General features: G+C 37.4%; 1 protein-coding gene across 1 annotated transcript; it reads right to left on the bottom strand.

Moving 5' to 3' along the window:
• Positions 1–3,468: 3,468 nt before the first annotated feature.
• On the bottom strand, positions 3,469–38,699 carry LOC128782274 (atrial natriuretic peptide receptor 2-like). Its single transcript, XM_053932532.1, has 23 exons — positions 38,646–38,699; positions 37,527–37,623; positions 34,628–34,760; positions 32,094–32,217; positions 29,948–30,052; positions 29,254–29,356; positions 27,556–27,701; positions 24,915–24,987; positions 22,564–22,711; positions 21,060–21,146; positions 20,650–20,793; positions 19,688–19,809; positions 17,881–18,022; positions 14,962–15,010; positions 13,926–14,030; positions 12,755–12,868; positions 11,818–11,911; positions 10,904–10,991; positions 10,015–10,154; positions 7,191–7,343; positions 6,433–6,531; positions 4,102–4,193; positions 3,469–3,546 (listed from the first exon to the last, which is right to left on the bottom strand). Exons 1-23 carry the CDS (start codon positions 38,697–38,699, stop codon positions 3,469–3,471), a joined length of 2,490 nt encoding a protein of 829 aa, XP_053788507.1.
• Positions 38,700–72,089: the final 33,390 nt, after the last annotated feature.

The raw sequence follows: 72,089 nt of genomic DNA on the forward strand, positions 1-72,089 counted from the left end.
ACGCCTGATTTCACTTCTCTTTTATTTAAACAAATTAATTTATTTCATTTGACTAATTAGCTGTACAAGGAAGCAGATAACTTTTCTGTTTGCAAAAAAAAAAAAAAAACCTTGGAATTGGGATTCTCCCCCCCTCCACCAATAACAAGCTAAGTAAAATATATTTGCTACCTAATCTAGAGGATAAAGAATAACTTCTTGGTGGCAAGACACAGTCTTTTTCCAATGCCCATGGTTTGAATAAAATCTAGGAAGTTTTACACTTGGAAATACATTAATGAATTTTTGGCTTTACTTGTCGTGATTTTTTAAAATATTGTGATTATTCAGTCTGTTCCTCAATATTCAAGTTGAAACAATATAGTGAAGGTTTATCAATCTAATAAAAGACTTTCATAAGTCAGTTTTTGTGCTGTGTGATTTTTATTTTAATGTTCCTGCCTGCATTCTCACTGCCAGGTAGATGGAGCTGCAATAAACAATAATCAGAATGCACAATCTTTCCAATAAAATCACCACATCATGAATAGAGTCTTAGTATCCTCTGTATTATCTTGCATGACTGTAGAAAATGAATGGCCACTCTGTGAAGTGATCTATAAAGTATATATCACCTTCACTTCTTCAGGTCTATTATTGCAATTGCTTTCCCATTTTCTGGCATGGATAAAATCATCAAGAAAAGGAAGATCACATCACATATTTCTAGTATATAGTGCCATTTTAGAAAAGAATGCTTGCTAGATTAGCTGACTAGTGGATTTAAAGCATCTCACAGATGAGTAATGTGCTGGTGATCATTCAGTTTTATAGGCTGGTAAACGCTTTACTTCATCCGAAATATGGCCATTGTCGTTGACTACATCTGTCAAAATGCCTGAGATTAATCTTAAAGTACTTGTCAGTAGACTGAGGACACTTCTGTTTGTGTCTGTAATGTTCACTACTTTACTTCTATCTTCCAAAGTCAGTCATATCATCACAGTCATCAGACAAACTGACAATAATAAGGACTATTGCTTGAAGTTGCAGGAAAGATATGACAGACTCAACAGTCTGTAGAAAATAATTCTCACTCTGGAGATGCTCTGTTGAAGGAGAGGATCAGGAAGTAACAATAAAACTGAGGTAGGGTGATGCAGACACTCTTCAGGCTTTACCTCTTTTATAGAAAAACACAAGGCTCTAGGACTCCTGAAGTCAGCAAGAGTCTCTGCTGTCTTCAGCAGAACTTGAATACTACCCAAGGACTTGTCAGTGGTTAAAGCTGTCAATTCAGCAAGCTTGCCGTTGGTCACTCATCACTCATTTCTATTTAGAAGATTTTAAACTCATAAGACACTTTTAAAAAATCTTTTAATTCTTTAGACAACATTAAAATAAAGCAGAAAAGTTAAAACTGAAATACTGTGGACAAAGCATATGCTTTCACATCCACATTTGATAAGGATATGCACCTTTTAAATAAAAATGTAAACAAATGCAAACTCAATAAGATAATAATGTAAAATATTTAATACATCATAAAGCTCTAAAATAAAGCAGAGAGTTTCACAATTTCTAGATAGCATTCGGATAAAGGAAATGGTTGTACTAGAGGATATCTCTCAGCTAGTGATAACTGAAAGGTTTATTCTCCTAAGATTACAAAACCAGTAATTGTACTATACCTTCCAATATGAAATTTAGAAAAAGAGAAAGGAATTTTTAAGCATAGAAAAAAAAATGTGAAACTAATTAATAATTTTGATTTAAAAAAATTTGGTTGGACTTTACATTGGGATCTCATGTGCGAAAGTCAGCTATGCCTATGTCCCTCACAGCGATTCACAGACTTCTGAGACTTTCTTTCACTCAGAATGATATACATCTTTTCTGTATAGTTAAAAAAACTCCCATAATTTGGAAATATTTAACTTTCTACCTCTGTTAGGCATCCCTGAAAAATCTATCATTACTGCTGCATTTACTTCTCACAGAAGCTGAAGAAAGACTGTAGTGTGACACTCCTATCACTGTCATGCAGCACATACTTGGAATTAAAAGTTGTAGCTATGCTAGCTACACAGAAACATGAACAAGTAGTAAACTGCTTAGTTAAACTCCACAAATTTAAACCAGAAATATTGCAACTACAGGCATGTTTTTGTACTTGTACCTAGGATCAGGGACAGACTGGAGGGTAAGGGAACAGAATAAGCAGGATTAAGTTGTGCTATGTCACTCAAAGTCCTTCCTTTTCATCTCCTCCCAATTAGCTTTATCCAGTCTAGTTCACATTATGGTAGAAATGCTTTGACTCTCGGTTTCACTTACTCTAGATTGTTTGTTAACCAGTTGAACTGGAATGGGCTAAACTCTTCAAAATAGATTAGCCCTGAAAGGTAAGTCTTTAAAGAAAGCCAGCACCAGCAATGCTCACAGAATCATGCTCATCTAGAAATTACTCCACTTGTAGTGATGGTTCTCTCTTTACAGGAAATACTGGCTCAGGAATGACCTTTCCTAAACTGTGTCCTAAATTACACAGTGACTCAGAGGGCTGCCTGATTTCACTGACAGACAGCTATCCAGCAATAGTAAGTTCACTGCCACTTTAGTCAAAGCGAAAACATCAGCTAATGTTAAGAGCTGTTTTTCAGAGAAATCCCAGAGCAGCCAAAGACAAGAGCAGCTGTAGTGAACTTTACCCTGTTTAGCAACAGCATGCAATGTCTTGCATTTCTATATGAAGATTTTCTGCAAGATAGTAGATGTCGCTAGGAATTGGCTGTAGGGAAACACACCAGACTTTCTTCTTAATTCTTCTTTCTATGCCCCAGACAATGGAGATAAAGTGGAAGTAGGAGTACAAATTCTTGTTTCAATTTGTATCCACTATAATTTCTCTGCTCATTTTTCATTCTCCTCTTTTAATGGATCTTACTTCCTCACACAATGCACACCTCATTTTTCCCTTTCACAGCACAAAACCTACCATGCCCACAGGGTTTATGATACCACTAAACAGCAACACTATACTGTCTCTTTTCCTGTGGGAGCACCTCACAGGCTGGAATGTCCAACCAGCTGATTTTGAGGTCATGGTGGCTGCTGGCTGAGCATTTCCTATCAAAACCACATCAAGAAGTAACAATGGAAGCTACTTTCTGCTCTGGTAGCTGGTGGGCCATTTCTATGTATTATTCCTTAAGATGAGTTTTTGCTTTTTTTTTTTTTTTTTTTTTTATTTTCAGTGCCACTGCTGGGAGAAACACCTGTAAATAAAGCCTGAGCTAATACATTCACAAGGTCAAAGGGGTGTAATATCTCTTTTCTAATTTTCTTATTCAACAGGATGACCTAACAGACTGAGAGCAGAAGGGATACTAGAGTTAATGAGGGACTAGGAAGCAGAACTTCAGAGAGGATCACTGAGAAGGACACCTGGTATTGGACTATATGAAACTCTGTTGGCATCTTCAGGAGTCACAGAAGTGCTGGTGACTTCGGGGTGACAGAAGCTTTCTTACCTTCAAGCCAGTATGTGACCATGTCTCCTTTCCCCTAAGAAAGAATATTAGTCATGGGGTTATAATACCATCTGTCATTCATGAAATAATTTTCTTACTACAACTCAAATCAAGTCCCAAAAGGAGAAATATGTGCTTGTCAGCCACTTTACATGGAGGAAAAATGAGGCATAAAACCTTTCCTTAAAAGATAGTAGCAGTAGTATGAATTAAAAAAAATTCCTCAAAGTCCCATCCAAAACTGGGATGTTAATTCTCTTGTGGAACTCACATGATGATTTGTGATGTCTCTGAAGGACCTTTTTTGATTTCAAGCAGTGGTGACAGTGAATGTGCCATACAGGACTTCCAAGCTTGACTGAGTCCTTCATCTCTGACTTACCAGATTTGTCACATGAACAAGTCCATGGAACTGATCCTGGCTTAAAATCTGAACATGCTCTCTTCAGATACAAGAATTATTCTAACCAAAGCATTGTGAGATATAGAGGACTTGAAGATATAGGGGACTGCATGGGTTAAAATTCAAGGACTCCAGAGTACTTTCACACTCTCTCAGAAAAGCTGAGTATAAATGTTGCGTACACACCTTGACTTGTAAATTCCCACGGCATACTAACACATACTCTCCAATCTGCTCCAACAGCTGGTATACACTTGAACTGCACTGTATTTTAAGAGCTGGAAAGAAAGATAAATATCTTATTAGCAAACAGTTTATACATCTAAGACAGATACATTTCCCGAAGTGTGTCAAAAATTTCAAGACTCATTAATGAACTCCCCCTTGGGTTTTTTTTTTTTCAAGTCTTTGCATCCAATCCTTTGTATTTGTTATTCAAACGTTTGCACACAAGCTCCAGTGTGTGGAGAGCATCTCAGCATAAATATGGGGCTGTCAACAAACACTACTCTTTGCATTCTGCACCTAATAATATTTTTGTACTCTGTACAGTTGTCTATCTGTGCTACTGATACATACACAGTTCTGCCTCCTGGTCAATAAAGAGCCAGTGCTTTCTTAGCACATTTCATTTCCAGCAAAGTCTAAACATTAAAGAAACAGCCACCCTTGCACTGACTCCAAACATGAAAATTAAGACAGTTGGAAGAGATGATGTTAAGATAACTCCACATTTTTTTTAACATTGTGATTTTTCCTCAGTTGAAAATTTTATCTTCATGTAAATCATGTAAACCTCACTTGTCTTGCCTTTTGCAAATGACAGAAAAAGGACCAAGAAGGACAGATAGAAGAAGTTCTACTTTTGCTGGAAAATAAAATTTTGCCAAAATTAAAAAAAAAAAAATTAAAAAGGGTTTTTTCACCTGTAGCATTCTGTGACACAGACCCAATCATTATGCTTCTTTTAAAAAAAAAAATCCCGGGTGATAGGAGGAATGGCTAAGATTGTCTAACTGATTTTTGTTATATCAGAAAATGACAGTTTTATAATGTCCACTTTTACTTGTTTAAATGTTTTTTAGAGTTTCAGAACACTGCCCATAGATCAGGAGATATATGTTTCAGATAGATACATATACCAGAACTATTCTTTGATGTAGATACATTATATTTCAATTTGTCATGTTGCTTGAGAACAAGACACTAGCACTCAAATTCCAGGTGATAGCATTTTGAGTGTGCATTGCTAGTAATTAATCTATTTTAAAGCAATCATCTTATGGTTAAAACTTGGTAATGTAATGTAATTTGAGATCCTCAAATGTATGTGGCCAGAAAAAGAGGGAGAGAAAATAAAGGCTTGATAGATTAATGGTCTGTCTTTATTTCTATGTCTACAGTGCTGATGCACCATCTGAGAAAGAGACTGGCATACAGAACAATAGATAACCTGTGAATGATGGAAGCAGATTTTGAAGGCATTAGTTTTAAAGGAGTTCAGATAAGATGACACAAGGAGCATTAAAGGAGGTATCTCAGAGACTGACAAAAAGAAAATGAAGTTATATGTGTTCCATCCAGGTTAGCATTTACTTTGGAAACATAAAAATGGTGAGAAGCAATGGATGCTAGTGATTCTCAAATCCTTTCAAAATTTTCAAATCCATCATTTAGGACCATTCTCCTTGCCTTTCTGCCTTGTTTTTAGTGGATCATGATAGATATTGAAAATATCCGTTTTTCCCATGAAATTAAACTTGAAGAATCTTGTTTGTGCCTAGTTCATTTACAATGCATTACAATGTGAGCCATAAAACTACTCAGCTTCATTTCATGAATGTAGGAAACAAGCCATCAAGGTTCTGTGACATTGAATCACTCTTTTTCTTTTTTTTTTCCTTTCAGTTCTTCTAGATCAGCTAAAATATTTCAGAATCTGAGTTTCAAATGTTCATATTGACTAAAGATGAAGTTTCTAAGTAAACTTGGAGCTCTGTTATCTCTTAGGAAGAAGCAGTGAGAATGCCTCCACAAAATTTCTGTTTAAACTCTTTTCTAGAGGACACATATATAATCTTCTATACTGACACAGCTCCCATGATGTCCTACTGTTTCTTGAGTTCTCCATTAGAGAAAGTTATCATCAACAAAAGAGGAGTAATGAAAATATTCTTACCATAAATACAGCTGGGTGCCAGGAACAAATAGAAACAATGAACATAACCACTTCCCTCTCATTTTGTTTCATTCCAACCTTTTTTTACTATAGAGAACTTCAAAGTGACAAAAATCCCTTCCTGAGACTTTAGAAATAAGGGGATCTGATTAGAAAAGCAGTTGTAGAGAATATCACTGAAATAACTTGTCCCTAGGCAGACTGGATGCAAAAATCAAGAACCTCTTTACAGGATTCAGAATAATTTGAATAGGTCAGGACTCAAAACTCAGCCTAACATTTTTTAAGAACTAATTCAGGGATGATGAAAACCCCACCTGCAGTTTGTTCCTTATTACCTTCACTGGTAGATTCCATCCTGGAAGCTGTGTTTACAGTATCTCCAAATAAACAGTATCGTGGCATTTTGGTTCCAACAACTCCAGCTACAACTGCCCCTGTTAAGAAATGGAAAGCAAGACATTTTGTCTTTATAAATCACATAATCAGTCATACAGCCTTGTGGTTGCTTCCTACACTATCTTAAATCTAATTTATTACCCAGATAAAGACTGAGTATTGTCTTTACATGGGTTACAAATCTGTCTTACAAGCCATTTTAAACACAGAAGATATGATTTCTTGGTGAGACAATATAAGACCTAATTAGCTGGTAGATGCTGGGCTGCACAGGACATGTCCAACTCTGGCTGTCTATCAAGATGGAATTGCAATCATACATCAGGTTAAATCAGGGAGCTAGGAGTCTGAGAGTGAAGGCTAGATCAGATTGTCAAGAAACAAGTCACTATTTTGAGAAGAGAACAGCTGACAAGGACAAGTAACAGATACAGAGTGGCAGTTCTAACTTACATCAGCAAAGGCACAGGTGTTGCATCCCAGACCACACAGGGGCTGTGGGATGTTTCCAATGTTGTATTCAAAACTGAGGTACCAATATCCCATGTATCCAATAAATTATTTTGTTGGGATGACCTCTATGTTGTGTTCCACTGCATATCAAAAAATTAACTTTATTTTTAATGGAGAGGAAATGGCCACTACAGATGCATTTGTAAGGCCAGAGGAAGATTCTTTTGCAGCTTTCTCAACATACCTGAATGTATTCCTGCTCTTATCTTTAGGAGGGTATTAGGCTTGTGTGGGATCTTAAAAGTCCTGCAGACATCCAGAAGGTCTAAAGCCATGCTTGCGATCTCACCAGCATGAAGGATCCCATTCTCCTTGGGTACTCCTGACACCACCATATCTTAACACAACAATGCAACTGCGTTAACCTTTGGCATTACACATAGATTTATTAAAGTATGCTGCCTACAATAAAAAAAAAAATTAAAAATGTAAGAAGCCCTATTCTTTCATATCCCAAGGCACAGCTGTGCCTGCTGAGCAAAGAAAACCAGAAACAAATGAATGCTAGGGCAATGGCTCATGGATAGAATTGCCCTAGGTATGAAAAATGTTGTATTTCCTTCTTATTTTTACATGAGATTTATTCCCTCCAATCCTTGCTTTCTTCATCTTCCCCTCCACTGAGAATGCTTAAAGTGGGACAGGCGGTGCAAATGTGTCTGGATCAGTGCCTTCCATCATTGGGCAGATATAAAAAAAGACAATGACTTCAACTAGGCATTCTTCTATGCCTCCTACACTATGCTTTAAAAACTGATTATGGGATCTTGGGGTCCTGGAGTGCTGAGCTGGACAACCATGACTGTGAGAATGATAAACTAATTGTAAGATTTCTGAAAATGCTTTCTGAATGGTCATGGAAATCTGGAGAGACCCCAGTCTATAGAAAGCTGGCAAATATGCCAGCTTTCAAGAAGGGCAGAAGAATTTCTTCTGCCAATTCTTTCAAGAATTTCAATAATGGCAAGAGGGATGACCCTGCAAACTACAGGCCTGTCACTTTCACTTCAGTACGCCACAGAATTTTGAAGAAAATTTTTCTGAGGTAATGAAAAATACATGAAGGACAGCATAGTCATTGGTCCCAGCCAGCATGGCTTCATGAGCAGAAAACCCTGATTGTCAAATCTGATTTTCTTTTATGACAGGATAACCCACCCAGGTGATCAAGGGAAGCCAGTTGATGTAATCTTTTTGGATTTCAGTAAAGGTTTTTATACTGCTTCTCCCAGGATCCTTCTGGTCAAACTGTCTGGCACACAGCTGGATAAACAAATTATGTGATGGGTGAGCAACTAGCTCAGGGGTCAGGTACAAAGGGTTACAGTGAATGGGGTGACCTCAGACTGGTGACCTGTCACTGGAGGGTTCCACAGGGCTCCATCCTCAGCCCTGTGCTCTTTGTCTTCATAAATGTCTTGGATTCAGGACTGGAAGGGATATTAAGTCTGCTGATGTTACTAAATTGCCTCACAAGCAGAAAGGCCCTGCTAAGAGACCTTGAGAAATTAGAGGACTGGGCAATCACTGCTTCATGTTTAAGAAATAAAGGCATTAGATTCTGCTTCTGGGATGGGACAAACCTGGATGTACAGACAGACTGGGAAAGGAGAGGCTGGAAAGCAGAAATGAGTGCAGGAAAGGGACCTGGGGATCTTGGTTGAAGTTGAACATAAGCCAGCAGTGCCCTGGGGGCACAGCACCACTAGCCATGCAAGGGAGGGGATTGTCCTGCTCTGCTCTGCACTGGGGAAGCTTTGTCTCAAGTGCTGGGGGCAGTTCTGGGTGCCACAATACAAGAAAGACATTGAGCTGTTAGAGAGTGTCCAGAGGAGGGCCATGAGGATGGTGAAGGGTCTGGAGGTGAAGCCGTGTGAGGAGTGGCTGAGGTGACTTGGTCTGTTCAGCCTGGAGAAGAGGAGACTGAGGGGAGACCTCATTGCAATTACAACTTCTTGTGAGGGGAAGAGGAGGGGCAGGCACTGATCTCTTCTCAGTGGTGACAGTGACAGGGAATGGCCTGAAGTTGTATCAGGGTTGTGTTTAGGTTGGATATCAGGAAAAGGTTCTTCACCCAGAGGGTGTTTGGGCACTGGAAGAGGCTCCCCAGGGAAGTGGTCACAGCACCAAGCCTGACACAGCTCAAGAAGCATTTGGACAATGTTCTCAGGCACATGGTGTGACTCTTGAGGATGGTCCTGTGCAGGGCCAGGAGTTGGAACCTATGATCTTTGTGGATCCCTTCCAACCAGAATATTCTATGATTCTTTTATTCTGTTACTGTGTAGGGCAAGAAACTAGTCATTTAGGGATCTATGGGGTACATTTGTTCAGGAATTTTATGCTCAAGAATGTGTTCAACAGTTCCATGGTGGGCTTTTTTGTTCCCCATCTTATAGGAATTCTGTCTGTCTCATTCAAAAGCCCTGTTAGATTTCCTTAGGTTTTACAGAACTCAATTTTAATCATAGTCTATCCCCAGCAGATTGTCATGGTAGCAAATATAAAGCCATTTTCCTACAAAAGAAAAGAGGCAAAAGAGAAACACTCAAGCCCCTGCAATGTATTAGGAGAAAGAAGATTGTTCTGGTCTTCACAAAAAAAAACAGATAATAAAGTTAAGGTTATGGCATGTATGATCCCATGTAGAAGATAAATGTTTAGTTGTGTTCCCATGATACAGAAGTTGCCAACTGGGATTAATCTGCTGCCAAGAATTAAAGTCAGACCTCACTAGTCATAGGAATCAAATAAACAGCAGCGGTATTTTAATCCATTAATTTGTCCCATTCACAACACTTATCAACCATACAAATGATTAAATGTATGCAGGAAAATGTTCCTAAAGTTTGCTAGGGCTCTGCTAGAACTCATCTCCTAATTGTTTTATTTGTCTTCCTAGTGGCAAGAAGCTTTCCAAATCTACTTTAGCTGTTCTTCCTTGTCATCAGAGAATCTCTATCTTGATGCCTCAGTCCTCATCACAGTCCACAGCTCACAGAACTTACAGGCATCTCCTATTGTCTCCACCTTATAGACATCATAGTTATCTATGATTTCATCAAAAGTGGTATAAAGCTTGTTCAAGAGATCTACCACTTGGTATGGTGTGCTGCTGCTGGACAGCTCAGTGAAGCCAACAATGTCACTGTTAAAACACAACAGAAAGAGCATAATCATCCACTGTCCTAATCATTGCTGATTAGTAATTTTAAACACACAGTAAAAATTGCTCAATGCAATTACATCTACCTTCTCTTTTCAATAATTATTTTGCTAAGATTGTTATTAGATAGTTTTGTCTTCATTTCTTTAAATTTACAAAATACTCCTTCCATTTAAAAGGACAGACTGACCAAAGTCTTTTTGCTTAGCAATGCAGCAAACCATTTTTACAGGTGGACTTTAATCTGTAACAGATTAAGCAGTCTTCAGTTTTGGGTTATGTTTAAATTAAAAAAAGGAGACCTTGATATTTGGTTTTTTATGACAAGTGAAGGCATGCCATTTGTATGTTGCTTCCTGCATGCATAAAAAATTAAAACTGTAAGTCCATATTGACTCTAAGGATAGACAAATTTTCTTTATACAGTCTAAATGGTGGATTCTTTACTTAGACCTATCTTATGAAACATAGATTCATGCATGTGTAAAACATAAAGTAATATGCTGCTGTTGTTAGAGCTCCAGAGTAATGTCATTTTTTATTTAAGTAATTCTAATGAAAATAGGGAGGTGTGAGAATTTGAAAGACACTATTTTGTAGAGCCACCTATTATTATAGGTGGCAGTTTAGATAGAAATTCTGTACTTGGTTAGGAGCTTCACCTTCACTGGAAACATAGAAGTTTCTTCTGTAGGAGACAGTTCTAGTCCTATCTTTCATGTTTTATTTACCTGAAGAAGATGGTGGCACTTGAGTAACTTTGAGCTTGTGCCTGTTTTCCCTGTCTGAGATCATCTGCTACTTGTTTCGGCAACATACCTGTTGTAGAAAGTAGATAATTGTAATCTTTTTACATGGATAAAAGAACACATTAAACATAACATGCTGGTTTGAGTGCACAAAAAATGTTCATAAATGCAAAATATTATGAAGGTGAAAACACACTTTGGCATCAAAATCTGCTCTGCTGTAATGTGAGAATTCATAATAAATCTCACTGATAACACATCCAGATTTTTCACATGGTCCATAACTTTTAGGCCAAACAAACCAGTATCTATATACATTTCAAGAAAGAGTAAGGTTAGATTCTAATGGTGTGATCTGGTATTTTACTAATTCTCTCTTTATGAACTCTTTGCTAGTGCTTTCTACCCGTGTTATTTGTTTACTATCTCTTCCCTGTTTTGTTTTGTTTTATTTTTTTTTTTTAATTGTATGTGTTCCCCCTATCTTGGACTTTCACATCCCTTTGTTTTTTGCTTTCTTATATGCTATTCCCATCACTTTATGTCTTTTTTTTTTCCTTACAGAATTCTGGAATATACACTGCCATCAAAAGCAACCAACTACAATTCCACAACATTTATAACTATGTAAAAGGCCTGCCACAATGATGCAAAGTCAAAGCACTATGGATTTTGGGCCATAGCTCTTAGATGAGTGTACTGATTTCTAGGGGGGAAATACAGAAAGTAGCTAAATATCTTTCCAGCTTTGCAAGAAATAAAGTTTATTCATTCTTTGCTAGCTAAATGTTACCTATTAAATAATCACCTATGAAAGGGTTCTTGTTTGTAGTTAGACAGCTGAAATAAATTTTTTATTGAGAGGAATATCCAGTATTTTTTTCTTTATAACTTACTATACAACAGACGATCAGTCTTCTGTTTTTCATGCATTAAATCCTGGGTTCTCTCAGAAACCAGTGTCTCCAGATGTTTATTATATTTCTCCATCTAAATAACAGAGAATTTTGTAAAATTTTTCAAAAATTCATCATTTTACTGAAACAGATGCCTAACTGGATAGGATTTAATTATTTGAATGATTCTGCTTTGAAAACATTCAGAGATAAAAAAAGGGCACAGGTCTAAGACACCTAACACTTTTTTACAAAATCCAAAGATCAGATTTCTCCTCAAGTATATTTATGAATTTAGGCTTGAGGTTGTTGCTTACACACAAGACAGCAGAAGGGAATTTCAGGCTTTTCAAATTTCATGCAAACTTGAAGGGCCAAGTCCAATGCAGAGCGTAACATACAGAAAAAGTCTTAACAAAACAAAAGGTATCTAAGTCTCAAACTTCTATCAAAAACTCACAATGCTTTCATAAACTATCTTGCTATGCTCGTCTATGCTTTGCTTTTTGCATCCCTCTTCTGTGTGAGGCAATAGTCTGTGGAGGCAGGAATCTTCTTTCTCTGCTGATGGGCTTGAGATACTCTGCTCAAAATGATTTATAAACATGCTATTTGTAGCATGCAGGGATTCTATATCCCTGGTACTATAAGAGCACTGAGCCACAGGGAAGTGGGAATATAGTTTTCAAACAACATTTGACAGACAAAAAAAAAAATGTTCAGCCCCAAAGAAGTTGAGAAAGTTAAAAAATGGAATGAGAAGAAATGCTGGGTTTCAAGCAGAACTGCAACTAGTCACCCCAACAGAACTGAACAAATAACTGTGGATATTTTTTTCCAAACAAGGGGTATAAGATTTTTGAAAAAAGCCCTGAAGGATAGAGGTGAAAGTTATTGAAAGTGAGCAGATTGGATTGGATTAAAAAGCTAAATTTACCAGAGTCATCATCATGTCAACAGGGCTAACAGGATTCATCTTATACAACATTTTCTTGACTTGCTCAAAGGTAGGCCTTTGGGATGGATTATTTTTTCTGCACCTTTCAATTAACTGCAGAAGAGAAAGAGAGTGAGAAAAGCAAACAGCTTTTTATTATTCCAAGCACAAGCAGTATTTTAAGTTAATACTTCTGTTTCCTTGATTTCAATTGCCTATGTGAAGCTCTATCTGCAGCTGGTGAAGTGTCAGAGTTATACTGAAGCCTCTGGAGTTCTACAGGCTTTTGCTGAATGAAGGATATTCATGAAAATGTTGCTGTGGAAAATCATGAGTAAGATATACATGTTCCTTCTGCTGAACCCTGCTTAAGCTCTTGTCTTGTGCTGTAAGAGAGTGTGTTATGCTGTTGGAGCCACTATTATATATACTATTTTCAGAGGACTTGTCTGTACACAAATTTCACAATATATTAAGAGCTGAGGTACCCCTTAAGAATGTTAACTTCTGATTAAAAAAACAGTGCTGCTAAGGAGAAGTTTTCTTACATTTATGTTGCTACAAACCAGCAAAGGTGATTTATAGTGCACTTAAACTGAAATGAGGATGATCCCATCTTGTTCTTATTTACTTAAACTGGGAGAGAGTGTACTTTATTGAGGCTACTGAAGAGAAAGACTTGTTGCATAAGAAACAAACCAAACTCATAATTTGCCTGAGACAGACTTCATTATGTGAAAGCCCTCTGTCAGTAAGCTAGATATTACTGGCACAAAATATGTATGGAATTCAACACTTTATAATAAAATAAAATTGCACAAAAATAAATGATTGAATATTAAAATAATAATCTATTACACTGGAAAGTGGAGGCGATAACTGAATCTTTCATTGTCACAATTATTTTTTATTAAGGATATTAATTTTATTAATAATTTTAATTAAGGATAATAATAATTATTATTAATAATTTTATTAAGGATATTAATTATTATAATTTTGCCTTTTTTTGAGGTGTACTTCTTGATTTCTGGGTTATTTATATTTATCAAAAGTAATATTGCCATAAAACTTCTGTGACATGTTGTAAATTCACTTCAATAAATTATTTTTGTACACAGTATTGTACTTTACTCACAATTTGTACTTTACAATATTGTATTTTACTCACCTCTACATAATCTGTGGGACATGGGCAAGAATTCTCAGCCTTTCCTGAAATTAATTCTGCCACAGGTGGGCACCAAGAATATTCAGCTGAATGCACATCATCTTTCTAGAGAAAAGGGGATTAAACAATGTTGAAATAAGTGTTATGTTTCTCATGGCAGCCACTGAAAATATATTACTATTATCATCATCGCTTTTATAACATCTTCCCTATCACTTCTAAGTCAGCTTTTTTACATAAGAGCATAAGGGAAAGAAAGGATAAAAAAATATATATAACCCAGTCTAAAATGGGTCACCTTTTTAAAAAGCTTTTTCATGGCTGACAGGCTTTAATCTTAGTGTTTATATGACATAAACAACTTTTGAAACAAATGAATACCAGGCAAGCTATTGGGAAACTTTTAAGAGACCACAAAGACTATATTAGTCTATTATCACAAACTGTGAGAACTGGAAAAATAGCAGTTTCAAGTCTTTATTGTTACAACTCTTGTTAAGCAAATTATTTCAGAGAGAATGTGATTACATATCCAGACCATCTGTTTTCAATTTCAAGGTGCATTCTTTTTGTGTTTGCCATTTAGCAGAGATCAAAAGACACATGTAAAACAGGCATTTTCCTTATGGAGAGCAGCTAATTTGCTTTTCTAGGTTATTCTTTTTACTGCAAGATTCCACTTAAAGGGCCTTAAATGACAGGAAAAAGAAGAAGCAGGAGAAAAAGAAAGATATTAATAATTCTCCCTGAATCCACCTAGCCATTAAGCCTCACAAAACTAATCAAAAGGCAGTTTTGGAGCTACATTATTTTTATCATGTATTCTTCAAAGCTCTGAAATGGAAAATTGGTAGATCTATGAGTAAACCCTGATTGCATATTCCATGGGAACTGAACTGGCATCCATAAAGTCATGAAGAAAATGCATGCTCATAAAGTAACTCAAAGGCGCAGTAACTCAAAGTTTGGTCTGTCTTCAGCAGAAACCGAATCAAAGCTGTCATGAAAATTTTACAGATAGTTCATCTTTACTTACTGACAGAGGGTTACTTCTTGTGGCAATTTCTAGTAAAATGATGGCATAACTGCAGAATAAAAATGAAGAAAAATCTTAATGCAATAACAGTTGAGTGAGTGACTTCTTCTTTTCATGATTTCTTATTCTTCCTCATTTTGTGATTGAAATCCCAGTATCTCGAAAGGAAGGATGGCAATGGTGCTGCTACTTGTTACTACTTTCTGTTTTCAGGGATTTGTTACTGAATGTTTCATAGCATTTGCCATGGTTATAGGTCCCAGAGATGTTTGAGTTTGGCGGACAGCAAAGCAATTTTTTCTGTAAAAATTAATGGAATCCAGAGGTGATATGTGCAGGTTTATGGACGTGATTCCTACCAGTTAAACATAGGGGTCTGATTTTTGCTCCAATCAAGGGTCAGGAGCAGGTTCACCAGAATCACCAGTGGAAAGAGTGGTTTTTTTCAGCCACTGAAAAGATTGCTGTTTCAGAAAATCTCTGTAAAGTCTATGATGACACAGTGTGTCCAGAGGAGATATTTTATAGTAAGCATTTCTACTTGTTTCTTCTGAATTATATTTTCGTGGTCATTATCTTCCTCAGGTGAACTAAGGTCTAATACATTCATCAAGGATGAAGAATGGAAAAAGACAGTAAAAGTAGAGAACTTAGTCTTTTTTCTGAACTCATTGGAGATTTTCCAGAACAGTGATCTCTTAGAAGCAAGCATCTCCTCCAACCTCCATCCAGGCTGGATAAAGATGCCTCTTTATATAGTGAAACTGTGTAATAATTTACCCCTGCATGCCTCTCAGCTTGGTAACATTTACTTTTTTGGAAAATATTGTTCTTCAGTCAGTTGTGTTGCAAATGATTGCACTGTTCTGTAAGACATTCTGTTGGTAACAGGATATGTTTATCTATCTTTCAGCCCACCTGTGGACCACCACTGGAAAATAAAATAATGCATATAAAACATGATGAATAATTTAGAAATTAATATAATGAGATTTTTATATTAATTTTGCAGTGATTTGGTAGGAAAAAGCAAAATCAATCCTGGTAAGGCAGCAAAGCTAAAACAGATTTTCAAGTATAATAATTAGATGATAGTAAGTCTGATAAAACAGCATTGATTTTATTCCTCTTCAGCCGCACTGTCCAATAAAATTCACTATCTGTTGTGTATGGTGAAATTCATATGACAATTACAAATCAAAAAGAACCAATCTAGGAGAAACTGTGACTGAAAACAACCTCTTCAGCTCATAACAGGAGCTATGTTCATGCTTCTGTTCTTACCATTTTAGCTTTCCCATCTGACCAACACTTTCCTAGAGAACTTTAAAAGCAAGTGATTCATCTGTAAAAGCACTAAATTACAGGTCCCTCTCCTGCAGTTTCTACTCATTTTTTATTTGGGCCTCACCTTCAAGAACACTAATGGAATATTTGCACAGATAAAAACTGAGGATTTCAAGACTGGATCAATGCTGCCTGGCCAGCGAGGCCAAATACATATATCAGGAAGGCTTACCTCCTGTTCATACAACCAAAAATAAAATTTGTTAAAACACAAATTCTAAAGAACAGCCCAGATAAGAAGACAACCCTTTCAATGGTACAGGGTACTTCACTATCTTCCCTGTCTGCATGTTGCTCTTCTCCCTTTTTTGGTGTGATTTCTCACTGCTTTTATTTTTTTTTAATCAAAAAATTAGTAATTGCAGTGCCACAAAAGAAGATTTAGATTTTGCAGACATGTGGGTGGGACAGCAAAATAAATCCAAGAAACATTCACTGAATCTGTCAAATAGACATATAGGATATGAGGAAATAAGATCTTAGGACTGTTTAAAGGGGAACCCTTGGCAAGAAATGCCTTCAGGAGGCAAAGTTGCCTGTGAAGTCAAATAATGATTTCTATCCAGAACAGGAGCAAAGTGGGAACAAGCCAAGGAAATATTTTCTGGGATACATTCTGGCTGCAGGGCAATGGTAAACTGGAATGTATAAGACAATCCTAAAATTATTGTTTGGAGCACAGTTGGAGCACAGTTCTTTCAAATACTACTTCATGTTGAGAAAGTACAGACTGACATAGGACAAATGACAATAGCCAGAAATACAAACACAATCCCAAACTGCCTTAGCTGAGCTATTTTGGAGAAAATTCTAAGGACATATTGAAGCCTATAGGCAGAAATATTACCGAGACTTCAAGTTCTTGCTCAGTTAATCTGATAGATTAGATAAAAAGTAATGAAGTTCAAGCATATTGTATATGCAGACATTTGTTAACAATTGTGTTCCCATTTGTCTGAAAAGTGACTGGCTAGAAGCAGTCTAACACTGGGAAAGAAAGCCACTGGAAAGCAATCTTCTATAAAGGCTTTCAAAAGGAAAGGAATGGAGCTATTTGCTAGTGCATCCATTTTTCCCCCTTCTCTTTATTTTTCCACTCTAAACCAAATATTGTCACCACGTATATGCCCCCAAATAATTGTACTGACGTTCAATAATAGAATTACAGGATGCATATGTGAATTATGACATTCTAGAACATTGATGCTGTTAACTTCTAAAGTATTGCCATTGTTAAAAATAATTCTACTTTTCATAAGAAACTACAACAGGAAAACAAAAGATAATTAGATAATAGCAGATCTTTATGTCTTTTTATTTTACCAGTCAAGTGACTCCTTATAAACCATTGGGCCAACTCTGCTTTTAAATAATGTCAGTGAATTCAGTATTTGATTATCTGCCCTGAAAGAGAAGATCCTGTGATATCTATGCTGTTCTGTATTCCAGGACCAAGCCTTTTAAAAATACAATCAAACATATACCTGGAGTGACAACAGAATTACACCAAGCCTAACTGTCATTAAAGAATACTCAAGATTACTAAGGAAGAGATCAGGAAGACTTAGCTACCTGTAGATATCGGACATAGAACTGGGTTCAAAGTCTGAAAGAGTACGTATTTCAGGAGCTGTGTAAATCTGTATCAAATGCTGCTGAGATGAATTTGATCCATCAGGAAAATCTTCTTTTCTGTACGACTGCAAGCCATAATCTAAAGTGGAAGAAAACAGGAAGCAAACTATTCAGTGGATACTTCCCGGAAACATGTTCAGTAGTAGACAGTAACGCAGCTAGTCTAAATAAACTAATTTTCCCTATTCTAAATACACATCTTAGTCTAGAAATAGTGGGGTTTGCCCCCCTAAATCATTGCAAATACAGCATCTGGAAAACCAAATATTTAGGCAAGACTGAATGACAGCATGGAAACTGAACTATGTGGCCCATTGCAATCAGAATTATTTTATGATTTTATCAAATTATTTTCAGATAATAGTCTCACCTCAGTGCAAGAGTAAGCATGTAAATACAGGTTTCTGTTCTACTTTGTCCCTTGATCCTTATCTCTGGTGGCAGGTTGCTCAAGTAATTACTAGTTAGACAGACTAACAATTGAAAATCAGATGGTGGGCGTTACTTGAACACTACTAGCATCAGAACAAAGGCAGCATAGATGTGAAAACATCTTTCCATCTATACTTCTAGCTTAATATAGAAGGAATTCTTAGCATATGACTCAGAATCAGGAAGAATGAGAAAAAAACAACTGACTTCTGTTTTCTTTCTTATGTAAACAGCACTCTTCTGACTGTATGCAAAGGCTGGATGCAGACATCTGGTTTTATCTGGAGTGACCTCTAATTAAGATGTTCCTACGGATTGAATCTTTATGTGGAGGTAATTTTTAAAATAGTTCCCACTTTTTTTTTTGTTCGATGTTACTGCATCCAGATAAACCATGAAGATTTGAAAACACTACAGTTTGACACAAAACAGAATCAAAACAGAAGTTGCTGAATGATTTCACAGATATCTTATTCAATTGATAGGAGCGGTGCTAAGGTGATGCAGTGGATGTAATCCAACTACGTCTAATTTTTATGTTTTTCTCCAGAACAGGCTCCAAGTAGAGTAGGTAGTTCTGAAGACAGAAGGATAGTGAAGGAGTTGGAGAAGGAAGCCTGGCCCTGCCCTGTGTAGGAGCCTTAGTCATAGGATATACCACTGAAAAACAAATCTGCTGCTGCTGCTTTTAGGATGGCTATGGGTTAGAGAGTATGATGACTATTCTGGGCAAAAAGTAAAAGAGATGATAATTGCCTTAATTTCCTTTGGCAACTGCAAACTAAACTAGACTCTCCAGTGGTTTTACTGTTCCTACAGACTGTCTTCCTGTACCAAGAGTAGATCTGACCTGCAGCTCCATCTCTGGGAGAATACAATTCAGTGCTGTGAACAAGACTTAAAAGCTCTGAGTTGAGTCTGCTTTTCTCCATTAAACTACCTTGCGCTTACCAATCAGTCACCATGACTACATCTCTTTACACCATTGTCCATGCCTCAGGTTTCTCTCTTTATCAAAAAAAAAAAAAAAAAAAAAAAAAAAAAAAAGAATGAGGCAGAGTTTCTGCTCAGATGTTTATAGACTGAATCATTTGTGGGATCTGAAGTGCGCATCCGTGACACATACTACATGACTTGATAATGTAACATGAAACTTGCTTCAGCACAAGGCGCTGCTAGTGAAGTCTGGTACAGCAAGCAATTCCACATGAAACATCAACATGAAAGCACTTGGGAAGAGTGTTGCATGTGAAATCCATAATTAGGGGGTTAGCTGGACAGTTTTGAATATTTTTTCTAGCCTTCTCTTTACCTGCAATTTTACAAACCCACCGGTCATCTATCACACAGTTATTAGACTTCAACCGTCCATGACACATTTTGTGGTGGTGGAGATAGGCCATTCCTTGAGCAATATCAGTAGCAAAAGAAAACCTGAAAGTCAAAAACCAGTGAGCTAGTATTTCCAATTTCACTCAAAAATGGCTCCAAAGCCTACTGAAGCTTACAGAAACTATAGCTTTCAACTTGTGTCCCCATGGTCAGTTTTCCAAAATACTTGAGGTGACTGTTTGAAAATCCATATCTCCCTGAGCTCACAGGCCAAGAAAGTAAAGTTTCTTCTAGAAATTGTCCATACTTTTTTATCCTTGGGAGTGCTTTCACATGTTTACAAGTGAAACAATTTTACTATCTTCCTTGCTTTGTTTGGAAAGTTTCCTTCCTGAAAACCATTTTTCTTTGATGAAGGCAAGCATACAGCAGAAGCAGAAAGGACATGTCAAGGAGATCAATCTCAAAAAACAATGTCAGTGACATGGTTTTTTGAGATCGATCTCCTTGACATGTCCTTTGTGAAAGTTTCATTGACAATGTGAGTTCATTTCCTGTATTGGTAAGAATAAGAAACCACTTGCAGGTATGCTAATCATTTCACCAATATGTCGTCACAAACAGAGATGTAGTGGGTTTTAGTTAAATAGGGATACCCTAAGATACTTGGGAACAAAGTAGTTATATAGGAATAAAGGGTTTTAAAAGAGTTTTGCAGTATGACTAGGGAAAGTTGACAAGTCGTTGGCTTAGCATTTCCCTCCCTCCCTCCCTCCCTTCCTCCCTCCCTCCCTTCTTCCCTCTCCCTGCCCCGCCCCCCCCCCCCATATATCACAGTACAGGCTTGTCTAGATAGGAACTTATCTAAAATTAACATCTTGTCCCAAACAGCATATAGCACGATCTATGTCATTTAGCTTTTCAAAAGTTGGATTTTTTCACCTGAAACCCCAGTTCAAAGGAATATCTTCATTGAGGAGCACATCACTCAGGCTGCCTTTGGGGCAGTACTCTGTGACAATGGCAACATTTGGAACTTCTATACAACCTCCAATGAATTTGCAGAGATTGGGATGGTCAAGTTCCCTGTGAAAATCAACAAAAATCACAGCACAACAGTAATTTTCACAGTCCATCTGGTTTTGTAGTGCAACTGGAAAACCAAGTGCCTTGTCTCACAATGTAGAGAAAAAGTAAAACAGACATAAGGAAATTTTAATCTTTGCTCTCTTTCAAGCAAAGTTTGAAAGAAAGAGAAATATGAATTTACAGTCACATTTGGAAAGATTTTAAGTCCTAAAATATCAGTGTAAAAATGGAACAACATACAGTTTTTAGATTTCACTTCTTACCTCACTTGCTTTACTTCTTTACGTATGGTTTTAGACAGTGTGAATGCCTTCTTCATTATTTTCTTTATGGCCACTGTTCTGCCATCACTGAAACAGAATGAAATGCTGTTTACAGTTTTAGGGCAACTTCAGAAGCCAGCAATACTACAAAATGGGCTGCATATATTTTGTAACAGGTAAGAGCTCCACATCTCTAGAGATGAGGCAGATAATTTAAGCATGTCCATATGTGGTTGTAACTCTGAATCTAAGACAAGAGACAAGACCCTGTTTCTTTTGATAAAGGAAGCATTAGTGATTATATTCAATCAGTTTTGATCTGTGGACAACATTTGGAATGTGGGTGTTAGAGTCAGTTGGGGCAGTTTGATGATACAGTAGCAGCAAAGAAAATGTCAGTGTTAGGGAAATAAATACAGCCACCTCCCATCTATCCATTACTTCTGACTACTGTTCTGCAGATCCTTCACTGACATTTAACAAAATTTTGTTCTCATGGGGTTGAGCTTTCTCAGAAAAGAAGCAGCTGAGTTTGATCAAGAACAAAGCAATTTTCCTTTTTAGACTAAAGGAATTCAGTGGATATACCTGCAGGAATTTTAGTGATGACCACCATATAAATACAGAGTATGGGGTGTTTAGTGTAGCAGTTGTAGGTGCTTCACCAATGAGACTGACAGCCCCATTCAGTCATTTTTAAACCTTGATAAATGTTTTTGACTTTAAGTCATCTGAGGAAGGAGATTATGATGATGATGAAAATGTCACCATTCAGAAAGAAGCAAAAAAGGTCAATGCTGAACACAATATTTCATCAATGAAGTGGCTGTGATTTTCCACAATCTATGCTGAAGGCACTTTCTCCCCCAGCCAATGATCCCAAGTAAGCTTCTTTATCCTGCAAAGCACAGATCCTTCTTTGTGTATTCAAATGATAAGTACCACTTCCAGCTTTGCACATGTTCAATTGCTTTTTGGATGACAGGATATAATGATAACATTTGTCCTTATAGTTACATGATATGCAGCTTTGTAATTTTATTCAGAGGTGAAATGTTCTAAATCTTGAGTTGTGTAAGCTGGTTAAAGGACAAAATTTCTAATGTGCTACTGTAGAGGATGCCCTTCTTTAGAGCAAATAACCTAGTTTGCAAATAACCTGCATTTTAAAAAAAGGCATTTATAGAAGTCTTGGTTTCAGATACATTTGAACAGCAAGGGCCATTCATTAACAGATGCAAGACATCTTATGTACCTACAACCTTTTAACAAGACCCTAAGAGAAAAGGAGAAATGACAACCAAACCTGAAGCCTGGCATGTAAAATACTCCACAGCCAATATGCAGTACAGAAGTCAGACGATGATCTTAATTTACCCAATTTGGCCTAAGAAGACACATTCATGCTTTTTCACTGCCTATCAATTGAAAGTGTCAAGAACCAGAAATCAAGGTGAAATTAATATAGTAGATACTGCAGTAAATGAGTAATATATTGACTTACTATCTCCCAGTCTGGGTGAAGTATTTTGTCCTGGACATGTTGGCAGCTGCTGTGCAGGAGCTCAGAGCAGTAACACAACTGACAGGGGAGTCACTGTGTGCTGCAGGAGCACTCATCATGCTTCCTGTTGCTGTCCATATAATGCAATCTAAACGGGACATGGGATGAGAAAAGGCACATGAAGATTCCTATTTATGCAAAGGTGGAGATTCCAGAGACAACCATAGAGAATTTTCAAAATCTTTGTTAATACTTAAGAGAGAAAGCCATTGCTTGGAATGATATTGCTGCATAAAAAGTAAAAAAATGTTTCAAAGAGGATTCATTGTCAAAGATACTTCTCACTAATCCTCAGGATTTCATACAACTTTCATTTCTCTGCTCTTGAGATGATTAGCCCTTGCTGCTACATAGAAGCTAAGGACAGAGCCCAGGGAAGGAGAGTAAACCTTGTGCCATGCTTTAACAAGTCTATTTGGAGCTCCTAGAAGACTGCAAAGTACAGGAATGTGGGAAGTGATTCTGACACCAGAGAGAAGTCAGAGAAGAGCAACAATACAGTAAGAGGAAAAAACTCCCAGTGATTTTCAATGTACATTTTTTAATGTCTGTTGACCAGCTCACAGTAAAAAAAATGGACTTCAAGACAAATTTAATGAACTACACATCATGCCATAATCTTCAATCTAAATCCAGATTTAGCCAATTAGTCTCAGAATTGCTGAGACCTCTCAACTCTCCCTGGTAGAAATATCTTGCTGAGGAAGTTCAACATCTTACCTTGAATCAGGACTGTCATGTTCCCACACCATATTATTATCCATATGCAGTTCAAAATTGCATTGACATTTGAAGCTTTCTACAACATTCCACCCAGAGATGCATGACAGATCCCTGAGATAGTTTTGAGTATAAGACTGCATATATATCTGTATCTCTATATACAGTGCAATACACCAAAAAAAGAAGTTATCTTAAAAAAATAAGGTTAATTTTTTATACTGAGTGCTACATACACTGGGTACAGCACCTGCTGATGTGTTTTCATTTTGATATCTGTACATTTCAGGCTACTATGCGTAGCTCCAAACAACTCTATCCAGACAGGACATACTGTCTGTGACCTTATAATGTTATCAGTCCTCATTAAGCTGTTAATCATCACTCTTACAGCAATACTCTGAAACAGCATTGCTGCTTTGCAGATTTTTTTCCCAAGAAAGTTACATCTTTCATCTTGGAGTTTTCAAGAAATTTTAATCTGTTGTTTTTTGACCATACTTCTAATTTCCCTCAGTCTCTTTCTATTGGTTCCCCTCACACGTGATGCTTATGGCATTTTCTAATTTACTTTCAGCTGAAAATTTTGCTCATGTTACTTTTTGCTGTATAGAAAAACACTTTTCTCCATTTCTGTTTTCAAAAATCTGGATTGAAATTCATTTTGGTTCCTGAAATCAAATTAATTTCTAAGCCAAAATCTCTTATTTACAACAACAAGGATATCTTATCAAAACTATACAGGAATTAATGTTCAAGTCTAAGGCTGAAAGTATTTCTACTATATATTATTACAAGAACATCTTGACACTAGCAACCCAACAGAACACAGATAAAGCAGACATCTGCTGAGCAATTTCTCCCAGAGACAGAAAATGAGAGTGTGTACACATAGACTTCTATAGATTCATCCTTTCTGAGGATCTAGGTATTGTTTTCCTTCTGAATGCTAAACCAAGGAAAAGTGATGTAAATAATCTATGTGTATCTTAAGTACAGCATAATAAAGCATTTAATAACACCTGAATTTATTCTTAACCTGATTAATTAGAACAAATTAAATAATATTTTCTAATCAGAAGATAAAATAGAAAAAGAGCCCTCCAAACCTCTGGCCAAAATGAATTACTTTTCGTAGCAAGTCTGCCACAGACAGCACACATTGAGAGAAATTAAGATAGTACTATATCCCTCAAAATATTCATGCAATTCCAGGACAACTTACTGAGATCAATTATACAGATCAATATATCCACTGAAGCAACTGTAATTTATTTCATCCAACTCCAGAGCTTATCTGTTTCTTTTGGGGTAGGCTTGTCTTTTTTGATTAACAAATCAACATAAATAGAAAGAAGGAAATTATTTAAAATTACTTTATCATCTAAATGTTTGATAAACAAAAATATGAGTGAACAGCTCACAGAATTACAGGGATGAAATACTGGATATGTCTTTCAAAAACAGCTTCACTTTTTGCAAGACCCTTAAAATATGAACAATATAATTGAGATAATTTTTCAAAATTAATAAGTAAACTGATCACAGAATCAAAATTACAAGTTACTAACCTTTTTTGATGCAGGTGAAGTCTATAATCCAGCTTTCATCCCAAAGCATCTTTTGTTTCTGATATTGAAACCACTACAAGAATAAAAAAAAAAAATCATTCCTAATGTAGCCCTCATCTCTTTGAAGGAATTGACTCAGAGATTATTTTTATAAAATATGAAAATTTAAAAGTACACAAACTAAATCTGAAGTGTAAACATCCAGCATATGTCTTACAGTAACATTAGAATGAGAAGTATTAATAACATGCTTAGAAGAAAACAGTATCTAATAAATATATTAAAAACTTTCCAGAACTAATTACATGTCATATTTTGCATTGTCTACAAACTCTCCATTACTGTCAGCGTTTATACATTTACATTTCAGCCTGTACAATAAACTGAAGGGTTTACACCATCTCATCTCATAGAAATGCCCTTTGTTATGTAAGTACATGACAAGAATAGATTTCATCCCAATCCTGAGATACGGAGCAATGTATCTTATATCTTGGAATAGAATTCACCCATGAGCTACTAATTAGGCCATATTATGTCAAATTCTCTGTCATAAAGAATATTAGGTAGGGATTCTGTGGTTACTTTATAAAGAAGGCATTGAGCTAATAGCTGATTTTTGGTAGAGCTAACATACAAAGCTAACATTTACAAAGTATAAATACATGCTTTCAAATGAGCAACAGATTAAATTATTGTTATGACCATAGCCAATGCCAAATTGTCAAATCAAAGCAGCATTTTATCATCATTATAGCACTTTCTATAGTGCAAAATTTAGTATTAGGAGTGATGCCTTCATTGAAACAGGTAATAAAAGCCCAGATAATGAGCAAGGAACAGGGTGTGGAGATTGTGTTGATATAGTGGTTGAAACTGTGACAAATGTAGAGCTCACTAAATCAAAATTAAGTCATCCTATTTATTTCAAAAGGCTTCTGAGGAAAGAAACCTACATTTTATCTTGCAAAGGTGTGACTGTACAAACACATACTAGCAAGAAGTGAATACTAGGCTTACTTCCTTTGACACTGATAGCAAAGGAATCCTTTCTGCTACTTGAAGCATTGAAGAAGGTATTAATTTCCCAGATGGTTCCTTTTACATTATATCAATTCCTGAATTAGATAAAATAATCTTTCCTATCTTATTTCAGTAAAACGAATAAAACTTAAAAAACCCATGATGCTACTATTGAAGAAGTTTGCAGGAATATGTCTACAGAAATGAAAGAAGGGAAAAAAACCAAAGTACTCCAAACATACAGAAAAAACAGCAGAAGTACAAGATTTTGCTACAAGAACTTTAAATAAACATATGCAAGGCCAAGAATCTCTGTTACTCTTTCTAAAAAGCCAGTCATCTAAAACTGTCTGAACTTCTCATCGGTCCATTTGCATATTTCTATCACATCATGTGGTTTTACTGTACACTTGCTATTAACTCATTGTCACAACTTCCTTGTGGATTATGAATGCTCAAAGAACTTTCAACAATGCTTCTGTTCCTAACTCACAAAGTCACACAGTGAGGCACAGAAAGACAAACAAACACAATGTGACTCAGGCCTCCCTTAGAACCTCAATTTGTGGGCCATCAGCTTTCTCCTACTCATTCCCTATCTATGCAGCTGCCTACCTCAGATGCTCACTGCAACTGCAGCCTAAGATGGACAGAGGAGGAATCCCTGAGGAAACAGGAGTCTACAGTTTTACAGGATATATAGGCCAAGGTCTAAATAAATTACCTGTTATGAACATAGTCAATACAATGACTCTTCAGCTGCTATATTCACCTGATAAACCTCTGTTATGAAACTCAAAACCACATTTTTTTCAAGATGCAGACACATAAGTAATGTAGATACTCTTTCCCAGAAGCACTCTTAAGTAATAAGCCATAATACCATTCTCTCTTTATACAGACATTTTCATTCAAAGACTCCCAAAACTACTTCTCCAGTACTGATACACTCCTCTCTCCTCATTCCCTTTTTGTTTTTCCTTCATGAGTCTGCTATAATAATTGATAACTATTATGCAAAATTAATCACTTTGAATGGGACCAAGCTGGTTGTTACACTAAGAAAACAAACTTATTTAAAAAATCAAGCAACCAAAACAGAAAGTAAAATTATTGTCTCCCCATGATTCTTTTGAGAATATCCCACCTTGAATGTTTTGCTTTTAAAGTTCTATTTGGACTCTGAGATTTAATGGCCTTTTGTGGAGCTAATCCCTTAATGAATTTACCTAATTTGTTTTTGAAATCTTTTATAATTCTGGCTTCTATAAGGTTTTTAAGCTGTTAATTTCATGACAGAGTTTTATTGTGAGTGAAAAGTACTCTTTGTTGACATCCCCTATGCTGTGGAAATTTTTTTTTCCTTTACCATAATCTACCCATCCCCCCATTACATTCCACCTCAGTCTTCTCTCTTACAGGATGAAAATTCCTAATGCAATGTGACTTCCCTCATAAGGAAGCTTTAAAAGTTGTTTCCCTTCTTTCTGCTTTTTTTCCATAGCACACAGATGCTGGAGACAGAAGAAAATCTCTCCCTCTACTTACAGAGAGCTCCACTCTGTCTAATAAATTATTGAAGAGAAAGGAAATAAAAGAGTAGAGAACAGGCACTTACCATGACTGTCAAAATGAAGCCAGTGCAGACTAAACATATTGGTAAGGCAATTGCTATCCTAACATCAACAGAAAGAGGACATTCCCCACAGTCTGCTGGACAGATAGAGCAGCCTTCTTCTTCCTCACAAAAGCCATCTCCACAGACTGATTAGAAAACAAAACATTTTAAGGCAGTTTCATCCATCCAAACGATTGTATTCATATTTAAACATGTGTTTCTTGACCTGGGAAACCTCAGAGTCCCAGAAAGAATAAATTTTGAAGAATTCAGAGATACCATCCCAGCAACTTAAAGAACAATCTGAATTTCTGAAGTAATACAGGTTCTCTTTCATCAGGTTAAATATTAATTACATCTGAGCTTTTGACATGTTTTGTGTATAAATCACTTCCTCACTATTGTCTTTCTCATTATCCACGCTTTTTTTTCTGAAACTCAAAGGTCTTCAAGGCCAGCATTTTCTTTTGCATTCTTTGTATTTAATCCAACACTTGTGATTCCCCGGAAGCCAGGGACCCTACCTCAGCAGCAGCAAAAGACACTGGGAACTGCAGAAAGAAATCTTGCAACCCACACTTCAAGTATTTCCGTTATTCCAAGGTCTTATATAAATTATCAGCAATATTAGATGTAATTTAAAACAAAAGTCTTAAATAACAAAAGTCCTTCTCCCATGTCTTGAATGGTCTTTCAATTTTACCTCTGTGATTAAACTAATATCATGCTGTACTTCAGACTTGAGAGGTGAGCTGAAGGTATTATTCTGTCATGACTGAATTTTTTTTTAATTAAAAAAAAACTGAAAAAAAAAATCCACTGCTCAGTAATAATTCTGTTTCAGCCTCAATAATTCCAGTATAATACCAAGATAATAACAGAAGTCACTTTCTGTCTCAGGGGTAGAGCTGCATTTTTAAAAATTTCTTCTCTGATATAATGTTAGTTTCCTGGAAAATTCAGCTGCAGTTGTTTTGAAATGAGTAGAAAATTCTATAGATAAATACTTCTATTCACACTGGAGTTGCTTTGTGTTTTTTTTTTTTTCCTGTAACATTGTGAAATATATTCTCACACTTCCAGAAGAGTAGCTAACAAGAGTATTGTGATGACACTTTTGGTTTAGCCAATAACTTTCTTCAGGTTGTGTGCTTAATTTATTAAACAAGTTCACTTTTAAAATTTGACATTACTAAGAGAATTGTTACAATCATTTCTGCTTCCCTCCATATAGGTATACTAAAGAGAATGAAAGACCGATGCCCTTGGGAGCAATTTTTAATGTAAACTAGGGAACCAATATGGTTTTTTACCTTTCCAATATGTTTGAGACTAGTCTGCTCCCCTTCAGGGGAAAAGTGTCTGGATTCTCAGAACACTAGCTGGAGGAATATTCTCACATTCCCATGAATTTCAGACAAGCCTTCTAGTACCTGAAGCCATTGGTCCTGATATTTGACTACTTATTTGACAAGAGTTGCTTTCTATTGCTCTAGATTAATACAACTGTTAGAAGCTCAAACACTTTTTCAGACTTCAGTGTTATCTGAAGAAGCACTTCAGGAAGACATTTGTGTATTTTCAAAGAAAGGCTGGGGTAGGAATTGCTTTCGCTCTTGGTAACTACGTATGAATGATAATAGCATTGAGATTTGCAGTCAATAAGCAATTAGCTCACATTTTCATTTTATATCATACCTACTGCAGGAAGGACTGTGGTTTTTGCTTCCAGAGCAGCTTGGATTCTCCCAACTCTTATGTGTGCGATGAGAGAAGTCACACCCACATGAACTAAAACAACCTGCGAAACAAGTGAACAAAGCAGCAAGCTTTGCAACTTCACTTGCATATGGTAACTTTGCAACTTCACTTGCATACAGTAGGCTTTTATAACAAGAACTGACTGACTGTGGTATCCTTCAGAATAATTTGTGCATTTTATTTCAATATCAGGAGAGAGACCTCTTGTGAGAAACACGAGTCCTGGTGTGTCTTCTTCTCACCAGGTAGGACTATCAGCCCTGTGCATTCTGCCATGTATGCTTTCCTGTTATTTCTTTCAGGTAGAAGCTCCCTAATGGTCATAGGAACCTGCATCACAGTCCAGTCAGTAGTGAAATGTATTCTTAGTGTGGACCTCAATGGACAGATTATGCTATTCCTTTTCCTCCCATCCCAATTCCTTCTACTAACTACCTAAGGTGTAAAGGTGAAACTTCCAAGTCAAGTCAGTTGGGAATTAATAGTACTCAGCTATATGCATAACTCAGATAATAACACATACATATAAATGAAATGGGGAACATGTTCATGACCTGCATTCAATTACTAGCAAGTAAGCTCCAAAAACAGCAAATCAGGTAAAATCCTATATGCAATAAATATACTTTACCTTGGCAGTCCAGTTTCTTTGGCTCATTTTACCAGCAGTAGACAAAGTGTGAGTAAATATCTGACCATCATCTGGGATCCATGGTCCACATATTCCTCCTTTAGCCTTTAGTAGACATATTGGTTATGTCAGTATACCATAACACAATGAAAGTCCTAGCTCCTTCTCTCTTACTTTCTCAAAATTACTTATGTTCTCTAACAGCAAATAAAGTTCTATTTTATAACCAAACCTATCAAAATGCCAAAACACTCATAGAATGGGTGTTCTTATGAAGCTGGTTCACTTTTTTTGATTTCCTGTGCTAAAATCAGAACCAGAATTGTATTCCACTTTTAATATTTTTCTCACGGGGTTTTACTGAAGTGTCACTTTTGATACAGTAGTTTTTTTTCTTTTTTCTTTAATAAGAAGGGAGGCACTGCTTCAGGGCCTGTTTGCAGAGCATTTCTCAATAAAGCTATTAAGATGCAAACCTCCTACAACTGCAAACATGGAGGATTAATTTTGGCTGTCCCAAGATCTTGAAGTTTTTTGTTTACTTGAAAGGATTAACACTGTCTCCTAATTCCAGGTAATTCTTCAGACATTTCTTTCGAAGGACTGCAAGTAATGGACCAAGTCAAAAGAAATGGAGCACATTAACCAAAATAAAATGTTTAAGAACACATGACACTGAAAAAATAAAGCAATGAAAACCCAAACTCATCTCAAACAATGGAAAAAACTTACTTTGAAGTGTACGTTCAATCTTATGCAGTGATATTTAACTGTATAACAGTCAAATATCTCAGAGTTCCTTTAAAAAGAAACTCTAATATTTAGAGTACTATGAAGAAACCAAATTATGCATGTTGTTGAATATGCTTTTGCCATTCCCACATCATAATTTCAGGCAGAACTAATTGGGAAAATAGAAATAATAGAGAGGTCACCACAGCAGTGGGATGTTGAAGACTTTTACTATGGGTCTATTTTACTATGGGTCTATAAAAATTTTGATGTGATGGTTTCAGCAGGGATTCCTCTTTTAAATCAAAGTCCTGGTGCCAGCTAAGGCTTTCAGAGAATCATTAATAAAACCAGTCCTCAAGAACAGACTGCCAAGAAGCAAACTAGAGCTGTTGTGGAGTCATTAGACCTTCACACAGAAGGGCATAGGAAACAGCTGCAAGATGTGTAGGCTGGGCTTCCTATTACACCACCTTTGATCATGAAGAATGTGTCACATTTCCAGAAGGGAGATTAACTAGAAAAACTGGGCAGCTACATTAAAGTTCTTATGCAGGGTAAGGCTAACCTCACAGATTAAAAAAAAAAAAAAAATAAAGGTGTTCCAAACTGTATTTTTAGATCAGAACTTTAAGTAGTTATACAAAGAGGGACAGGCCAAGAAGACAGGCTAAGAACAGATCTTGCCTTCACTGCATGAACAAATGCTGTTATCTTGTTTTTTTGGTTTTGTTTTTTTTGTTTTCTTTTTTTTTTTTTTTGTTTTTTTGGTGTTTTTTTGGTTTTTTTTTGTTGTTGTTTTTTTTTTTTGTTGTTGTTTTTTTTTTTTTTCCTCTGATACAATGAAGAAAAAATATTCCATCTCAGGACCAAGGTAAGTAGGCTGTAAGTCACACCTGGTAATACTCATTCACCTCAACTCCAGTAATCCAAGCAAAATATTCACACTCTCTCTATAAAACAGAGAGACTGGAATACATGCAACTGACAATTCACCCTGCTTGTTTTAGAATGCAGTGGTCTGTCTTTCCTTCTCTGTTGGCTGCACAGTAGTCTAAGTCAGGTAAACTCAGACAGATGAAACTGGTCCCACTAAAGGGAGATTCTGAATACTGCCTTGCAGCCTCAGCATCCACTGCAAAAAAAAATCTGAAATTGATAGATATTGCCATGCTGGTTTTAGTGAAGCATAATTTGTGAATATATAGTGAACTATATAAATTTGGTGTAATGAAACTGACAGACATTGCCATACTAGTTTTAGTGAACCATAATTTGTGAATACATAGCGAACTATATAAATTTGGTCTAATTGTAATCACAGAAATACTTCACAAACTTGAACCTGCTTACGATAATGATGTCTTATCCAGTAGCAAGAACAGAGCACATGATGCTGCACCATCCTACTTACCATGAAGGTCAAAGGACAGGAATGAATGTTGGCATGGTAGACACAGCAGTTGTCCTCATTTGCATCTTTCCATCTGGCAGGACAGTCATGCTCCTCACAGAATTCCTTTGCAGCAGTAGCATTGCTAATCAAGCAGGAGAGAGAGAAAAACTTTTACATCCATTCCTCATTCACGCAAATTACAACAAACATATGAGAGCTTGTTCTTTATCCTGCACAGAGAAATTAGCAGCAAAAACATGCAGTGAAATAAACACTGTTGAATCATTTTTTTCTTTCATTTGTCTTCTAGTTGAAATGCTTATGGAGTACTAGAGATTGTTGTCAACTGGACCTCTGCTGACTGCCACGCACTAGGGACTTCTAGCAGATACTGTGCTGCAAGAAGGGACCAACCTCCACTTCTCTTTCCAACCTGACTTCAGGACCAGGTGGGATTACTTGGCACTTCTTCATCTGGCACAGACAAAGACACTATTATTCTACCTCCACTCTCAGATATATGTGTCCCTGGCTACTTCCAGTCTCAAAGTTTTCAAACAGAAACCTCCATCTATACATGCAATTCATATAGATCATTTAGCTCCAGTTTTCACTCCACAATCTGAATTGCCAAGGAAAATAAGTATAATGGACTTATATATCAAATACAATTTCCCAAACCACAAATTTAGAGTAGACTTTCTGAACAGACTGTTCTGCAAAACAACTTTTGAAAGCTTATTCCTGAAAGATTAATGTATTCACCTTCAAATGTGTGATGCAACAATGTTTCCTCAGTTACACTTTCAGTGGTTGTCACCCTAATAAATTTGGCTGTAAGATAAAATTGTTTTCCACAAACATGATTTACTCAGATACAGCCAGAATCAACTGCAGCTCAGCTGAAATGTTATGCACTTGTGTTTGATCTTTATAAAACAATTTCAGAACACAGATTTATTTTTTGGCTTGCCCTTAATGAAAGAAGAATTAGCCAATAATGAGTAGATCTGAAACAGTAGGCTTTGTTTATTATGAGAAAACTGTGTTTATTATGGCAAATAAACAAAACCATAGAGGATTAGGTTATCATAGATTGTACTCATGGCCAGATTTACAAGGGCATAGACATATTTGAAATATGAGATAAGCAAATATGTCAGCCTCCAAAACACCTAAACAAATAATATATTAAAATTCATTTGCCTTTGAGTTCATACTGGAAGTTAAGAAGAATTCTTAATTAATTTGGTGTCTAATTCCATCATGTACTTTTCTTTAGCTTTCCTTTTCAAAATTTATCCTGTATATTTTATTCAATAACTTCATCATGAATTTATCAATTACACTGATGCCCATACACTGATTTGCCAACCTCAGGTATATTTGGGTCAGCCACTGTAACCTTTAGCATCAACAAACAAAATGAGATAACCTAGACAAAATGAGATGCAAATTTGATACCTTTGAAAACTGCAGCATAGATTTATCTCTTTTTATAAAGTATTTGCCATCTGTCTCTATGTTCAAGGTGTGTATAAGAACACAAAAGCAGACTTTTCCAAGTTCCTTACTGATTTGAGGGAGTAGGTTTCCCAGGGAAGACTAGAAAAATCAGATTCATGCCAAGCAGTGAAAAAACCTGCTTCATGGTTAAGTTCTCAGAACTATTAGCAGCCATTCATTTCAAATAATGTGATAAACAAATTTTAAGTAGTTTTTAAACATAGTATATAGATGACAAAAATAAAAAAATAAACTTTTTGCAGTTGCAAACAGATTATGGATCATCTTTCAATATGAAATAAAATAACTCTGGATAACAGCCCTTATAAATTGAACTTTGCAATGTGAACATTCAGGCAGAGAAAAATGTTCCGTAAACATTTTTTACACAACAGCACAGAAAGTGGGGTCCCACTCTCTGTCCCAGGTGTTCCTGTTTAGGAATGGAGAATTGCTACTTACAGACAAATCGTGAAATCAGAGTGTATTGCCCCTGGATTTATAGATCCAGATCTGTAGATCTGGAGCTGCACCCCTACATACTCTCTAACTCTTGATGTCCACAGTCACCAACACAGTGTGTGAGCTGACATATAAGCTTTTGGAGTGATTTTAATCCCACAGAAATCAAGCACAGTTGACCATTGAATTAATTGGATTCAGAACTAGACTAGCTCTTTATCACATCCATATTGTGCACTTGAATCATACTTATGACTGAAATGAGTATAAGATACAGAGAGCCTGTGACTCATGATTAATCTTCAGCTATAAATTCAATGTGTAGAGAAGGCAAGAAGTGATTCCAGAGTTGCACTGTAACAGTAGTGATGTGCTCTGTCTCTGACCTACAAGGCAAATATGCCATGATGGCTAGTCTGAGAGCAAAAGGAAAAATAGCAGGGCAAACAGACCTATGAGAGATCTCAAAAGATGGAAGGAATTAATGAAGAACCCCAGAGTGTCTGTTCCAATTGTATCACTGAGTATGCACACACAAAATCCTCATATACTCATGACCATGATAGCATTTTTATAAGTAATACCTGTAAGGAAGGATTCCATTTTGCACAGCATATTGATAAAAACTGTCTGAAGCAAAGACTGCATAGGTCACATTGAAGGATTCTCCACTCACAGCCTTTTCTGGAGGCCTTTGCACCCATGTCATCTCCAGCCCTAGAAACAGTGCAATCATGGGTCAGAATATTTTTTACTTAACAGATACTGTAAAACTTTCTCTCTAGTAATTTTCATCTACTTATAGGATCACAGAGTGGTTTGGTTTGGAAGGCACCTTAAAGATCATCTAGTTCCTCTTCCCCTGCCATTGGCTGGGACACCTTCAAATAGACCAGGCTGCTCAAAGCCCCATCAAACCTGGCCTTGAACATTTTCAGAGATGGGGCATCCTCAGCTTCTCTGGGCAGCCTGTTCCAGTGCTTCACAACTCTCTGAGTAACCCTCTCAGTAATCTCTAATTACTTTTTATGAGCCAAAAAGAGTCATGTAGTTTAACAGCTGTATTGGTAAACACAAATGCACATTAATTGAAGAGATCTGACACTCATACCAAGCAGTTGGAGAAATGCAACAAAAAATCTGCTCATCTTGTGTAAATTAACTTTGCTTCCAGTATATAACGTTGCTGTTTGCTCTGGCATATTTGCTTTCCTCTTTTGATCAGGCAATATTGCTTTTAATTCTCAGCTGCTTTCACTGAGACACACCTTATTATAGAAGAGAACAGACAACTCTACCACACACAAAATTCAGTCAAAACTCTTGAACTCATGAAACATAAATTATATATACTAATAATTGTATATTTAAGAATGCATGGAACCATATGGCATCTAGAACAGAGGACTGGAAGGGGTGCTATCAGATATCTGTCATCTTCCATTTTCACAATTTTAACTGGGAAAGATAATTAACCCCCATCATGTCTCTTGTCCTCTGGGCCTGAGAATGAAGTCAGATAAAAGTTGGGAGAAGTCTTAAATCCATAAACTTAACACCATCAAAATCCCAGTGCACTCACCTACCTTTCTGTCTATTGTTGGATGAAGGTTTTAATTTGCACCACATCCAATTACTTACTTAATGAAACTGTGTAACTCAGTTCGTCAGGAAGTATTAAATTTCTTCTGCAGAGGACTGGTAAACCTGCCTTACAAGACATCTAAGTTTTTTGTTCTTGTTGTTCGGTTATGACCTCTTTTGTTACTCGTACTTGTTTTAACAAGTACGTTCTTTGCTTGCACTGTACTGAAACCACTATTTCCCCCTAATTTACTATCAGGAAATTTGTAAAATAACCTCGATTTCCCTTGATAATCTCCCTTGAAAAGTAAAGACTCATTTTAATTGCTAACATTATGTGAAAAACTATAATACAAAGATTTTTTAAAAATGCTAGTGTGATTTCTACTAAAAGGTAAGAGAGTTGAGCTTCAAAGAATATATGACAATAAAGACAAAAGGTCAGCACAAATTTCAGTTAAATTATTTGCTACTTCCTTATAAAGGTCTCACAAAGGTAAACCAAGCTCTTCTTTCAATGACAGTTACTCCCACATATAAAAGCTTTGAAAATCTTTTGTTAATTCCACAGAAATGAGGGTACAGTATCTGTGTTTTGCTTTGCTTCTAGCAATACCCAGAAAATGGCAAAGAAAACCTACAAAGAAAGGCAGGATAGAGCTTGAAGTTCATTCTAAAACTGATTGTAATGGGTATACATTAATTAAGCAACCTACTTAATTTATGTTAGTTTTCCTTGTACTTAATAAAAATAGCTTTTAAAAAGGCATCTGTAGTGATAAATAGCTGTTTCAATATTAAACCGATATTCACACAGGGATAAAAGTCTTAGTTGAAATTATCTAGAAAGTCTCTGAACTTCATGGTTCCAATAAAATTAATTGAAGAATGTTTAACTGTAACATTGAGCTAAGAGTGTGATACAACAGTATATTTCCTGGAGTGTTTTATTAGAACCACCTTCTGAGGTGCTCGTGTTTTTTTTTTTCTAAAAACACTACTGAATGCTTGTCTCTGGTCCTACCTTTTACAACACAAAGTGTTCCTTTACATCAGTTATTTATTTGTTACAGAGTCACAAGATCACAGAAGAATTGAATTTGGAAGGCACCCACAGAAATAATTCAGTCCAAGCCTGTGTTGCTCAAGGCAGGGTCATCTCAAGGATGTTTCTCTAGCATTTGTCTAGTCAGGTTTTAAAAATCTCCAAGAATGGAGAAGCTACAACCCTTCTAAGAAACCTGCTCAACTGCTTTATAACCCATAGAGTATAAGAAATTTTTCTTATACTTAAATTGAGTTTTACACATACCAGTTGCTCCTTAATTAGTTTTTAATCTAAGTAAATTACCAACTTTTTTTTTTTTTTGTTGCTATCTCATCATGTAAATTAATTTTGGAAACGGGCAGGAGTAAATGGTTAAAGGTCTCAGGCTTTTTTTAGGTACTCATGGAAGAGTTTTGTGCAAGGTGGAAAAGCATGACGTAGAATCAGTGATTTTGCTTACTGGCTTACTGATTAAGCACCATGAAATGACACTGCAAAGTTTCAGCAAGTAAATTTGCTACAATGCTGTGCTGCCCCCATGCTTTGTTTGGATTAAGTTCCATTTGGTTTTCTAATGAGAAAGAAAATATTTTCAGTTTCTCTCTGGGCAAATGGATACAGCTCTTATTACTTTTCTGTTAGAACAAAGATACTGGACAAATAATTACTCTGAAGTATCTCTAGTTGTTTTCTTTCACTTATTTCTCTAGGAAGAGAGGTTGTCACTGATTTAGATACATTTCACCATGGATAACAACCATCATGAGTAAGCTATTATTATGAATACCTAAATTTTGGGGTTTCAGCCATTCCCCAAGTAAGATACCAAGTCTTCTTTATGACTCACTCACCTCCGCAGTCCAGCATGTTATACTCATCTGGCTTTTCCAGGGGCCAACAGTCATAGTCCTTGTTATCTAAATCATGCCACCCCTCCACTAATACCACCTGCCAGAAAAAAAGAAAAAAAAAAAAAAAAAAGAATCAAAAAAAGACAGGAGGAGAAGAGGGGAAGGATGGAGAAGGATGGATTGCATCTCCTAAGTTTATAATCCTTCTATAGAAATCAAACAAAATGCAGAAACATAGGCTGGCATATTTTGACCTCTCCAACTTCTGGAGGGAAAAAAAAAAAAAAGATAATTCCATACGAACACAACCTGTATGTTATTTTGATTTGTCCAGAAATACATGGCATGAAACAGCTAGGAGACTTAAGAACCTTTCTCTCTCAAAATGGTTCTTTACAAAGAGCAGATGGTTCTAGGATCATATGCAGAGAGATAGTTTATTTAAAGAAGTTTTTCTTGTTTGTTTTTGGAATGGCACTCCCCTCACTCCAAACTGCTCAGTTTCTTTTAATCTTTCATACATAAAATCTTTGAACGAGTAATTTTTTGTTATACTTTTAATAACACAATACAAATTTTAGCCATATAAATGTTTACATATACAACAACACATAAAATAAGAATTGCATAAGCCTATTATAGGTAGAATACAGCATCATAATAGCACACAGATTGAATTGCAACAGTGATAAAATATATATAATATATGTGTATACAATACATTGTAACAGATTATACTAATCATGTATTAAAAATACACTTTAGGGTGTATATTAACAGATCAGAATACTCTATGATAATGCACTCTGGGCTTATTCTATTTCTTGCAAAAGATAATATACTCATACAATTTGCTATTACTTTTCTATATATTATTAAAGCATAATCATCTACTGTATTGTGCAATTGCTTATCACAACATAACGTGAATAGAATAAGATAGAATGGTATAACTTATTTTTCCAATATATCTTCTGTTACTCTTAGTTTCTACACTACTAAAATAAAAATCAACAACTAGTATAAATAGCTGTTTCACTCTAATAAGCCATATACAGTTCTTTCTGAATGCACAGATCAGAGGAATAAGTTCTGGTAAGCAGATCTAGGTAGACCTACCAAAAAACTGAGGAGGCTTTGGAGCTCTACAGCTGGTGATTTGACAGCTCCCATGCTCTTTAATATGCACCCAGCTCACCAAGTGTCAGGGCTGCTTCTGATGTTGCTGTTGCTTCTGAATTAGATGTCCTTGCCTAAGAAGGGGGTTGCTAGGCAAGCTGATCCTGGTAACTCCAGCTGCTGCAGCTGCTCTGCCTCCTCCTTCCCTCTTACACTTCACAGGGCTGAAATAGTCCTCTGCACCTCTACTGAAACCCTTCGAAAAGTCCCCACTTGTTGTAGGGGCAACACAACCCTCCTGAAATTTGTGCCCCTCACTGCTTAAAACTAGAAAACCAATTGGGGGGATTTTCTTGCAGTGCTTTGTCAAATATGAGCAGCATCCAACCCTTAGGCAGATGAACTGATGCTGTGGACATAAACACACAGACATAGCTGAGCCCAAAGTAGAAGCGTATAAACACCAAGGCAAGTAAAGGCTATCAGTATAAGATGAATGGTAAGACTGAGTAGCTAACCAGCTTCCTGAGCTTCCTTCCAACCTGAATTGTATGAGACCTTGTGACTTCAATTTCTCAGTCCCTGAAGGTGTAGGGCAACTTCTATCCAAGTGTCCTGCTACATACACAGGTGAAACAGACTTCTGTGTAGCTATGCTGGTACAATAAAGACATAGATATGTCCATTAATATCTATATTCACTGAAGTCCCATCAATACAAATCTTCAGTTGTGATTCAGCTCTCCAGAATATTTCTCTATGTTGCCTATTGAATTCCGTCTCTCAGCCCAATCTGACATTAAGAATATTAGTCAAACTGCTTGAACTTCACTTTTTCTTGCATCAAAATAGCATGAAAAAAACTGCAATGTGTGCCCAGATAATCTTGAAAGAGCTGTAGATTAATTTTAAAAATCTCTTTGGCTTCACTTATTAAAGAGCTATAAGTATAAACTAGTATGTTCTAGTTGAAATTTTATGTTTGTTGTGAGATTCTAAACCTCATATGTGTTTTGTCTTCCTGTGCTATGATAGGTTTTGCTATGTGGAAGTCTTTTAGAGAAATTTTTTTGGTACATTTATCTACTTAAAACAGCCCACTTACATTAATATCTTGGAGAGGTTATATTGGCGCTGTATTTTAGGATGTCTTTGCTTGACAAGGAATTTGCTGGCAGGGAAGCTAAGGATTATAACTTGTTAGATACTACAGAAGCCAAAAGATTGCCAGACTGATCCTATTTTCTTTAATTGGACTGACAAATATTCAGATGACATTGATATCATGATTCTCAAGGACTGTAAATATCATACAGCCATAAATACTATAAATTTACAGCTACTTGTCTATCAACTCTTTGAGAATTCCTAGAGAATGGCCACATGTACTTGGGAATCTTGGATTAAAAATAGACAAACAGGAATGACTGGCAATTGTCTTATTTAACAATCTATCCCAGCTACGTTATCTGATTTAACAATATATCACAGCTGAGATGCACATTACCATCGCTGCATTGAAGCAGAGAAGCACCGGAAATTTTAAAAAGATATAAGTGCAATATAAATATATAAACCTTTGTAAAAAGGATTGATAGCTCAGTGAGCAATATATTTGTCAGTTCTATTCACAACTCTCTGGATATAAAAGAAATCAGAAATACATTTTAATAAAGTGAAGTACTCATCTTGATAATAATTGCTTTACATCTGCCCCTTTACAAATGGTAAATTTGTAAGTTATATGCAGTTACATAATTTGCATTAATATCTTAACATTCCATCATACCACAGATGGAATGTGGTATTATCACAGATTATTATCACAGCCAGACCCATTCTAGCATAGATTAAGTGAATTCTATGTACTGCTGCTTGACTTGCTTAGTGCAATACCACTGTGTTCTTCAGCTTCTTCTCTTCAAAGGATCTCTTAATCTGAAAAAAAAAAACCCAGGTAAGTTCTACTGATTGAAATTAAATTATCAAATCACTTTAAGTTTACAGATGTATTTCTATTATGTTGACTGTACTCAGACAGTCCCTTAAGCTACATTATTTTCATTCAGTAATTAACACAACAATAACTTCTACTATGGAAGAAACAGAGGCAAAATAAAGACATTTCAAAAATTTATGACCATGAAAACTTTAGATATTATTAAAAAAATGCATTCTTGTTAATGTTTCAATAATCATATAACTTACATACAAATTTTTAATATCTGTAGCAAATAATAACAATGGATTCAATATTGCTGAACAAAAATTGCCAGCTATGTTCTTTCAAGTATTTTAGAATAGCAATTTCCAGCAGTAAGTCAAAACAAAAATTAGTGCGATGAAAGATTCAGATATCCTTGAAAATATTTATTTATTCTGACATTCAAATTTTCCAGATGGTTCTGGTCTTGGAAGCAAGATGAGGATACTGAGTTACAGAAACAAAACAAAAAGCCCAAACAAACAAGCAAACAAAAACGAACAAAAAAAAAAAAAAAAAAAAAAAAAAAAAACAAAAAAGCCAAAACAACAAAAAAAAAATCACCAAAAAACAACCCAAAACCTCCTAAAACTGTGAATAAACAAACAAAAAAAGCAAACAATCCCCAAAAAACCCCAAACCCAATAAACAAAAACAAACAACCAAAAAAACCCAAACAAAAACTCAAAAGCCACTACCAGGGCTTATTTGACATTTAAAAATTATGGCATTCCAAAACCACCATTTACCAGATTCATGAGGACTGTGCTGTGATTTGTGAAATCAGTAGCTAAAGCTTTAGTTCTTAGCATATAAAACTCCATTTATGCAGAGTATGTTCATCCTGTGCATGGGTTGGCATCCTGCTCAATTTCTACACAATTGCTCCAGGTTCCTAGCATCTACAGGGATATAAGATTATCCATGCTATTCTCATTTTACAGTGATAGCTCCAGAATAATTTTAAATGACACGGAGTCCGAGTGCCTTTCTTACTGGGATCAGCACAGCTTCCCCCACCCGCGGCGTTTGCTGGGTATGGCCAGAGCACTCTGACGCTGCTCTCTAGTGGTTTCCTTGCAGCATAGCGGCAGGCAGGTTCCCACCGTGTCCGCTCTGGTTCAAGAACAGTTTCCTCTGGATGCACCCACTACGCCTAGTCTGGTTTAAGGAAAGTCTCCTCTTGATGTACCCACAGTTCACAGTCTGGTGCAAGAAAAGTCCTCTCTTGATGCACAACTCTTGCAAATGGAGTACAGAGCAGTAGCGTAGCACAGAATCTGTTCAATTTCAGGTTCTCACCAGGGAGTTCAGAGGCAGCCTTCTACCCCTTCCCAAGAGCAGAGGGATGCACTGTGCAGCCACAAGAAATTCCCAGGGCTCTGGCACGTGGTCACAGTACCACAGCACAAGTGATCACACCTTCACTGGGTTGTCCTAATAATTTGTTTATGCATTTTCAGCCTGCAGAGAAAGGGTTTTGCTGACCTATGTAATGCAGTCCTACAGTCAAAGGGTGTTGACCATTTGTCTTGTAATCCACATTGAAGCAAACAATTACATGTGCCAAAAGAGGCCTTTCAGCATGGGCTTCTTGTTTTCTTCTCATGGTGATGGTCTTCCAAGCTTTCTGTTGCTTATGAAATGAACTGGACAACTGGATCAAAAGCCTGATCTGGTTACAACTGCTATGATGATGATGATGACAATGATGACGATGATGATGATGATGATTGCTACTATTATGCATTAACTTAAAAAGATTCAGTGTTTTTTTCTTCCCACCCTTTATTTTTTCTCATCATTCTTGTTGCAAACATTTATTCAAGTAACACACATGTGAGCTCATACAGTTCAGTGAGATTTATACCTCATCTGAGCCTGGATTAGCAGATTTAAAAAATAACACCTGATTTTCTCCAGAATTAGAGATTATTTAATTAAAAGACTAAACATTGTAATAAATTGCATAGTAGATCAGTAGCTTCAGAGGTACTGAGTGCTCTCAATCTGCTGGGAGATCTGAACAGGTAATAAAGTGTGGGTCTGAAGAAATGCTAGAGAGCAGTAATCAAGATCCTCACATACCATCACTTACCTTTGTAGTATCTCTTCATTTCTCTAATACATTTTTGCAAATATTGAAAGCTTGAGATAATTTCAAAGAAAGAGTTGAAAAAAATGGTAATCATACATTAAAGAAAAAAGTGATCACATACTGGTTTTCAAGGATCTGAAAGGTTAATGTTAGGTGATTGATCTTTGATAACAGTTTATTTACAGCAGAAGTAGCAGTTACATACATACACAAAGGAACAGAGCAGTGAGACAGTATGAAAGCAAAACTGATAAAAAAGGTAAATACAGCCAGTGAAAATTACAGCAAATAAAGTGCTTATTCTGACGACCACCCACAATGTTGTACATACTTCAGAAACTCAGAGAAACCTCAAAAAAGCAAGTGGTATTAATTGGTGAAGGTGGCAGGTAATTTTCCCTGCACACTCAGGTTACTGAGAATACTGAACAAATAAGTGCTTTTAAAGATGCATTCCTCAGGTTCACTCTAATTCATGAAGCATCATAGGAAGGCTTGTTCTGTTGCTGCACTTTGGATTTGATCCGTGTCACTAAACAAGCCTAAATATTTAGTTCATTGCAAAAATGTTAGGAAATACATCAAAACTTGAAATGAAAAGTACCTTGTATACTTTCTCCAGGTTGTATGAAGACTGTCTACCTAGGATATGTCACAGACTTGAAGAAGAAACATTTTTCCTTAAGAATAAGACTCCTCTCTGTTTAGATGATTGACCAGTACATGAACTACTGTGGAAAAAAACCCGAACATTCTAGAATTTTCATTATATAAAACAACATGCACTTTTTCTTCTTCTAAAGAGAAGACAGAACAATGATAATCTAGAATTCTGCAAGGAAAATACAGGTAGAAAATTAACAGGTGATAGTGATTATCTCATTAACTGAAAATATTAGTGATGTTAGTTATTTGATGTAATATATGACTGAAAGCCTCTAAAGAGCCTGGATAAGAAAAAAGGAACTCTCCGTTCTCAGAAAAGCCACCAAGAATTTTATTTTCAAAGTAATTCAGGTTAAACTTTAGAAAATCCTAGCCTATGTACATAATTTAATATAGATTTCTGCAGAAGGGATTTTCCTGAACAAATCTTTGTGTTCCTGTTACTGTAACATAGCATGTCAATGCTGTAGCTGTTCAAAGAGCATTCAGCAAGTCTGAGAATGTGAGAATGAATTTCAGTTTGTCAGGATGACTGCCTGGGAGGCTTAAGGAGAGTGGGCCCCAGTTCAGCACAGTACAATTTGAGTTTTTCAGCTGAGCAGAACATTACTGATGTTCTCAAATTCCTCCCACCTTTCAGTCCTTCCACACAGGCAGAAACATCACAGATGTCTGCAATGCTTAAGAACAGAAACCCCGGCTGCTCTTAAGATCTACTGGAGGACCTGGGTAATAGTGACAGACAGCAGCTGTTCTTGGCCTGCATCATGGTCCTAAGATACACTGGTCATTCCACAGTCATTTCAACTGAAATCTGCCTTTTCCCTGAATGAGTTTTTCCTGTCCTCCTCACTTCTCACTGTATTAGTCATTCCTTTTTCCAGAACTCTTCAATGATCTTCCAAAGCTCATATTTTTTTTGTACAATTAGCATTGCACATCTATGGACATTGCACACAGCCCTTCTTTCCCCCAGAAAGATGCCCTCATAAGCCACAATTGCTTCCACGTTTCCAGGATGTCATACAATCAGGAATTCTTAAGAGACAGTAAGAGATCCCTGAGATAGGGTGTCTCTTAACTGAAGGAAAATTTAGCCTTACTGATCATCTCTTTGGACCAATCCAAAAAAGAAAAAGAGATCCAGACTATTTACTCTCCTCAAGTCATGATAATTTCTGCATATGCCAGGCTATAGAGATGTTTGCTTAACTTGTTTTTAAAAACCATTGGAAATGGAGTCTCTATCTTTTCCTTTGTGGTGTAATCCAAAGCTTCACTATGCTTCCTTGATAGAAGGGTTTCTCTATAGCCCCACCAGCTTCTATCATGCTATAATTTAGTTCAATACTTATCCCAGCTACACAAAGAACAGTCATTCTGTATCTCCACCGCTCTGGTTTCTGCCAGTTACTATGTATCAAGATGCCTTACACAAACACATTCTCGCATTTCTTCCCAGGAAAAAAAAGAATCATCCTATTTTCTGTAATACAGGAAAAAAGGCAGGTTAAACAGAAGAAAAATATAAATAAAAAAGCAGAACAGATATTTCAACTGTAGAATTAACACTTTGTCCTTGGAGTTTTGTATGAAAACAAGTGATTGCAAATGCAGCCTGGGATCACTACCATCCAAGCACTCTCATTCTGTAATTAAAATAAATGTCAGTTACAGAGAAACATAAAAATCAGTCTTTCTTTAACATCACAGCCTTTCTGATGATGGACACATTGGTTCAATTAGCTTTTTTAATGTGTGCCTCAAGTGGAGTGAACTTCGTTTGGCATAATGCCACTTTGTAGAATGTTTTGTGACTGACTAGTTGACCGAAGTAGTCTAGTGGGAGAAGAAGAAGATTTTTGTATGCTACTGAAAATATTTCTCCGCTAGTCAGGATTCTCTGATTCTTTGGGTACATTACTTTTGCTGCTGAAGTCAGACGTGTCTTTCTTCTGTCAGAAAACACTGGGCAGTCAGGAACTTCTTTTCCCAGAGATCAATCTATCATTTGCATTGTATAGCTTTGACACAAGAAATAGTGGCTCAAATGGTCACTGAAAGGAAAAGACAGAAAATAAAACTGGTTTGATTTGAAACCGAAATGCCTGATGTGACATACCTGTTGGGAATAAAATAAGGTATCTTTTGTAGCCACATGCAATTACCATCTGATTTAGGGCTCAGCCTCACTTTAACTGAAATCCCTGGCACATGTCTGTGCTTTTCCCAATGATGTGCTAGTTCCAGAATGGAAAACTTGAGAGCCTACTGAAAGGAGAAATGTGAGCATATGAAATCATGTTTATAAAGAGGATTTTTATTTTCCACTAGTTCAATTTTATATTGTCTAGGTCTACTGATAGTTGCTCGTTCTCATTTTTTAATATCCCTCTCCCTTCAGAGAGTACACTCCAAAGTGGAATCCTTAATGATTTCTAGATTAGTCTAGTTGGCAAGAAGCATGATATGTCCGATGATTCCACCATAAAGTATTTCAGTGCTCTGCTGTCAAATACTAGTTAGGCGTTTAACTGTATTTTCTCATCTTATACATTTCTTCCAGACCCCTCACTTCCTTTATAATTTAGTTCTTATAAAATAATTCCCTGGTTTTTAAAATTCCAAAAGGAGATTCTCAAAGATATAAGTAGTAACCAGAGGCCTGATGTCCACTGAGACTCCACATGGCTTGCTGATACTTAGTTCTCAAAAAAAAAATCTAATTTTTATGTATTATGTGTAAAGTGAGTAATAAAAAGGAAATACAATCTTGACATGGGTTATAAGCAGCTATGCTCCCTGAGCACGTCACTCTCTCCTGGAAGCTACCTGCATGCTCTCATGGCCAACACAGAGAGCGCCACCTGCGGCAGCTGCCTGCCACAACCACAAGCAGTCGAGAAGCGCCAGCTAGCACTGCCTGTTAAGGCCAGGTGGCCGCCATGTGTGTGCGGGCACTCCAGGGTAATGGTGTCTGCCTCCCTGATAATACTGAGCGCTGCGGCGTGGATAACGCAGCTTTGGCGGCTTCACATGCTGAGAGGAGACATAGGGATGAGAGAAGGACACTTTGCTTGCGAGCCCTAAGAACTTTTATTCCCCCATGCGTGGTCGGAACAAAATGCTCTCAGAGCACTGCAATGCAAAATACCGGAGAACAAAGAACTTGGAACAGATTAAGTAAGGGGTGGGCGGACAGGTGTGGAAACCTGGCTCACCCAATGGGGACAAACAATAGAGAAGTGACAGCAACTATAACAACCAATGGTAACATAATAGAGGTGGGTACAGTGTTCTGGGACTAATAGAAAGCTAAGGTGGGGTGATTGATACAGAACGTTCATGAAGAAGCTGGGGGTAGTTACAAGCTTGACACCCCAACAGGGAGTGACAACCCCTGACTGACAGAACCAAACAAGGAGAAAACTGGGAGAGGTGAGAAGATTGACAGGTAATTGTGGATCTGAGTGGCAGGAACTTTCGGGGTAAACAACTTGGAGCAAACCACTGTGAGGGGAAAAATAGGGGAGTACAAGGAACAAACCTAACTAACATTAATAAAACCCCTAACTAAATCAACCCAACCTACAACAGTGCAGCTTTCCTGCTGTGAAGTCACAGAAGTGGCAGCCTGAGAAGTCCTTGCAGGGACTCCTCACTTTTCTCCAGGATCTGCTTTTCGGCTGGGCTCTCAAACCTGTTTTCTAACAGAGCTATATTGTATCTGTGCCCACACCTGGCTATGAACCCTGTTGATCTGAATCCACATGGATTTGACCTTCTGGCTTGACTTTGGATTTATCTCATCAGCATCTATTCATTTGTTAACCTCCACTTTTGGCTGAAGACTATCTACAGATCTGTCATGACTGCCCTCCTCTGGCGCAGTAGACCTGGCTCTTTTTGGGGTGATGGCACTCTGTTTGCCTTGCTGCTCAGATATCCCTGCCTTGTGGGGCACTCTGTCCTTGCTCAATGACAAGGATACCTCAGCTATAATGCTGGAGGGGAAAAAACTTACAAGTATTAAAAATAAATAAATAAAAATAATGTTCAGGAGTAAGTTTGAAATAAAATATTCTAGCCAGAAAGGAAAATGTAAATGCTTTACGCAAAACCTCACAGAGATATCCCTCCTACAGTATCTTTTGCCAAACTATTTCTAGTTGCCAATATGGATTTTTGTAAAGGACTTACTCTTTACAAACAAGATAGTATTTTCATTTCTTTCTGTTTCAGTAGAAATTTATCAAGACAGGACAGAATTCTATACATCATTAATTTCAATCACAGACATTATTGCTATCTTTGGATTATCAGTAGCTTCAGTAGTATTTTAAAATGAACAGTATTACAACTGATCTAATTTCATATCCAGTTTCACATCACACCCCCGCTTCAAAGTATCTGCTTGAGACCATCTGTGGGTTTAGATATTTTTATAAAATATATATTGACACTTTAATGTTTTACCACTGGTAAGTTTTTGCTGCTTGACCATGACCAAGTGTTGTATTGGATCATAATATCACTCTTTCATTAGTCATTAAAATGATGAGGCATATCTTCTTTTCATGCCCCAGATGCTTATTCCATTAAGAGGAGATGACCTTTAACTAATATATATTTTGTTCTCAGTACTTCAGTGGGAAAGAAAAACCTACCTTATTAGTCTTTTTATCCCATGGAAGCTGCATAAACTGCTCCATACTTCATGGAAAAGTTTAGAGATGCGAGTAACATGTTTGGAAGAACAATACACAAAATTCTTAGCCCTCCAAGTGTGAAGTAGGATAAATCTCCTACCATTGTCAAACAGGTGATTAAAGAACCAGACTACCCGCAGTCAGGGTAGGTGAACTAGATATGCACTATAGGGAAAACCAGGAAAGAAACTGCTCTTCTCTCAACTCCTCAAGTTTTGCTTCCCAAGGATCATGAGACTTGCTCATTTTTCTTTTTGCATATAAACACATGGGCTGTAAGGGACTAATTTCTGTGGACCCTGAAATGCAATTGATGCTAATGTATTCTGCATTTAAGGAGAGAAAGGGTGCATGAGAACCTGAATTTCCAGGGTTCTCTGGTACTTCTGTGCTGGTGAGAAAAGGATGCCATTTTAAATGGTGACCTGTGAGAAACTCATTAGGAAGACCATCACAGGATATCTTAGCATGCTCTTTTCCCTTTCCATTTGAGCACAAGGATGCTTTTCATCTCTGGGTTGGCTATTTCTGATACTAGCTAGGGCGTGTTTCAAGGCAATCTCCGCATTTCATGAAGGGCTAATGAAAAGACTATTTTTATCACATGACTATTAGCAAGTCTGTTCAGTTCTCCTGCCTCCCTCAGGGTCAAATTCTCCCCTGAAAGTGCTCTGATTATGTAAGAGATTTAAATTGGAATTCCATTGGGAAGCTGTGGCTAGCATAAAGCTGAAGAGAAAATTACTTGTGTGGCTTTGGGTAAACAGAAGAAGATCATTGCCTTAAATAAATCAGTGTTTATTTTTGTGTCCTCTGAGGTATCAGTGATTTAATAAATACCCAACACATAAACTTCATTCTCAAACCAGCTTACACCTCCTGCTGCTTCAACACCCTCTCCCTGCCAAATCTGAGACTGCAAGATTCTATGAAATAGAATCATCTCTGTGTATTATGATTGGGATCATAATGACTAGGATCAAAACCTGATATTTCTAGTCCCACAAAGAGTATTCTCTTATCTCTTAATAAAGTCTGATATTAACTACAGTTCCAAACATGAAATTAACATGATCTATCAGTAGCAGCACCATTTTACTCCATTACTCTATGTCCACAGCATGTAGTCAATGGGCCAGACTTCAGCCTTCCCAAGAAGCAACACTTCTCAATCTAATCCTGTCTGTTTGGGAGGCACTTTTATTTAAAGAAGCAGTCACGATGTATAAGAAAATAATATAATACACTCATACCATATATGGATCATTGTAATGTATGTTTTGCAACTGTGTGCAGAAACCTGAGTTAGCCAGCTTTGGTAAGTCTGCCCAGCAAAAGTTTTGAGGTCTAAATGTTACAGCCTGGGAAGAAGAAAGAGTGAAAGAAAATTTATTTTAGATTTGTCTACACCTGGATGACCAGTAGTTCCACAGGTTATATGCATTCTAGAGGAATTTAAATAGTAGAAATGTTTGTGGTTAAAGGAGTAAAGAGTATCCAGGGCAGCAAATAAAATAAGGAGTAGCAGCAGGATCACAGAGCAGAGGTATTAGAAGAAAGGTTTACCTGGCATCCCACAGTGAGAAAGTCCTTGTACCTTGTGTTGAACAAATGTGTTTCACTAGATTTTTGGGCTGAAAATGACCTTGATGTGATGTAAGCATACTCCAAGTGCTCTGCTCTACTGTCTCCTTTTTTATAATTGGTAATCTGGATTGTGGAATGAAACTAGCTGAGAGACAACAGACTTGCTGAATGCTGCTGACACAATAGAGTGCAAAATGGCTATTTGATTTCTTAAGTACTGGAAGCAGCAATGAGAATTTATACAGGAGGGCACTTGATAGGCAACCAGGGGAGAAGGTAGAGGGTCAGAGTTCATTGCCTCCCCCCACAAAAAAATGGTGTCAATCATCAGTTTGGTCTGCTTTAGTTGAGAAAGAAAAAAGGACCTTAAAGGAAAAATTAATCTTTATTGCTAGGAATGAATGGGGGAGTGGTACTCATAATTGTGAGGTATATATTTATACACACACATATTTACTCTTCATTAGATGTATGAAATGAAAAATGATAGGAGCCAAGCACATCTTGACTTCCCTTCCAATGCCATTAAGCATATTATCTCTGTCTTACATGCAAACAGTCACTAATATTTGTTACTGCATGCTTTCTGTAGTGAATGCAGTCTCCCACTTTCTTTACGGTGTGCTAAAAGAATTGTCTTGTCTGAGATCTTCAAGAAATAGTGAAAAAGACACATGTTGATACAACAGAAGTCTAAGTGTCACACAAACTGCCAGAATTCAAGCAATTCTATGTGTTATTATTATACGTGTTTTAAGCAATGCAAAAGAGCAATATGAGTTTCTACCTGATACATAGAGAAAAATCAAAATTGTGGACAAAGGTGACAGTGATCATGCATGAGTAATCATAGTGAGAAACTCTGATAATGAAACATTTTTACAGACATAATTTTATCACTTTTCTGTAATGATTTTTTGAAAGTCCAAAAACTTTGATTTAGCCAGGGTAAGTTCTACCATTCTTAACACAGTCTGTTTTGCAGTGTTTTCATTGGCCAAGGAGCTGGTCTTCTATTAACACTTTTAGTTAATTCAAGAATACATTTATTTAACTTCTTTAGTCCTAGTATGGCAGGAATCACAAACATAATTCTGTGTATGTGACATTCATTTACTGTTGCTGTAGAACCTTGGTGGCAAATCATGTCCTGTTGTATTGTGTTTTATTATGTTCATTTATATGATTGTTGTTGCCTATGTTCTGAGAATGGTCTACCCCGTTACTCCTCCCGAAGCCTGCCCCTCGACTCAGCAGAACTGCTGAGTTATTCCCGTGTCCCCTCCCTGGTGCCCTGTCCATCACTCAGCAGCCCATTCCCACCACCTAGAAACTTCCATCAGGGGTGTTAAGTGATTGGATCAGGACCAGGGTCCCCTCCCCTACTTTCCCCTGATATGTTGTTATCCCTATCCATCCCCCTGAGAGCCACTCCCCAGTTCTATCCCATTGGTTGTTCTCTTCTTCCACTCCTCCCTTTATAAACTGTTGCAGAGGGCCTTTCGGGGCTCTCGATGGTTGGCTTCTGTTGAGTTTTGTTGGAGCTCCTGGAGTTTCTAATAAAACCCCAACGTTCGCCCCCAAAGAGAGTCAGCCTCATCCTTCAGTGGGTTAGCCGACCGGTTGCTCCTCTGGAGGCACTCCTGGAAAACCCCATGGGGAACCGAAGGGAGTGCCTTCCGCTGTCGCCATGTCACCTGGCCGGGTCACTCAAGCGGCTGCCGAGTGGACACGACGGCAATGTGTCACTTGTTAAAGGTAACAATATTCATGGTTAGAGCTATACAAAAGAAACATCACCAAGAAGGTGAATTCTTTAGAAACAATTTTTTTCACTCTGGTTTCATCACAGTATTGAATGAGGGAAAACTGATATCAAGAACAAATTATAAGAAAAAAATTGTATTGTAATAGATTTATAGGATTTAGACAAATCAGAATGATGAAACTTCTCAGTTTGCATTGAGCCCCTCTGGGCTCAAAAGCCTTTAGCTAGTGCTGGCTTCAGAACTGTTATCTGAATTTCTCCTTCCTTAGACTACATCAGGCATTCAGCACAAAAAAATATTTCAAGCATCTACCATCAGAATTTTTTCCTACTCCATGAGCTAATCAGTTTTGTCAGAGTTATCCCAGATGCATCACTATAGCACTACAAATACTTAATGATTTTCTAAATTCTGTTTTTATTAATAGTTGGACTTCATTACTCTGCTAAATTATGGGGGAATACAGCCTATCATAATTGTCAGGATTAACTAAATTTTCTTCTCAGCATTTTTTCACGCTCTTTCAAAATGTGATTAAAAGTACTTCTAAAATTCACTTGCCAGTATTTTTGTAACCCAAAAGCCTTTTCTTTAAAAAAAGGTAATATATTTTTAAAACACCTCATTTTTTGGCTCAGGTCTCATGAAATTCACTCATATATTCTTCTTAAACTGCTTCATTTAGCTGAGAAAAAGAGCATGAAAAAGAGAGACTTAACCTGCTTAATAGATTTTCAGCAGCACCTACTCTAAATGCTATTTTCTGCAGAAATTAGGAAAATGAGTTCTAGCAGATGGGGAGTAGTGGAAGGGATAGATGTGTCTGACTTTCTTTTTAATGGAAAGTGAATTTACAGAGGATCTAGGAAGTGCTGGGGTACATAAAAAAAAAGAGGGCAATTTCAGTAAGTAGATGAGGCAGGAAGGTGGTAACCCTTTATGATTTGAAGTTCCTAGGGCATCAGCGTGAAAACAAACAGATGAAACCCTTTGTCCCAGAGGGAAAAAAAAACAAAACAAAACAAAACAAAACAAAAAAAAAAAAAAAAAAAAAAAAAAAACAACAACAAAAAAAAAAAAAAAAAAAAAAAAAAAAAACCAGAACAAACAGCTCACATTCGCCACATTTAGTTACAGAAAACAATATTTGGAAAGGGTAGAAATTTGGCTGTTATTGAAACTGTGTTATGGCATGTTACACCTCTCTAAAAGCATAGTTTGGTGACAGTAGTACAGTTCTACTAAATCCCTCCTGAAACAATGCCAAGGAGGCAGTTTACTGCACTCATGCAGATATTTAACATAAATTTACTCATAAATTTACTTATGATAGCTACTTAAATTAGGACTTTGAAATGCTGATTTACCACAAGTAGACCTCAACGTTGTTGCAAAGGAAGCTACGTTTTATCTGCATATACAGGCTTCCTTTTTTTTTTTTTTTTTTTGGTAATTAAATGATCCTGGTATTTCAATCCCTAGTGCTGCCATTTCAAAAACTCAAGTTTAAAAATTTCATATCCTAGTCTCAGTTGAGGGGTCTGCCACAGTTTATAACTAAAAGGAGTCTTTAAATGTGAACAGACCATAACTCATTGGGGAAAAGAAAGAGAGGTGGGAAATAACATATCCAGAGGCTGTTACCACTGACTCAGGTTACTGAAACTAAAATGCTCCAAACAAAAACCTAAAGGAAACTGGTATCCTTATTAATACAGGTTTCAAATGGTCTACTGGACTACATTCAAGACTTTGTGCAACTTGAAAATGCAGATGGCATAGTATTAATATAATATTATTGGCCAGCCCACCAGAGAAACAGTTCCAACTCTGTCCTAGACCTGCTCTAAGGTACTGTAATTTGCTGAACTTTGCCCTTCAACTTTCTTGTTTTTGAAGAAAGGCTGTAAGGTAATGACTAAATTGCAAACTAGATATTAGGAAAAAATATGTTACAAAGGTTTGACTGATGCTGAGCTCATTTGTATTAGCAGCTCATGCTGAGCTCATTTGTATTAGCAGCTCATGCTGAGCTCATGTATTAGCAACTCATTTCTAAGGTGAGATATGTTATATAACTACAAAATGTCTCTGCACACTGAAGTTTTTAAAATTCTTAAGAAAACTTTAGTATTCAACATAAGTCTTTCAAGAAAATATTCAGGTTAAAAATCCTCACAAATTGTAAAAAATTAGTATGTATTTGACACTTGATTTTACTCTCTAGAAACTATGTGCAACAACACATTAAGAATTAGTCATGCTATGGAGCAAGAATAACAGTAAGAATAAATAGGACTCCTTATAGGTATGGGCATGTGTGTTCATAGACAGATGCTGCGAGTTAGCATTATATATAACTCAGTATGCAGTGCAAATACCTTTGCTCCTTTTCTAAAAAATTAGTTTAAATGCCAGAAATTCTTAGCAAAACTTTACACTTCTGGGATCTCCACATTGATTTTAAATCAGGTGTTCCTGCTTCCAACTAGGGTATTAATCACACAGATAGTAAGTGTTTGTTCTTATCTATTTGTAATCCTTTTTAGAACCCAGTTTTTAGTGCCTCTGAAACACACCATTTTTTCCCTTACAAGAGCTCAAGCTGCAGTCCTAGACATTTTCCAAGAGTCCTCTTTGCCCCAGATATTGTATTACTTAGTAATTTCATATCAATTCTGGGTCTTGCTTTTTAAGAAGAAATTATATACTGTGAGCAGTGCCAAATTAAGAACAAACTCTCTTCCCTGCTTTACCAGATCACAAGGAGACCCGGTGAAAGTATTAATTCAGTCCTTGGGCAGCAAGATGCTTGTGATGAAACAGATTGGAATTCTGCATAGCTTGAGCACTTGAAAATTACTAGGAAATTTTCTCTTTTGGTCTCATTAACAGAAGTCCACTAACTTTCTTGGTATTCTGACTCAAGAGCAGCTCCAGCTCTCACCGATATGACACCTTATTCTAATCCCTTGTTACTTATATTTACTCAGTGGGGAGAACACAAGGAACTAAAATTTCTCCATGGAGGTTTGTAATAGCAACAGTCAATAAAGCCATTGCAGACAGGGAGATAAAAATTATTTCATTTAAAAATGTAAACTAGGAGTCATAAAATAAATTTTATGCAGTTCTATCAGACATTTGTGAAAGTAGATACAAGATCATACCCCTTGGGGGGGTTTTACCCATAAACAAAACAGCCAATAAGTAAATAAACTTCATCTTCTGTAGGGACTGAGAAATATAAAATATTGGAGAAGGAAGAGTAAGCATAACCAACATATTTTGGTGACACCATACATCTCAGGATTAAAACAGAAAAAAGAAATCACCCTACAGAAACACAAATATAAATGCAATTCTTTCCAGTAAATGCAGCTCTTGTGAACTTTTATGAGAGAAATATAATAAAAAATGCAAACCACCTCTGTAGTGTATAAAAATTTCCTATAATTCTTTGCTTCTTTAATCAATGTGATCCCTGCCAGACTGTCTGTAGAAGTACCTTAAAGTACCCATGAAGAAAATGCTAACTGTACACACAATTCTAAAGAGCATTGGGCTGCTTAGAAATGCAATACCATGTTGGATTAAATAATTGGGAACAAAGTGCTTGTCACACAGCCTTTTTTCTTTCAGTGATAATGCCAGCTTGAAGAACACATCACAAGCTGACAAAATCTTGGTGTCACCACCAAAAATTTGATAGTAAAAAATTAAGAAGGCAAATTATTTGTCCAAACAAAACAAAATAAAACAAAGCAGACTGATTTCCTTATGTTTCAGAGGACAAATAACAAGGAAAAATATTCAAAAATATGCAAAATGTTGAATTTGCTACTTGGTTCATGAGGCTTTCTAGGGAATGACTTACAACTTGTCGTGGTTTGACATGAAAGTGAATTTTTTCAAGAAGTTAGGTCAAACCAATCAGTAGTCAAGTTTAGATATTAGCACCTAGAGTGACCACTGAAGGCATGAACATGCCTCTGAGAACACGGGGGGGTTAAAAACAAGAACTCCCAAAGGAACTGTCTCTTTGTTGGAGAGTGCAGAATCTCCCCTGCCCAGCCACAGGCTAGGTGGGGGAGGGAAGCCATGTGGCCTAGTCCAAGTAAGCCAAAGGAGCTAAAAGTCTAAAACCAAGCCAGCTCCTACAGACAAAAAGGTAGAGAAAAACAGAGATGCCTTTATCCCCTCCCCCCCCCAAAAAAAAAAAAGAAAAAAAAAAAAAGAAACAGAGAGAGCCTAACAGCGCATAGAAATTTGCTGGTAGAGGAGAAGGAGAAAGTGGGGGGGGGGGGGGGAGATGCCCAGTGTGAGAGTTAAGAATTCTAAGCCGAGATTTGAGCCGTCCAGAGAGTCTGAACTTTTAACACTATCCTAAAAAATAAAAGCTTTATAAAATATTACTCCCCCTCAATTTATAGTAGAAGAGAGACAGTCCGAGACCTGAGATATTAGAAGAAAAATTTTTTAAGTAGGAAAAAATGATGGAGTAACTTTTGGCTAGACTTTTCTTGTTAGCCATAAACTGAACCAAATTCTCCTACAATAGACACTGCATTTTAGAGAGATGCAGTAGTGACCCAAAGAGACCACCAGCAACCACCAGCACAAAAATAGCAAGAATAGAGAAAAGAGAAAAGCTGAAGAAGGAATAGTGATGCCCTCTGTCTTCAGGAAGAAGATGATCTCTATTCTTAGACCCTTAGCCCCCCCCCCAAAAAATGAAGGGGACTGTAGTCCCAAAATGAGAAGCTAAACTGTTGTCTCTTTTAGTCCGTAGCAAAGCGTCCTTAAAAGAACCCTATAGGCACTCTGTCCATGCACAGTGATAAGAGCACTGTGACATAGAAAAGAGAATATCACACTAGGAAATTTTCTCCAGGCAGTTGCCATGTGTAACATAAAAACACAAAAAATAGCAACTGTGTTTCCTGGGGAGGGGGGTGGTCTATAACGCAAGAAAGAGTCCCCTCTCCCTTAATAAACTGAGTACTGATTATCTAAAAAGTAGCAACTTAACCAAGAATCCCCGGTGATGTTTCATAGTAGTTGTTTTAGAAATTGAGAAAAAGAAAAGTGTTTTAGAAGGTCTTCATCCTAGATTTAGTGTGTGTGTCTTTTGTAGTAGTAGTTTAATAAAGTTTTTTTTTTTCCTTTGTTATTAAAAACTTAAGCCTGCTCTACTCTGTTCCTGATCACATCTCACAGCATTTACTTAAGGAAGTATATTTTCATAGAAGCGCTGGCATTGCACCAGTGTCAAACCATGACACAACTACATTTGAAAAATCCAGAAATGCCTTCCAAGAATTTACCAATCGTGCAACAATCACCTGATTTCCAGGACTAGTTTCTTCTTTCCTCAGCAGGTTTTTTTTTTTCCTGACAGAATGACAGCTAAAATACTCCAAACAACTGAAGCTAACATCTGATATGGGAGCCAGAACTCGGGAGTTACTGCTCTGTTTCCAGGAGTAAATGGTGCTTACATAAATTTGCAAGAGCCATCTGCTAAGTACAAACTAAAGCCCATTGTTTGTCATAAAATAATTTAAAATCATCTGTAATCATGGGCGAAGTTTCTTGCTTCTTTCTTCAGATACTACACTTAGTTCAGAAAAAACTAATGCGCAGCTACCACAAACACCGCCAAGGCCGCGTTCATTAGTGACCGAGTCAGTTTCGCTTTTCGCTCCATTGCCTCAGGGGGGTCCCGGCGCTCCCCGCGCCGCCCGCACTGTCCAGCGCGCGCCGCCAGGTGGCGCTCTTCGCCCGCGCACCGCCTGCCGCGCCCGGGGCAAGATGGCGGCCTGAGGGGATGCGGGAAGATGGCGGCGGGCGGGGAGGGAGAGCTGCGCGCCGCTGGGTGCAGCGGGCTGCCCGGCGCAGGCCCTCCGCTTTCGTCCTCCTGATGTTCTCTTCACCAGGGCAGCACTTTCCCTTCTGGGAAGCTCCAGCTGTCAGGCTGCCTTGCCTGCAGCTGTCCCCCATCTAGCCCTCCCCTTGCACTTTTTATCAGCATGTTCTAACAGCTGCTGAGGCCTCTTCCCTACCTACCATGTAGAGCAGAGAAGTGCTGATTGCCTCAGTTTTTAAAGGGCTGGGTGACCTGCAGAAAGGAAAAAGTAATCACAAAGCTCAGTTTGTGCCAGGTTTGGCTGGTAGATGTGCTCAGGAACATGCCTAAGGTGGCCAGTTCTGCAATGACCGTGGAAACCACCAGACCATCCCCACTGGTGAAAGCTGTTCACAGTCCTAGGGGATCAAGGCTAACTGCAAAAGCCCTGATTTCCCCAGTTTCTTTGTGCTTTGCAACATAATTCACACCATGAGAACTCTGTACTCAAATTAGGTAGCTCATGTAGGCCACGTCTGATGGAAGAATGAAAAACTCACCTTCATTTTCCTTGTTTGCTCGCTCTGTTGAAAGACAAGCTGAGGAAACTTGCATGACCCAAATGCAAACTGGTTATTATGCAATAAAAGTTTCCCAGCCAAAAAAACAATCAAACAAACAAACCAAAACAAACCCCACAAACCCCACAAAGACAATGCTTTAGAAATTCTCTTTTTGTAGAAAAAGAATTTTCCTACAAAAAAATACAGAATTTTTGTAGAGCTAAACTGCAGTAGTTTCAGTAGACTACACTAAATAGGAAAATATACTAAATAAGGAACATATACTTCATCAGAGACAAATATAGGTTCAGTACCAAACATAGAGTAACTTATTCCAGATGGTGTTGCCAAATGGAGTAACGTGCCATAACAGTAACATCAGTATCTTCTATCCAGTACCTTTATGAATGTATATTTTTCTACAAAAATACCCATTAGAAAGTCCTTTGGCTCTCTATTTTCCTGGCCTTTTTCCAGAAAAGTATCCCAAAGAAGAGGAAGAATTGCTCAGCAAAGCAAATATCTCAAAGACAATTCCTAAATCTCCCTGGGTGTGCCATGCTTTGGTGTTCCATTGCTGTCCTGTTGGTGAGCTAGACTGCTCTTGTTATAAATAAATTTGTTTTAGTAGTTGGGGTTAATAATAGTTAATAGTTTTAATGAGTTGTAATGAATTGCTAATTAACATAATGAATTGTTGTAATTAATGTAGTTACAAAGTTAAATGTATTGTCAGTCAAGTGTGTGTGTATAGCTGTCAATCACGGAAAAGGGGGGGTCAAAAAAGTTGTAAAGGCAAGAATCTTTAGATGAGTTACATCATGGAGTGATGTCAGCAACTCAGTTTATGATTGGGGAACCAACCAGCCAACAGTGCCTCAGAATTCTGAGATGATTGACCAAGAATGCACCGTCTTATGGACCAAGCAGCTACCAGGAAGAGGACCAATCAACAAGTGGATCAAAAGTGCACCAATCCTGCACCTTTAAGAGACTTTTAAAAACCCCCAGGTGCTGAGCACCTGGGTCTTTCTGTGGAACTCGTATCCAGAGAAATACCCTGTGTAGCACACAGTTACTTGTTTCTCTGACTTGCTGCTGAGACCCTGGGCTTACCCTGGGGCCTCATCTTCAGTTGTCTTTGTTTTTAATAAAAAGGCCCAAGCCTTTTAAAATATCTTGGCTCCAATTTGCCTGTTTTTAACACTCTGGGAAAATGGTTTGCTTAGACTGGGGCTGGTGTTTTTTCCTCTGTTGCTCTTGTGAGGACCAATTGCTAAGCAGGGGATGTAAAAAATCTTACCACCTGTAAATGTTGTTAATATAAATATTTTTCTGTAAATATTTTTCTGTTAATGAAGCTCAGAATAATGTTATTGAAATGAATAGTCTTTAATGAATGGTTTTCAAATATATCACTAACAAGAAGAAAGCAAAGGATAATGACAAACATACTACTAAGGAAGAGAAAGCAGAGAAGGCAGAGCTACTGAATGCCATCTTTGCATCAGTCTTCACTGACAAGAGCAGCCCTTAAGAATCTCTGACTCAGGAGACCAGGGTACAGAAATATTGGAAGGAAGATTTTCCCTTGGTCAAGGAGAATTGGGTTAGAGAACATCTATACATTGATGTGTATAAGTCCCTGGCTTCTGATGTGATACATCCATGAGTGCTGAGAGAGCTGGTGGACACCTAGCAGTGGCTGCAGTGGCTGCTCATAATCATCTTTGAAAGGTCTTGGCGGCCAGGAGGGCTCCTGGAAGCCTATAAATCATGGCTGGATATTTCCTGCTGTTATGTGATACAAGTAAAACCTGTGGAAAGTAACTATTGAAGGGGGTCAGCATGGAACTGCAGATTTCTTCCAGCAACTGGAGAATATTTAACCAGACCTGACTTTAGTGGTCTGTTCTCAATGTCCAGTCCAGACATTCATATATTCTGTTTCCAGTACTATACAGATATTATGCCTAAAATCCTAGGAATTTCTAAGTTACAGGCTAAATATCTGTGCACTGAGAACTATAGAATTATGGTCAGAGAAGTACCAAGAAAACAGTATTTTCCTTACTTGCTGGTTAAGTGGTATAAATTTTCTGTACATCTTGGAAAAGCAGATGATTATCAAAGAAGGGGAGAGACCTCAGCAGCTATGGAAATGCAGCTGCCATTTTTCTATGAGCCATCCACACAGCAAATTGTTTCTGACTTTATAGTCCTTAAGCATGAATTTTATTACATCACAGTCTCAGTTGTTACATAACTTCAGAGATGTGACTAATAAGAGTAATTTTAGGTGATGTATTGCACTTTAAAGATAAACAGTATTAATCCCAGGAAAATAAAAGTTAAGAAATTCTCAATGCCAGACTGAAGCAAAGATTTCATTATCTGTCTTATAATGGTGATTCTCTTGCTTAGCCCTGGTCACTGGAGATGAAAGAAGAATGTAAAATATAAAGAACTGCATACATTACCAGGCATCTCCTTGGAAGTTAGCTAATGTGCCTGAAATAGTGAGAGTGTGCTATCTGACTAGAGAAAAGAGAAAGAAACTAACCTGTGTGGGGCATGGCCATTTCCTGTGTGGAAAGTGGAATGATGGAATATTCTTAGTTGGGAGGGACCCACAAGGGTCATCAAGTCCAATTCTTAAGTGAATGGCCTATGCAGGGATCAAACCCACAACTGCAGCTTTATTAGCAACATGCTTAACTAGTTGAACCAATCTTAAAGTAAGATGTGTTCCCTTGGAAAAAAACTGGTTTCTTGAACTCTTTTTCTAACTCAAATCTTTCTAACAAAAGATCCTTTCTGAGCTTTTGTAATAAATATACGAGAGTATAAGACAAAAATTGTATTTAAATATTTGAGTCTAAGAAACAAATTTCTACATTAGGAATTATCAGATCCACTTAAGGCACTAAACCTATTGTGTTAAAATCTAGTTTTCCTAGCCCCATTCATGTTTCTTTTCCCTCTAAGCTCAGGGATTTTTCTTTGCCTGTCTGCGTTACGTCATTTTGAATTCATTCAAAACACATTTGGAGGAAGTAAGGAAGAATAATGAAGCTATATATAGCTGTATAAGAAGGTGTGAAAACAGCAGATGCCTGCTCATCAGGCAATGAGATAATGGTCCTCAAGGTTTCTCTCATGGATTCCAGACACTAGAAGCCTTATTAAAGCCCATGCTGAGCATGAGCTGAAGCTCCTTCTCACCTCTGAAGGACTGAAATGTAGAATTTAGTGAGGGTCATGTTATAGTGTCATACTCATCTGTCACCCAGAATTGCACTCAGCCTGATTTTGGGAAGTTTCTGGCAGTGCTCTTCCTTTACCCAAGTGAAGATATTATTGTTCTTCCTGTGCTGCTATCAGCCCTGTCTCCCTGCAAAAGTGAAAGCAACATAGCAGTTAAACCATTTTATTAAGGATCTGTTTAAATTAACACAATTAGGTTCTCCTGTTGGAGTTGGCACAAGAGTTCACCAAGCCTCTTGCAATTGTTTTCCATCAGTCCTGGCTCACAAGGGAGGTCCCAAACGACCAGAGGTTGTCCAGTGTGATGCCCATCTGTTAGAAGGGTTGGAAGGGGGGTCTGAAAAACTACAAGCTTGTCAACCTGACCTCAGTGCTGGGGAAGGTCAGAAAGTAGATCAACCTGAGTGCCATCCCTAAGCTGAGGGGGCTGGTCATGGAGAGCAGGAGAAAAGGAGGCTCAACCTTACAACTCTCTACAACTACCTGAAAGGAGACTATAGTGAGGTGGGGGTCTGCCTCTTCTCCCAGGTAACAAGTGATATGGCAACAGGAAATGGTCTCAGGCTTTATCAGGGGAGGTTTAGATTGAATATTAGGGAAAGTTGCTTCACTGAAAGGGTAGTCAAATACTGGAACAAGCTTGGAACAGGGAATTGGTTCAGTCACCATCCCTCGAATTATGTAATAGACAGGTAGATGTGGCAGTTGGGGATTTAGTGGAGTAGATAGCAGTGTTAGATTAAGAGCTGAACTCAGTGATCTCAGAGATCTTTTCTTGATTGATTCTGTGATCCTATACAAGGAGTGAGAGATAGAAGCTAAATTAAGCCATGTGAATTAGATAGTCTATTAGGATATAGTGAGCAGAATGGACCATTTGGTACATAATTTAAAACTAGGAGGTTTCAAATGGCCTGAGCTGACAAAAACACCAGGCACAAAAGCATTCCTTATCAGATTTTCCACGACTGATTGTGTATTGGCAAGCTGTGCCAAAAGAATGTATTATAAACATGAAGACATGTCGTCTCATGTTTGAACGGTGTTAACTATAGCAGAATTTATAGTCCTGAAAAGTGGTGAAATTGGAAAAAAAATACTGGTTTGCTGTAAGACGCAGGTATTTTAGAATTTGACAACTGTTGTTAAGACAGGAACATCAGTGAAATGTTTGGTGTTTCTTTTTAAGGAATTCTGCACATTTAATTGCATTTCAGTAAAGATTCCAGTTGAGTGAAGTATATGTTTACATTTGTGAATAAGCTTAAATATATTGAGGGATGGCAATTTCAAACTAATGTATGGTTGGGAGGTTTACTTTGAGCTAGATATCTAAAAAGCCAGAATTTGGGAGCAAAATTGTTAAAAATAAACCAAAAGAAATTTTCAGCAGAAATCCATTATACTGGTAATGGTCTGCAGAAGCTTGTACAATCACACTGTTAATTGGTGAAGCCTTGCTTAGGCCTGTAGCAACCAAAAGAGGCTCCTGTGGTTTGATGGAAAAGTCCCTATGATCTGCCACTTCAGCTGCCCACAATACCAGAGAGGGCAAAGCATCCCCTTGAATGCGCTGCTTTCCCACAGTACTAGGTCACAGTGTCAGCAGAGACAGCAGAGAAAGTTCAGTCTTCTGTGGAGTGTGTACGTATGCCCAAGACTGCTCAACCTACATTTGATGTGGACAAAAGGAAATCTCTTTTTCAGAGTTACTGCCGCTAGCAAGAGTGTTTTCTTGTCCCCAGTCCATCAACTATTCTACTGACTCCTGGATTTCCTCTGAAAAGTCATGCAGTTTGCCCAGCTGTGTTCCCTGCCTGACATTGCAACTATGTGCTTTTAAGTCCTTCATAAACAAGGACCTTTGTAGACTGTTCCTTTCTCTTTCTCCCACATTCCTCTTAGTTCCCTCATAAGATATAATCTTCTTATTCTTTTGGCTGCTCCTTTATTTGAGGAGAGGTAGGCTTTGTAACATGAAGGAGTCTACTGCAGAAACCCTGATGTCCTGATATGGGGACCTGGACAGAACCAGCAGGATTTGAAAGCCTCTGCTGCCTAGCTCTTGGTAGAGTATACACACTCTACTGGACTGAAATGCTCTTCTTATTTCTTGCTGCAACAAATTACTTTATTGAGTGCAAAAACTGAATTAGGAAGAGTGGAAACAATACTTTCTCCATTTTTCTTTAGAAATAAATCACAATCTTTACTGTGGTCCTAGTTGACAAAATGTGGTTGATGTGCCAAACATCTGTTTCTTTACAGAAACAAAGAGAGCAAACCAAGCCAATCAAACAAATAAGCAAATATATCACAAGAAGCCCCCAAGCATGGCAGCTTTTAAAAATCCACTGGATGCCAGTATTGTCCTAATATGTCAGTATGATTTCTCTGCATTTCTGTCATATTTGAATTGTTGCTAGTTGCCCTTAGCAATGACACAAGTTCTTCCAAATAGTGTTTTGTCCCTTGCATCTGAAAAAGATTTGTAATACTGACTCCTTATGTTCACTTTACTTGCACATCTGGAGTAATGAGGAGTCCCCTTTTTATTCTCACTGTTTATATGGTGTCTTCTTATTAATTAGTATCCCAAAGGACTGCTGACGCCTCAGACACTGCTTTCCCTTGCCATACACCCCCAAGAGTGATCCTCACAGAAGTGGGGATTCCTGCAGCCTGGTAGAGCAGGATGACCATGCTGGTCCCCTGCCACCTCAGCAGTCAGTTTCCAAATCAAAGTACCTGATTGGCTGCACCCAATGGCTGCTATGAGATACTCAAGAGACAGACTTAAATTGCTTGCTGTTGCCTACTGTTTGCTTTTTCTTCATCTACCACAGTTTGTACTGATTCAGTGCTTATACTACATAATGTTACAGTCTTACAGTTTTTTTTTAAACACATGACAGAGTGACTGTAAAATGGTACCACAAATGAAGTTCCTCTGACATGAAGTTGGTAGCATCTCTTTGGCTTGAGAATGATATTTAAAGGTTACAATGTCTGTATTCAGTGTTGTTTTTTTTCCCTAAATGCTATCAGTCTTTCCAGGAAAGAGATCTACTACTTTATTAACCAGAGGAGTGAACTCAATGTGATAGCTCTGTGTCTCACAACTGGTCTACATCTCATTCTTCTGGATGCTGTTTCACTGAATTCTTGTCTACCTATGTTGTTGAGGTTGAGCACACTGAAGTTTTGACAAAAACAGTTATTAAGCTAGGTAATTAAGGAAGTCCTACAGAAACTGTATACCTGCATTTGCAGTTAGGAATTAATTTAATTAGTGACAGCAAATTTAAGGGGTCAATGACAGGGTTTTTTGTTTATAGACAGCAAGCTAATGTACTCAGTGACTCCAGGAATGTGAGAAGCTTCTTTATTAATATTCAAAAGCTCAAAATAATTGAGATGTAACTTCTAATTTCTTTTTCTTGCCAAAACTCTGGGTTGCCAATCTTTTCTGGAGGGCAGTCTAGTATGTATGCAGTAACGTTTAGTATGTATATCTAGAACACCATAAAACATGGTGTTAATACTAAAGATTGGTTTCCTTTTGGGGCATCATGCAGTACAATTAAACAGTATGGAGCTTAAATTTTCAACAGAATTTTGGTTTACAACCATAGCTTCTCTGTTTCTAGGTGCAAATTATTAATTTATTCTTCTCTTCTGCTTAATTCCTCTATTTCACAAATACCTGCAATCTCATTCCTATGTAGAAATTTTAGCTCATTCCATTGTAATTGTTTGCTATTTAGAATGTAGTTATAGTCTTATTTCTGGATAAAATTTAAGAAGTCAGTTCCCATTGTGGACTAAATAGTGCCATTATGGAAGAAAGTGTTTCTATATAGAAGGAAATCAGTGCACAATACAGCAGGACAGAGACATGAATGCATAGTGCAACTCAAGCATGTCTAAGAATACTACTCCTTTACTGTTACTGTAAAGGTGTTAATGAAGAAATCATTGCATTTTCTTTTTTAATTTATGGTCAAACTGGTTATTATTTAATATATTTTATTATTTCTATGCCCCCCCAAAATCCATTTATCAAATGTCTCTACTATCATTATTGTGTCACAAATATTTCCCATCTAGTCTCCACTGGTGGCCTCTTGCATGCAGCTGAAAGGACAGAAACCGTGTTCATCTTCATTCCTCCAGGGATAGTGAAACACAGACTTTAGAGTATGTGAACTGAATCACTTTACTCTCTTTCAGCTGCCTCTAAAGTGCAATGTCCTGTCGGATTCACATTCATGATAATTCAGGTTTTGATGTTGTAGTAGTCTTTTGTACCCCTCATCCTGGAAATCAGATTTGATTCTCAAAACTTGCCTGCAATCTGCTGCTACTGGCCTGTCACAGAATCACAGAATCACAGAATGGGTTATATTGGAAAGGGACCATAGTGGGTCATCTCATCCAACTTCCCTGCTCAAGCAAGGTCTCCCTAGAGCACATTGCACAAAATTGCATCCTAACAGTTTTTGAGTGTGTCCAGGAGATATCTCCAGGAGGGGACTCCATGTGGGTGTCTCATCTTCCTCACTTCTCATAGCAGAATTCTTTAATCTCTTCCCAAAGAGCTGGCCTACGTGCCTAACATATCTTCAGCAGTGGCTCCCTGCCCAGGGCCCCATGTGGTAGAACACTTGCTTCCCAAGCTGTTGCCCAGGAACACCTGCAGGAATAGCACAGCCTCTTCAAGTGATGGTCAAGGGGCCTGGAATTGTGGCCACATGCTTGGGATGATCAGACTTGCTGTCTGCAGTGCACTTGCCAAGGCACCAGTCTTCCTGCAGAAATGTGCCACCTGCTTCCTGCTCTGGCATGCCACTGCCATGGCATGGGCTGGGATGTTAAGTCAGAGGCATGACAGATAACTCATCCAGCAGCTGCTTCCCCACGCTGTGTGGGACAAGGAAGGGACTATCTGGGTTCATTTTCAGCTCCTCTCACAGGACTGCCAGGCAAGAGGTAGCAGGGTCAAGTTGTTACAGAATAGTGATCCCTAATTCTCCAGTCATGGACTCATGCTGGACTGTATCCAGAAAACATTTAAAATTGAACTTGAGAACCAGAGAGTAACACTGGCTCAGCAAACACCCAAAGACCAGCTTTAAGAGTCTAATCTCCTGTCCACAGAAACGAATGAAACTCCTTAATCTAGCGGCAGAGATTGTTGTCCAAATGCAAACGGACAGAACTGGGTTTCAGAACTGGGACAGGGAGACAGGAAATGAAGATTAAAACTTTTTTTTCCCTCTTGCATAAGGGGAAGAATAGCAGCCCAAAAGTATATTTGCACAAGTCATAACCATACAAAAGTCTTTTGGAGATTATCAAATGTTAGTCTTTGCTTTGTGATCAAAGAACAGCCAATGTTTGAAATAGCAAACCTGTGACCATTAGGCAAGAAGGTAGCAGCAACATGAGTGGCAAACAGAGGCTATTCCAGTTCTTACAGAAATTCAGTGTTCTGTTTCCATGCTGGTAAACATGCTGGTAACATGGTAAAGATGTTACATGTTTATCATGTTACATGCTGGTAATGTGGTAAGCATGGCAGTGGGAACAAATTAAGTAACAATTCTGATCTGGTGAAAAGTAAGCAAATGTTGACCCTTTAAATATTGTTGTTACTGATGGCCCAAACTGTTTATTTCTCTGGAAGACATGTTCATTCTGGTTAGTACAAAGATCAGATGATTCAGTTTTTAGTAACATTTTATTTCTTAATTTGCTTTACGAAAGTAAATAAAGTGTGTCAACTGAAAGAAAGAATAGGCTGTTATTTTTATTATCATATATGGCAACTGTGTTCTACTGTTATGTTAAATTTCTCTGTTGGATAAGGTCCCTAATGGACAGTCTCTCTTCCACTTCTCCAACCTCTCCCTAGTATTTGTTGTAAATATGAATCTGTGTTAACAAAGAGCAGTTCTGATCCTTTGAGTCCCTGATTATTCAGCAACACAATTGTTTTGCATGGAGCTGTATGATTTATTAATCCCAACATTAAAATCAAAACTGATCTGCTTGCTCTTTCTGATGTGAAAGGAGTGTTTTAAAAGGATTTTCCTTTTGTCTCATAAAACTCACAAGCTGTTGTGGTTGTAAAATCAAAGTTATCCTAGCTAAAACCTATTTGTACTTTAGGCTGCTTAATTTTTTGAAAATGTCTACTCCCATTGTCACAGCCAATATAGCCAGTATGGGTTATTCTGTTGGTAATCCATGGGATCTGGAAGTGTCTCATAGTTAAAATAATTTTCATTTATTTTCATCTCTTCAATTTATGCTGTACAATTTCCTGTTTTCCTAGTATTTCAAAAATATACCTTGAAGTTTGCCTTCAGATGATAAAAAGTAAGAAATTCAGACTTAGAGAGAAACTTGCAGTTAATTTGCTTTCTGGCACTTATAGGCCAAAGAGCAGCAGGACTTCATTGGGAGACCATATGGGAAAACTCTTGGCTTGCCTCAATACCTCTTTTTCAGTAATCTCTGCATTTGCAGAGATTTGTAGGCAATAGCCTACAGCATATTGGGGCCAATATATTCAGAAAGAAGATCATTCAGTCCTTGTACCCATGGCATAATTCATGTGACTTAAAAATTGGTGAAGTTTCCTTTGTGTTCTTTCCCAGTGGACCACAGATTTGGAAGCCAGCTTTGATTGACAGCTTGGTCCAATACTCTTGAGATAAACTTCAAGTTTAAACTTTGCTTGAACAAGGAGGTGTTAGGAAGCCCAGTTCAGGGTACTGAAGAAGAGAGAACTGGACTTGTTGCCAAAGGGAAGTTTCTTTGGTCTTTGCCTCAGCACAGGCCATAGCCTGAAAAAAGGATGAAAGGAGAAATTGCAAAAGAAGAAATTTTAAGTCCTACCTATGTTAAAAAACAGAAATTTGTCTTGGTATAACATGGCTGTGACCTAGAGAAGGAAGTTAACCTTTATAGAATGAAGGCTTTAGAACTAAGGGAAACCTTGTCACGGGAAATCTGGTGGGCTTCTCCAACCCTAATACTATTCCTTTAGCCAAAACTAATCCTTTTGTCCTTAACAATTGCAACTGGACCTGTGGAAGATATGATGAGAAAGTTTCTTCTGACTCTGACCCTGCTATTGAGACCAGGTTGTTAGGAGAAGAAAGAAGGATACTTTGAATACCAAGGCTTTAGCAGCTAAATATCTGTTTGTCAAGAGTGAGAGAGACTACTGGAAAATAATATCAGGAGAAAGGCAAAATGAATTTTCTGAATTTTGGAGTATTGTAGGGCCAGAGACCCAGCTTCACATAAAAATATCTTTGCAACTTGACAAGGAATAAAGAGATTTGAAGGGTGGATGACTTTGACTTGGCAGGAGAAAAAATTGGAACTGATTGAAGAAAACATAAGTCTTAATAGGTGAAAGTGAAATTGAAGACTCAATGAGAGACAGTACAACATGTGCAAATTACATTTAAGAGGGGTATATGCATGGTAAGGCAATTAACACTTTTCATTTCTGAGACTGTTGGAGGACAGGATCTTGTGAGAAATAAAAATATGTAAGAGTTCCAGTCCTGCTGTCTCCCTCCTGCCTTTCTCCACATCTGTTCTTCTCACAAGGTACCTCATGATGACTTGAGTTTGGTAAATGACATCTCCAGGATATCTTTACTAGATGAGAAATCGCTTGTTTGAGCCCCTCTTTTCTTAAGACATTCAAACGTGTGGAAGAAGTCTCAGATGGATGAAATAGTACATTATATTTGCAACCCACAGACCTGTCATCAGTTTATCTTGGAGCCACAAAGGCTTCCAACCACAAAGACTTCCAGCCACGAAGCCTCATCTTACTGTATGGGACATATGCATCCTATTTTGCATAAACTGCTAGCACTTTATGTCTCAGGCAATCATAAGATTTTAGGGAAAATAAAGTATTAAGAAAAAAAAGTAAAGAATTTTCATGCTTCTGATGGCCTAGAGTGGCATGGGTTGCAGAAACCAAAGATTCAAACATAGACTTACTAAGCACAAATCATTCTGCATAATACATTTTATGTTGATTGAGAGTCAAATACCATGCACTGGTGCTTGACGCCTGTGCTTGTATCTACTGGGAGAAATACTTCCAACAGACACCAGGCAAGATAACTTTGAAGGAATATACAGTTAAAGCCTGTGAGGTGAGATCTAGAGAATTACCCTGTTTGACTTTATTAAAACTTAACTGTCTGAATACTTATTCTGCAGCCACATGTCCTGTCAATTGATTTTCCTTTATCCTATGCATTATATCCATGACTAAATGTATGATGGAGTCCCCTGTGGATGACTGTCCCCATAGCAAGTTATTTTTAGACCTCATTTCTTGACCTTTGTGATTTTCTCACCTGCTTCTAGCCCTCCTGCTTTCTAAACGTTAGAGGCCAAGCCATATAATTTAACACACATCCATATGACAATGTTGGGTTTCTGTCTCAGCTGGGGAATGCCAGAGTAAAAGGTGACAAAGGCATTTTTCCACTGTTCTGTTGTCTGTATAGGTTTTCTTCCTTGCACTGATGTGCAGTGAGGCTGGGAGTAAATACTCTTTGTGAGACAAATAATATTCCAAGTGAGGAAAAAGTTGGCAGACTTGTAAATGGACATAAAGCAGCATGCAAATTTGAGTTTAAAGATCAGAGGTAGCAAGAAACTCACAGTAACTTGGGATGAGTCAGTCTGTTCCACGATTCTTGAAGCCATGATTCTGCCGAAAAGTTGCTTGATTTTAAGTTTCTGAAGATTTTCTCAGATTCTTATGCTTAACATTATTTTTTTTTCTCCCTTAGAGCATCATAAGCTGGAAGTATCACTAGAAAAGCTAAGTTATATTTCTTATTTTCCTAAAAGTCCACATTTTTGGCTGACAACTGAAGAACAGCTTTGTCTTTCCTTCCTCCCTTTTTCCATATGTGGAACTGGGATGAAGAGTTGCACATGAAAAGTAGCCTGTGTAAGTAGTTCATGTACCCAGTACCTGTGTAGCTGTTTCTCTGCTTGAGGCAGACAGATGTGTGCCATCCTACCTTTAAAGATTTAAACAGTGGAGAGGAAGACTTCACACTGTGGGCCTGTGGGTGCTTTCACAGAAGGGATGAGATCACTGGCTCTTCAAACTCCTTATCAAATGTACTGAGGGCTTACATACACCCTGTTGTAGCCTCCAGTCACAAGTGACGTAAAAAGACCTGCAGATGTTCCTGTAGATAGGGAAGTTAGAATATGCTGCCAGAAAGTTATATGGTAAAAGTTTAACCTGCAGGATCTTGGTTTCTACCAGGCACAACTGTTAGGTAGTAGGGTGCTGTTAGGCTGCAGAAAATGCTGTTGTTTACCTCTCTTGTATTAGTGCAAAAAGCATGAAGCAGGACAAAATGCTATTTCAAGTGTATAGGAGAAAGTAGAGTACTTCCTGTTGAATGTGCAGAACAAAATGTTCCACCTTTTCTCCTGTCTGATTGTAAACCTCTCTTTGCTGATACTGACGTCGACTGAGTGCCAATGAGTGGGGCTGCTGAAGCCAAAAGCACAGCATGCTGTGAATGCTTGCATGCTGTCTGGCCAGCAGAGGACTCTTCACCTTAAAGATGTGGTGTATTTTCCATGCTGTAGGTGTTGCTATGTTTGACCCACATTAACAGTCCTGAGGAACTTGTCCTGAAAAGACAAGACTTTATAATTTGTATCAGCATGGTTCTAAAATGAAAAGCTCACTTGTCACTTCATTCCATAGCAAGATATTTCTCATGAAATTTGAAATGTGACTCACTGGTGACTTTCTCACTCATAAGGCTGGAGTCAAATTACTTGAAAAATTTCTTCATCATAAAAGGCTTCAATGGAAACTCACTGTTTACAGAAGTGAGGAGTTTGTATCAAGTGACTAATCTGACCTAATAATGAATTTTACTCTATAAAATCTATATATGATTTCCTAGGAAAATAATTTGATTGTGAGCTAACTTACTCTAAATGAGAATTAATATTTTTGACCTGTAATAAGCAGCTAAAGGCTCTGGCTTTGCCTAGTTTGGAAAAAAAGGGGGTTAATGAGTGACCTCATTGCTCTCTTCAGCTTCCTGAGGAGAGGAAGGAGAGAGGGAGCTGCCGAGCTATTTTACCTAATTCCTAGTGACAGAATACATAGAAATGGTTCAAAGTTTCACCAGATGAGGTTTAGACTTTATAGTAGGAAGCATTTCTTCACTGAGAGGGGGGTGAAATACTGGAACAGACTTCCTGGAGAGGTGCTTGCTGCCCCAAGTATGCCAGTGTTTGAGACATTGGACAACACCCTCTTAAGCTTTTCATCACCGCAGAAAGGGTCAGGCAGTTGGACTGGATGATTTTTGTTTTGTCTCTTCCAGCTGTAACTATTATGTTATACTCTATTGTATTCCATTCTATTATTTTGCTAAAAGTAATTTAATTGGTTTTTTTAATACTTCTCACTTGTTTTTTGATATGGCTCTGAATGACAGCATTTCTCATTCCTTGAGGCCAGTGGCAAATTTTCTACTGATTCACTGTAGAATAGTAACAGATATACTGTGGTTAATGTAATGCAGTAAATAATTTTCAAAACTGCTCAGTATGAAAATAAATATAAAATATATTTTTTTAATTGGAATTATCACTTCTGCAGTAAGTTCTTCCTCACTGTTTTAGTTATGGATTGTCCTCATTCCAGAAACTGAAGCTGTAAAGTTCTCTGCATTTTCTTCATCTCTACATATCTACTGTTTGAATTTAGAATATCCTCCCTGGTGTAAATATTTTCATAACTTTTGAAAATTCTGGCTTACAAAGCTTTGGACAGATCTTTTTAGAGTTTTCAGAGACTGCTAGATTAATCTTGTTCGGACTGTTAAGGAAGTATAACCCAATTTCAAAGCGAGT

The sequence above is a fragment of the Vidua chalybeata genome, chromosome Z (genome assembly GCF_026979565.1).
Source record: "Vidua chalybeata isolate OUT-0048 chromosome Z, bVidCha1 merged haplotype, whole genome shotgun sequence".
In the NCBI taxonomy this organism is placed as follows: Eukaryota; Metazoa; Chordata; class Aves; order Passeriformes; family Viduidae; genus Vidua; species Vidua chalybeata.

What these genes read in the sequence shown, in the direction of transcription:
- LOC128782274 (XM_053932532.1), bottom strand. Translation starts at nt 38,699, where the DNA reads ATGGGAGCTGTCAAATCACCAGCTGTAGAGCTCCAAAGCCTCCTCAGT. An exon ending in CTTCACCTGCATCAAAAAAG is followed by an intron (nt 22,712 to 24,914) that starts GTTAGTAACTTG and finishes TGTCCCGTTTAG; the next exon opens with ATTGCATTATATGGACAGCA. An exon ending in AAGAGCAGGAATACATTCAG is followed by an intron (nt 6,532 to 7,190) that starts GTATGTTGAGAA and finishes ATTTCTTAACAG; the next exon opens with GGGCAGTTGTAGCTGGAGTT.